Raw genomic sequence first — 71,748 nt, forward strand, 5'->3', positions numbered from 1 at the left:
TCTAGACTTCCCATTATACACTCCGCTGTATGCCCGAGCCAATGTTGCTTGGCTATCACACTGTATCGATATAGTGGATACATTCTCTTTGATGAGAGGAATCTTTATCAAGAGATCTCTTAACCATTCGCCCTCTTTAGCTATGGCAGCTAGAGTTATGAACTCTACTTACATAGTAGAGTGAGATATGCTTACATAGTAGAGTGAGATATACATGTTTGTTTCTTGGAACCCCAAGAAATTGAACCCCCCCACCAAGTGTAAATACCCAACCAGTGGTGGATAAATTGTTCCTAAGATTGGATATCAAACTTGTATCTGTATACCTTTTTAATATTGAAGGAAAATTGGAGTAGTGAAGGCTTAGTCCCTTGGCTTTCTTAAAATATCCTAGGACTCTCTCAATTTCCTTTTAATGATCCCCACTAGGATTACTTGTAAACCTACTAAGTTTACTTACTGCAAATGTTATATCAATTCTAATACACTGGGCAACATACACAAGACTCCCCTATAACACTTGCATACTCCAATTGAGTCATTGCTCTTCCTTCATTTTTCTATAGTTTTACACTATGATCGAATGCAGTATTGACTTCTTTAAAGATGGTTAAATTTGTTCAATACTTTCTCAATATAGTGGGCTTGTCCCAAAGCAAAACCCCCACTATTTTTTATTCACTTTAATACTAAGTATGGTATCAACTTCTCCAAGATCTTTCATCTTGAAGGTTGATGATAGAAACAACTTTGTTTCTACTATCTCATTCATGCTATCACTTAAGATAAGCATATCATCCACATATAGACAAACAATGATCACATATCCCTTACAAGTTTTTGAATACAAACACTTGCTTCCATTGTTATGTCTAAATCCATTAGATAGAATGACTTGATCAAATTTCTCATGCCATTGCTTTGGAGCTTGTTTCAATCCATATACGGATTTTACAAGTATACACACTTTATGTTCATACTTTGGTAGGACAAACCCTTCGGATTGTTCCATATAGACCTCCTCATTGAGGTCACCATTAAGGAATGTTGTCTTGACATCAATTTGATGAACATACAAGTTGTGTATAGAAGCCAAAGCGAACAAAATTCTTATAGAAGTTATTCTTGCAACATGCGCATAGGTATCGAAATAAGCAATACCCTCATTTTGCCTAAACCCTTTAGCTAATAATCTAGCTTTAAAGGTTTGGATAGTACCGTCAGTGCTGTATTTTCTCCTAAATATCCACTTACACCCAATTGGCTTAGACCCCGGTGAGAGGTCTACCTATTCCCAAGTGTTTATTAGAAAGAATGGAATCCATCTCATCATTGATGACTTCTTTCCAAAATGTACTATCTCTAGAATGTATGACTTCTCTATAAGTCTTAGGATCATCCTCAACAAGAAGTACAATTGGAATTTTCCTAATGACTTCTTCTTTATTTCCTTCTACCAAGTAGAATGAAATTCGTTGAGAATCTATCTCGTCCAATCCTAGACTTTTCTCTACTCTAACCCTTTGACTTCTTCTAAGTTCAATGGGTTGCTCTACATTCCTATGAGAATTATCCTCTTGAGAATCATTTTTGGAAGTAGATGCTTGAGAATTGTGCTCATATAACAAATTCTCCTTTAGAGATGCTGAAGCTTGAGAATTGTTGTCACATAACATGTTCTCAAAGAATTCAACTTCCCTAGATCTATCACAACATTAGACTCTAGGTCTAATAGACTGTAAGATTTACGATTGTTGGCATAACCAATAAAAGCACACTTTATGGCTCTCGAACCTAACTTTTTTCTATTAGGTTTGTTTTTCTTGCAATATGTAAGACACCCCCACACTTTGAAGTACCATATATTGAGTTTTCTTCCTGAACTCATATGAAGATATAAATACCATGTGAAAATTTCTCAAGCAAATAATCACTAATTATCACTTTTAGTTGTCTAAATAATTTTAAAATCACTTAAACAACTTTTGTGTATTTTTTAAGAGTCTCTTTGAGATTCTTTTGAAAACACCACTTTGACATCCATTGATTTTCTCATCAAAATCAATTTGAAGATGTCAGTTTTAAATACTTAGTTCAATGAAATAAACCCTCATTGATTTATTTAAACACTTTGATTTCTCATGCTTTAGTTTAAAATTATTTTCTCTTTGTGATTAATTTAAACATATCACCATCTTTAACCAAAATGAATACAATTCTCTTCAATTTATTCACCATTGGTGTAAAGATTCAAAATTGATTCTCTAATTTTGTAACGAATCCTCATTGAGACAATGCATATTTAAGAATTATTGTCACTAAATAATTCTCAAATATTTTCCTATTTGACCACACTTTAGACCCCAAGTCTATAGGTCTATATGTCATCTCATAATTTTGGATTCTCTTATTCCATTTTCTTGCAATAGCAAGACATACTTATCAAAAGATGCAACCCCCTTAGGTTCATCTTTTCTTATCTCATAATTGAGATGCTTCAACACTTTAAATGAGAAATTTTAATTTCTCAAATAATTCACTTTATTCACCAAAAATAAATGGTAACTTATCACATTCCAATAATATAGGATAAAATCTATCTATATTATTATCACCTTAATAATCATGATAATTATTATGTACATATCAATATACTTTTATATATTAACATAATTATGTCTTAAGGAAATTTCACATAATTTGTCAACATATATCAATTATATTAGCATGCATTTTGAATCTCATAATTATATTGTAAGTATATCAAAAGTAGCATACAATAATTCACATATCCACATATTGATATTCTATTAATTCACAAAATCAATATATAGGCATGTCAAAAACTACCTAATTATCATGTTTTATAAATTCTTAAAAAATAATTTTTATGTCAATATATGTACTACTATCTTACATATAGCATACATATAAGATTTACAAACTCTAGATTATGTAGATTTTGTCAAAAGTTCACTTCTAAGGACTACACATAAACTTTCACAAATAGAAGTGTCAACTATGTCACAATGTATCTCATATTGTATTAACATGTTAACATCTACACAATTCTTCATATATCAACATATGAAAACATGCTAATACATCAAATAAAATCTCATCACTATTATATAAAAAAAATTGTATGCATTTACACTTACCTTGTCTTACCACCTAGTAAAATTGGATCCATCTAATCTATCCAACCTCACTGGGTCTCGGTTCACGATTTTGATGGTCTCTCCTTCCATTGAAACAAACAAGGGATAAGCTTTTGAATGTTAGAGAGAATTATATTGCCTTAATGGAAAATGGTAAGATTCTTACAACTCTAAGAAAAAATAATACAAAGACAAGATGATTGATTAAATAAGGTTACAACTCAATAACAAAAATACAAGTAAATGTAGAAAACGTAGATAAAGAGAATAATAGAAAACACAACTCTAAACAAAAGATACAACTAAACTAGAAGTAGTAGAGAAAAGATGTAGATGAGATTACAATTCTAAAAGCAAAAGATACAAGCAAAAATGTAAATAGAAAAATAAGAGAAGAAGATGAAAAACAATAGTAGAAAAGAAGAACAATAATAAAAAACAATCACACTCACTCACACAACCAAATTGAAGAGCATTGGGGATCACCAACTTAAACAAGGTTTACAACCTTTGTCCAAAAGCTTATTTCTCATATCTCAAGCACTAAGGTAACTTTCACAAATTGAAACAGCTCTCTGAAATAATCAAGCCTCTATGATGAATTTTTAGCCAAGTGCTCTAGTGGATAGAAATTGGTGTGTTTTACAAGTGAGCAATAGACTCTTATTTATAGAGTTTTGAGACACACCCTTTGAATTTCAAATTTCACAAACCCTCATGGCTCTTACCAATGTTTAATTGGATGTTTATAGAATTAAAAAGGAGTTTTTGGAGTTACATGAGTTGTTAGAACAGTTCAAAGTGGAAAAATGAAATTGGGTTTGGCTATCAGCTTCTTTGGCCGCGGCCAGAGTTATTCCTAGCTACGGTAGTGAGTCTCTGTTCCCCAGGCCACGGACACAGCCCAATTTCAGCACATTATTTTTGTGCAATTTTCCAAACGGCTCTATACTCTTCCCACATGACTTTGTAACCTCCAAACATATTATGGGGTTTAAAATCATGTCTCCAACAGTCATATATCTTATGGCTTTGTCAAATTCAAATCAAAATGTGTAACGTCAAATCTACACATTATTGGGTAATATTTGGGCGTTACAAACTTGTAACTGAATTTGCAACTCCAAATATGTTACATATTTGAATATTCACATATATCCAAATATTGTAACTCTCTTTTATATGTTACAATATGTGACACTCATTGTCACATTATTTAATCTAAAATATCATATTATAAAATAATATAACAGCCTCCATCGTGACTCAAATATGGGATTCAGGGTACCTACAAAAAAGGAACATGGATGAGGCAAGAAGAAGAAATGAAGAGAGTGAAGAAGTATTAAGTTTCAAAATTTAGAAATATGTTTTAATTTAGTTTAGAAAGCTTTAGTTTTAATTTTAATTATTAAATTTATTTTTGAAATTAAAAAAATTATATTTCTCAATTTTAAAATCAATTTATATGATTTTTATTTAATATTTATTTTTAATTATTGAATTATTATATTAATTAATAAAATTCGAAGATATTTTGGTCATATTTAAAAAAAATTGATCAAAATTGGGCTTAGGGTATTATTTTGTTTCATTTTGTAAAACGCAATGTCCAAATTATCATTTAACTAAACAGAGGGTCTTATCGGTAACTTTTGCACAATACAGAATCTAAAATGATATTTACCCTATATAAATAGATTTAAAATGACTTATTGTATGATAATTCAAAATCAATGGCCATAATTTTTTTGTAAAATATATTTATAAAACTAAAAAATAATAGTAATATTTTGTATATAATATATAAATCAATTTAATGGGTTATTTAGAATCATCATTCCAAAATCTACTGTCTCGGCTTAATTTTTGTTTAGAATTTAAGATAATGAGATTCTAAGTTTCAAACCTCTACGACTATAACCTTATTACTTTCCCTAGTTAACATTTTGATATTCTATAAAAACAAAATCTAACACCAAATTTGTTTTATTTTATTAAATATCCTTGAGCAAATTAGATAGAGCAAAAAAGTATATTTTGCAAACTATCCTTCTTTTTCTTTTCTTTTTTTAATTGTTTTGCAAAAATTGTTAGGTTTGTTAATTGATGCTACACTCAAATTTTTAATACAAATTATTTTGTCAAAATGATATTTTAAAGAATTTTTGCCATACTATATTCCTAAATTTTAGTTAAATAGTAGAATATTATATTTCAAAATAGACCATGTAATTGTAAAAACGAAAAGTTCATAATATTTGTCTGGATCTGATCAAACAAATTGCCAAGATTTCAATGAAAACTTCTGAAATATTTTTATTTAAATTAATATATTGTTTAAATATTTAAAATTACATAAAACAAAAATCAAAATTAAAAAAAAAATCAAAATCAAAATCAAAGTACTACAATAATATTTCATGTAATATGTATTAGAAAGTAACATTCATTGTAACATAAAAACAAAATATGTAACTTAACCTTTTGAAAGACATACTTACTATCTCATTTGAACTCCATTATTTGCCGTTATTATTATTTTTTAATTTAAGCAAATTAACTTTGTCCCACCATTGATATGATGTGAGAAAATGATCATTGATAGGCAAAAGATTGTTTTTAAAGTTCCTTTCTATATCACTAGCGACAAATATGTTACTGTGCTAACACAATAAGTTACAATATGTGGGCTCAATAACTTTAATGCATGATATTATTAGTTTCTCATTCTCACCTTAAATACAATATTAATCAAAAGTAAGGTCATAACTGTTGATTAAGCCTTAAGCTTTAGAAAAAACAAAATTGGCTTGAAATTAGCTTTCAAAGACTGATTAAATATGTAAATTTTGTTGAGGCCAAGCAAAATATCCTTAAATTTTGAAGGCTTGAACAACAATGAACATTCATTTTTAGATACAGAACAAAATTAAGTGAAATAATTCAGTACACAACATTATAACCCTTTATAACAAATTGATTAGTAGTCAAATTGCAATGACCAAAGATTTGTATCAACAATATTAGCCTCATTCAGCAAAAGGGTAGTCAAAGAACAAAGTAAAAAATCAAGAATTTTCATGGACTAATTTGATTCAATTTTGTAGGTCAACTCACCAAAACAAGCCTGACCCATGTCATAAATCAGCAATTATAAGCTAAAAACATGTACAAATTAGTACTATACATATATTTATATGTATATATATATATATATACCTGAGAGTGAGTGAGGAAGGGTCTAATGAAAAGATATATAGGATCGATGAAGATTCAATTCAAAGTTGATCAAAGGGTACAGCCACAAAACAGAAAAAAGAAGCAAAGCATGGATAACAAAGCCAGGGACTCAACCACTGAGATGAAGGTCCACACCAAATCATCAACTATGGAGAAGTCAAGCCACCGAAAGCTGCTCTCTATACTCCACCCACTAGTCAAGTAAGAAAGATCAAATTCCAGCCACCGGAAAACTGAAGATCCCAAAGAGAAGTCGAACTCCGGCCACCGGAAAGCTGACGTGTACCACGACCTTGTTGTCCTTGTTGGGCACATATTAGTATATAATATCTTTGTATATATATATATATCTCTGTGTGTTTGTTTGTTGTGCCTCTCTCCTTGCCTAGCTTATCCTTACAATATGCTGAGTTTGGTCTTTATAGTCTCTTTCAAGACTTCTCTACTTCTATTATTATGATCATTTCTTTCCTTCTTTCTATCTATCAAAATCCATAAAGTTGGAATTTTGAGGATTTTTTTATTTATTTGGTGGGATTTCACTATATATATTATATATCCCATGTACACGTGTTTTTAGCATGGTCTTGCTACACCACCAACTATTCACTATTTAGACTTCTATTGGACCAACTCTTTTAAATGGCTCAACGACATAATATATGCCTTACAATAATACATATTTTATATATTTTATTTTAAATTAAAATATATAGGATTTAATATTAAATTACAGCAAAAACAATATATCATATAATCCAGTGCAACATTCTTATTTTTTGGTTTGTTGGATTTATTTGAGTAGAACTTACTACCAATAGATATGGGTTATTTATAATTGTGTAGTTACAATTAATTATGTATTAATTAGTATGATTTTTGGTTTAAATAAGATTTATGAACAGGCTAAAATGTATATATGAGAAGAGAACATATGCTATATAATTACACGTACCTTAAAAAAATATAAAGTAATGCTTATCTTATTCGTTTATTTGTGGTAGAGGTTTAGTGGTGTGACAAGAAAGTTACTTGCTTGACAATGATATAAATGAAGATGTAATATATATTTTTTGAGTCAATATTCAATTTCCATCACTACGTTGATTATGGTAGACAATAGTAAAAATTATAATAATGATTAGGGTAATATTGTAATTAAAAATCATTTATTATATTAATAAATCAACAAAAAGAAAACATACAAAATTTTGAGTGTAAATTAAACTCCCTCACGCATCTACTACTTGATATAGCTAAGACTAAAAAATTGCACTTTGCGAATTCTTGCCAGTTGAGTGATCTCTATAAAAATGGGTCAGTTTCGAAATCTGCAATCGAATGGGGATCAAAATATTGTTCATTTGTTAATAAATATTTGTGATCTTTACAACTAATATAGATTTTAATTTATACAAATGACTTTATTCTTTTTCATTTACAAAAATCACTACCCAATTTAAATTTTTTTTTTCCTGCATATCTTCAATTTTAAAATAATTCATCCCACAAAAAACTGAAGATTTTGCTATCTCAACAAGGAAAAGAGAGAGAGCAAGCTCCCTGCCCATTTTCTTCTTACCTTTTAAAAAATAACTTCATTTTTAACTTATATATTATGATAATTTAATATAAGATACATTTTACTAATTACTTTCTTTTTAAAACATAATTTTATTTTTAAGTTATATTATGGTATCATTTAGTTTAAGAAACATTTCGGTTACCTTTCAAATCTATTTTAGAAATTAATGAGTCCTCATATAATATAACAAGGTATTAGATAATTAATACGAGAATAATATAGTTTTTTTTTTTAAATTTAATCAAAATTGTTCTTAAGGGTAATATTGTTAACACAAGAAAATATATTATAACGATGTAATTTGGTATTATTAAAACTACATAAATATAGATGAATATTTTAAGCAAAATACTAGAGAGTATAAGTGGTATACACCATTTATTTATATATTAGGTGTAATGGGCAATGTACGTTAGTTTTATTTAAAAATTTATTAATTATTTTTATTAAGTTTTTATGATTGTTATATAAATTTTAAATAAATAAAAAATATTATATATAAAATAATAACATAAACATATTAAAAGAAAAATTAAATCAAAACATTGTTTTTTTAAAAAAAAAAATAATACGATAATCTTTTAGATCACAAACTACTCTATTTGGTACCGAACATTTATAATATTATTCAAATCACATATCAATGATTGAAGAAGAAATTTATTTATTATTGATAGAAGATAAATAATATTATAATTTATTATTTAGTCACACAATCATACTATTTGTACACAAATGATACTTATATATAATGTATTTATTATGTATTATATATAATTGTAATAATAATATTTTATAACATGTGAATTTATATTAATATAATTACTAAATATTTATTCTAACAAATTTTTATAAAAATTAAGATTAATTATTATATGTTATATATTATTATTATAATAATAATATTGTATAACATTTGAATTTATATGGATATAATTAATATATATCTAATATAGTATTAAATATTATTATAATAATGATATTTTATAACATTTAAATTTATAATATCTAATAATATTTTATAATATTTGAATTTAATAATGATATTTTATAACATTTGAATTTATATTACTATAATTGATAATTATATGATGATATTTTATAATATTTAAATTTATATTAATATAATTAATAAATATTTATTTTAATTGGTTTTAAAAGTATATATTCAGTAAAATATTTGAAATATTTTGTTAAAATTGACAAAAGAAATGATTAAAATAAAAAAATTCCGTTACAATGACAACTCATTACATAAATACTCTCATTTTGCAATTGCAAGTCAAGCTTTAAAAGTGAGTTTATAGAGATTTAGTTGGGGATATATTGCTAATTAGTGTAAGAAGTAAAGCAGATTAATACGGCAATATTTTAGATTAAAGTCATCATTTATGTATGTATATCTATATATTAGATCTATAACTATAACTACATACATGCATATATCTAACATACTTTAAAATTTGGATTTTAATGTATAAAAATTTGTCAGCAACACAGAGCTGACTTATAGGGTAACCTAACGTAATTACTTATAATTAATTAGCTCACAATTAAATTACATGTAAAAATATTGGAAGAATGAGTTGTTACCGTGTAGGATTATGTTGTTGTCATCATCTTAATCTCCAAGCATTACAACAAATACAAGCCAAGTTCCAAAAACCAAATTTTTACAATGTCATTTTCAATTTCAACATTCCACATAAGTATAATTACTTATCTTGAATTTTCACGTAATGAGTTGAAAAAAAAATTAACAATTTATTTGTTATGGAGGTCACATTCCAAACCAATTGAACATAAGTTGTAATATATAAGTAAAAAAATAAGCTAAATTAGTGATTCGATCACACTAGTGTATGTTATATTATTTGATATAATATAATGTTTACATCATATTTTAACATAATAATATTGAGAGTTACAAATTAGACAATGTATATATTCAATTGTGTAATATATTTTTTGAATTACAAAATCAGGTATAAATTTGTAACTTTCAAATATCACCCAATAATGTTTAGATTGAGAGTTACACATTTTTTATTGAATTTCATAAATTCATGATATGCCTATCGAAGATATATTTTTTCAACTCTTATTAGTTGTATGGATGTTACAAAATCATGTTAGAAATATATTATGACGTTTTGGAAAAATGTGCGAAATTGGGAGACTGTAACAGCCTTCAGGCCCGGCCACAATCATCCCAGGTTGCGCCCTGAGAGTCAGTAGCTAACGGTCGCAACTTGGGGTGTTGGCAGCCAAATCTCATTTTGTCTTTTTTCCAATTTGAATGGTTTTAACATTCCAGGTAACTCTCAAGTCTTCATTTTAATTTCATAAACATCCAATTAAACACTGGTAACAGCCAATGGAGTTGGTGGAATTTGAAATTCAAAAGGGAGCCTCAAAATTTTATAAATAGGATCCTAATGCTCACTTGCAAGACACACTATTTCTATCCACTAAAGCATTTGGCTAGAAATTCACCAAAGACTTGGTAACTCCAGAGAACTATTTCCATTTTGTGAGTTTCCTTAGTGCTTAGAGAATAGGAGAAATAAGTTTTTGGGCAAATATCTTGATGTAACGCCCCAATTTCTTGAAACGTTAACTGACTCTTACAATAATTAGCTTTGAAATAAAACAACCTTTAATAGAAATCCAACGTGAATTACCCAAACATTTAAAAGAAAGAAACTTCGGAGTACACTTACATTATATGCAGCGGAATGAATAAGTCATTCCTTAAGTTTCTCTAACCCTTGTATATTTTTTGTCGCAGGGTATCATCAAGATACTGAACCAATCTTTAAATTTATTCATAGCCTTCCACAGTATCCTTAGAATCACCTAGACTAGAGTGGGCAATTCTCAACACATGAGATAGATACAAAGAAAGAAGAAGATAAGAGAATATAGAGGCTTAGAAAATGACTTTTCTTGTAGAGAGAGTCTAAAACCCTAAAACATCAAAAATAGATCTTCAGATCATTTGTTTTCAACTCTCACTTAGTATTCTTTTTATATGCTCAATTAGGTTACTTATTTAGATTTGTGAAATAGTTCTAGCTTTTGAAATTGAGAGGTGAGGTATTTAGATTTGTTTATAGAGTTGAACTTAATGAAAATATGGATAAATGGTCGTATAGAGATATAAGCTATATTATTTTATAATATAATGTATTATATTATATTATATTATAATATAATGTTTTAGATTAAATAAATGTGACAAAGAGTGTCACATATTGTAACATATAATAGAGAGTTATAATATTTAGATATATGAGATATATCCAAATAATGTAATATATTTGGTGTTACAAATTTGTAACTTCCAAATATTACCCTTTATTGTGTAAATTTGGTATTACACAATATTGAGATAAATTTCATAAAGCCATATGTGAAATAGTTGTTAGAGATATGATTTTAACCCCAATAATGTGTTTTGGGGGTTACAAAATTATTTGGGAGGGTTTGGAACCATTTGGAAAAATAACACATTTTCAAGTGCTGAAACTGGGTTGTGGCCGCGGGCACTGGATGATGGTGGCTGCGGCCTGGGGGACAGAGAGCAGTGGCCGCAGCCACAGGTGCATTTCAAGCCATTTTTTCAGTTTTTTCCAAATGTGTTAAACGGTTCCAAAAACCCAAATAACTCTCAAATCTCATTTTTAATTCCATATTAATCCAATTAAACATTGGTAACAGCCATGGGGTTGGTGGAATTTGAAATTCAAAGAGTGTCTCTAAACTCTATAAATAGGAGCCTATAGCTCACTTGAAATACATAACATTTCGGCTAGAAACACATTGAGGTTTGATAATTCCAGAAAGCATTTCCAATATCTGAGAGAGATCTCTTAGTGCTTGAGTTAGGGGGAAATAAGCTTTTGGACAAATGTTTTAAACCTTGTTCAAGTTGGTGATCCCTAACCCTCTTCACTTAGGTTGTGTAAGTGAGAGTTTACTTGCGTTTCTGTTCTTCATTTTATTCTATTGTTTTCCTTCTTATTCTCTTGTTCTATTTACTTGTATATTTTCTTTAAGAGTTGTAATCTTTTCTTTTGGTCCAAACACTTTATTTTACTTGTAATCTTTTGCTTAGAGTTGTATTCTCACTATTCTCTTCTTCTTCATCATCTTCTTTCTTTTATTTGTTTATTTATAATTTTCTGTTATAGAGTTGTAGCCTTATTTAATCAATCTATATTTATTTGTAATATTATTGCTGAGAGTTGTAATATTCTTACCCATTTCCATTGAGGCAATATATTTTTTCCTAACATTTATCACTTATACATTCTTTATGAGGCACTCGAAAGAGGTCATAGAGATAAAATAACACTCTAGGTTATTGCGAATATTGGATTGAATTAAACACATTAATGAATGAGATTAAAATTATTAAAGAGTGAAGTTGAACCTTAACAATTGTTTTTATCTTTACTTTTTCCATTTAAGTATTTATTTTTTCAAATTCATATTTAATTTTTTTAAGTTTTCATAAATCTTTTGAAATTGATTGTTTAGATAAAATTAGGATTTAGTAATCGTTGTTCTTAATTTGTTTAATTAATTTTATTCTACGTGGGATGATATTGTTTTCTTGATTACTTTATTACTTGTTCGATTTGTGTACTTGTAAGTAGGGGTGAACATTTGACTTGAAAAACCCGCAAACCCGACCCGACCAACCCGAATTTTTGCAAAACCCATCAAATTCAGGTGAAATCCGATCCGAACCCAACATGGTTCGGGTCGGGTTCAGATTTTGAAATTAATGGCACACAGGTTCGTGTGTAACCCGAATCCAAAAATAATTACAAAACCTGAAACCCGAAATCACCCCAAAACTTGAAAATTTCGGACCAGATTCGGTACCACTTTCATCTACCCGAAACCCGCAAAACCCAACCCTGATGCACCTGAAAACCCGACCCGTGTGCACCCCTACTTGTTAAACTATATTGTTTATTTTACACAACACATATACTTTACATACACATTTCTATACGTAAATGATGATTTGTCAAACTTTAAGTGATAGGATAGAGACGACATGTAATTTCAAGACAGGAGATTTTTATTTCATATTTTTGGCTCTCCATGATTAATGTATTCTTATTACATAAAAATTATAGTGTGCATTCAATTTTAAAATTAATTTAATTAGCACCCTAAAGTGAGGATATTGTTGTTAATTTGAATTTAGTATAATTTTCTATTTCACAATAAATTAGTTGACTAATCTCTTAATTTGGCAATTGTATGATTAATGCACTTGCACTTCAAACTTAGTATTTTAAGGCTTTTTTTAATATAATGGGGATTTGAACTTATCTCTCCTCCTACACATACATTTATTGTACGAAAAATTATTGGACTCCGAGTTTGCTCTATTATTTTTCTTTTAACTTTTTAGGGGATTTAGTCCACATTTTATGGGGTGAGTTATTTTTAAAGTAAAGACATACAAAGAGTATTATTTTTGTAACTATTATAATTATTTTAAGTGGTTATTTTTATAAATAAAGTTTATTTTAGGTTTACTAATGAAAAAATATTTTAAAAAAGTGCAAAACTCTATGGCTCGATGCAAGAACTTGAGGAAATTTCATTTTATATGAATTTGTTTAATAAAGTTTATAAAAATATGATTTTTTTTCAAAAAAAAGTTATTTTATAATATTTTTTAAGAATTTTCACTTTTATAAATTTAATTTTTTATATTTTTGTTAGTTTTTTTTTTGAAAGAGTATATTTTTGTTAGTTAAAAATTATGTTTTTCTTACTTTATTTATTTTTTTATTGATAAATTTTTTCATATAAATTAAAAAAAATATAATCCCAAATTTGTACTAATATTTGGGCCAGATTTCACATAATAATGGACTCGGCCCAACAGAATATTCCGGAAAGAAGTACCCTAACCCTAGATAGATACCCAAACATCCCTAAGTAGCACGTGACAAGCACCTGACTTGAAAGGGGCAGAATAGAGCGCCGCAATGAATATGAAATCACAAAAATACAAATTCTCAAATCACGACCGTCCGATCTATTGACACATCATCAATCCGCGTGAACGCTTGTTTCTACGGCTGAGATTACAGAATACAGAGCTACTGGTAGAGCGAACGAAGAACCTTCTCTCTCTTGCTTCTCTATCTTCCGTGCTTTGATTTTCCCTGTGAATTCAAATTTTGGTTTGGAAAATTCTTGCAAGGGTTTGAAGATGAAGGTTATGGAGGAAGTTGTAGACGAAAACGAAGTAGTTGGTTTGGCTGAAGAAGATGAAGATGATGTCACGGCTGACAGCATATCATCAGATGACGAAGATATTAGTGTCGACGAGGAGGAGGACGATGACGACGATGGGGACGAGGACGAAGACGAGGACGACGACGACGATGATGGTGATGACGATGACGAGGACGACGATGACGATGTGCAGGAGGTTGTACAATCCTCCGGTGGTCCTCCGGTTCACTCAGTAGATGACGATGAAGACGATGACGATGATGATGAGGATGACGATGAAGATGATGATGGTGAAGGTGATGGTGATGGAGACGACGATGACGATGACGGAAGCGACGAAGACGATGAAGAAGAAGTCGACCCTGAAGAGGTAAAAGTTTTAATTTTTTATTTACAACAGATTTGCGATTTTTATTTTCTTGAGATTGCTTATGTTTATGCTGTTATCTCTAATATGATTTCAGATCTGTTTTTTAAAGAAATTATATGCGAATTTTCATGCTTGTTGAAAAAATAATTGAAGGAGCTTCGAGTTTTAACAGTGATTGTTCAGATTTGTTCATGAATATATTGCTTCGACATCATTCTGAAGTATATTATTCAATTTTCCGAAACAAGGATTGAATTGGTACTCGTTATCTTAGTGAACTTGGCTTCGAAAGAAGCCTTTATTAGGGTTTTTGAGGTTCATGTGTTTTTTTTAATTGCATAATTTTGATGGTAGGTTAGGTCAACCCAAAATATGAGCGTTCAGAGGAGTATTAATTATTGTGGTCCTGTCTCTATTTTCTTGAACAAGTTGATTACTGTATAACATCAGGCTCCATGATCTTAAAATCTGCGTTAGAAGCTTTGTTAAGTTTGGTATGTAAGTAAAGAAAAATTCAACCCATATAGTTTTACTTTATTTTCCTCTTTTTTTTTTCAGTTTTGTTGTTTAGTGGGGGGATTCTATAGACAAATCTTGACTATGATTGTTTATGACCATAGTGTAACGTTTTTGTTTTGTTTGGTGGTTTTTTTTTTTAAATAAAAGTGAATAAAGGATGAAAATGTTTATGATTATCCCTGAGTTCAAAAATCATGTTACTTTATCTGGTCTCTTGCTCTTCCTTATTATTGGGTCAGGAGATCCACTTAGTTTTTTTGGCTATTGAAGATCCTTGATTATTTTCATGGTTGCCTTCGTTGAAATGATTTCAGAGTTGTGCACCGTATATTACTTAGGCTAGTTTTTCATCATTTGTTGCACGATCTGAAGCTTGGGTAACTTTGTCGGTATCATATTTTACCCGACCTTTTCTTTTAAAATTTGTATTTCATGCATATTGAATATTCTCTAAAAGAAAAAGAAAAAACTATTTTTTTGATTGGTTTACTTCTGACTGGTCCCAGCTTATATTTTTTACTAAAAAGTTGTTACAATTTGTTGCTAATAGATTTTGTTGTAGGTAAGTCACTGTTTCCATATAGTTTTAGTGTTAAGATATCTCCCAAAGGGACTTTGTCGAACTTTTTGGTTTGTGTTTCGTTATCGAAATGCTAAAATTATAAACTTCAGCTGCTCATATACTTTTATTGCCATATAAGTATCATAAACTTTTTAATTATTGCTGTTCACTACTGCTGTTGTTGGATTTTAAAATGTTACTTTTTTCATTTGGTAGTACTTTTCTTATATTATATGTCTGTACTACTACTAAACTGTAGCTGACGTTTCATTTAAAATTTAGGATATGGGTACCGAGTACCTTGTGCGGCCAGTGGGGCGTGCAGAGGATGAGGAAGATGCAAGTGATTTTGAACCAGAAGAGAATGGAGAAGAGGAAGGTGAGGAGGAAGTTGAGGAAGAAGATGAAGACGATGATGTTGGTAGCGGGAAGGTGGAGGCACCACCAAAGAGAAAGAGATCGGACAAAGATGATTCCGACGATGATGATGACAACGATGACGATGACGGTGGAGAGGATGATGAGAGACCATCCAAGCGATAGGGGTTGGCCCCTTGTTGGTATGAGGGCTGACCATTGACAAATAGGTCATTCTCTCTTTCTCTATCTCTCTCTCTCCTTTATGTCTCTATCTTAAAGTCTCCTCTTTGTAGAAAGAAGGATAGGTAGGAAGGATGCTGCCTAAAAATCTGTTTATCTTTTTTTAAAACCTCAAATCAAATCATGTACTACCATGAAGCAATATAATTAGGATTATAAGTTTTTTTTCTTTTTCTTTTTAATCTTCTAATGAATCTAGTCATTGGGGTGGTGGCGGGGATTGAATATCCATTTGAAAGAGGGTTGTTTTAGGATTTTGTGCAAGTTTAAACAAGTTAGAAAAGTTTGTAGTCTGTTGGATATTGGATATTGTTTATCTAATAGGTGTATTTCAAGTATTTTAGGTAGATGATCCCTTTTATGCTTTTTTTTTTGGCTGGTTGGAACTATCAATGGTTAATTTGATGTCATGATTTTGTATAATAATGATGGTCATTTACAATTATCATCATAATCATTTATGCTTTAAATTTTAATTATTGTCATTCCTCCCCAATGATGTACTCCAATAGTACTGACTTACATAATACTGTTACTGGATATTGATAGGAAATATAGAAGAAGCTTGCAGAAGATAGATACTATGACCATCATGTGTTTGAAATTGATTGAATCGTCCGTGGCTTGTTGTAGTTGATACGTTCAAAATAATTTTTTTTTAGAAAACCCCCACCACAACTCATTTTATAGATTGGGGAAGCAGCTTAGGTGACACGAATTATCATTATTTATTCAGACAACTTAAAATAAACGACTCATTCTAAAGAAATATGGGTCTCACAATCCCTAATTGGCTACTGTTGGGCAGTTTCTACATCCATTTATCTGACTTTGACTAGGGTTTAACATTATGGGTCGCAGTGGGTCATTTTCACCAGCCTCCTTGCCTCTCATGCCATAAGCCATTTTTGTTTTCTTCAATATATGATCTATAAATATAAAACAACGGGGGCTAAGGGGGTTGTTGCTTGTAATCATTAATTTAATTTAAGATGGTTTGTTTGGGGTTTAATATTTAATTAGCAATTTTAAGCACAGCGCAATCGTGTTTTGGCTGGCTGACTCAGTATAATTAATTTTTGTCTGATCAGACTAAGATTGGGATTTGGCAGTACTACTCTACTACTACTGCAGCTGCTACTACTTGGGAGGGATCCGATTGACAGGTGCAGAACAATCCAGAACGGTGGTGGAATATGAATCCCATCATTCAAAGCAAACCCCTTCATAAGTAGAAGTACCCAACCCAGTAGTTATTGGTAAAGGTGTTTTGTCCCATGTAGAAGATAAGATAAGGGAGGATCGCATACTGTGGACCCCACGTCTCTTTCTCTCGATCAATGCCTTCAAATGCTTCCACCTCAGCACGGCCTGATTCTTATTCATCCAAGCCCAATTCTCCAATATGGGCTTCTTTCGGCCCATGACTTTGGCATCACAGTCAAATCCCAAGAATCCTTTTTATTTTATTTGATCTTTAATCATTGATTAATTAAGTTTAGACTAATTTTCCCTAAGAAAAAAATGTATTCATTTATGGTATGTCATCATGTCTTTTAATTACGTTTTAGCTCATAAATGGAAGAAGATGCTATTAAAGTAGAAAGAGATTGTGATGGGATCCAACCCTAAAAGGCTTAAATTATGTTGGTCCCTTCCAATTGGCATTGACAACAATAAGAGTTTGTGTGGTTTCTAATCTCCAAAACAATTAGTGATTTGTACACGTGGCACCTCCTTCTAACTTTGCCGACACAAGCTTTTATTCTTATTATAATAACCTTTTTTTTTTATTTGGCATGACATTTTAGTTACGTATATATTAAATAGCTTTAGATGAAAATAAAAAATAAAAAAGCATTTTAGTTTTCTTGTTCTAAGTTAATTAATTATGAGAAATTTAACTTTTAATGCATAAAAGGAGATTGTATTTAAAAAATACATTATCATTTATATGACTCTCACTTTGGTCTTACTATTTACCTTAGTACCCAAAATACCCCTGACAATTCTTTCGACTCTCTCTCTTCTCTCTCGGTCTCTTTATATTCCCTCTCACTCTCACTCTTGAACCACATTTGAATCCGTCGCAACCCAACGAATCGGAGAAGAGAAGCGTTGTCGGAGAAGGTCTTCGGAACCAAGACTTGAACATCAGACCGGAAGCACCCAGAGGCAACCAAACAACTCCGAAGTAGGCAAAACAACTCTCAAGTATGCGAAGGTGAGGATTTTCTTTTTAATTTGCAATGTCTGGTTTTTTGTTGATGTTTTGTTTATAGGATAGATCGGGGCTGGGTAACTGAGAAATCTGGGTTTTTTTCAAAAAATTTGACCCACCCGATAGCAGGGCCGACCCTGAAAAAAAGTGGGCCTAAGACGGTTTTAATAAATTTGAAAAAAATGGGTCCTTTTGTATATGTAATTTTAAATAAAATTAAACTAATATTTAGTAATTTTAAAAAATGGGCCCTGGGTAGGGGTGGGCCCTAGGCACGGGCCTAGCCCGCCTATGCCCAGAGTCGGCTCTGCCCGATAGGCCTTGATAGTATATGTTAGATCTGTTTTTGAATGTGCCTCGATTGACCTCGATAGGACTCGATGCTATGAGATATTCAATTTTAGGGTGCCTCGATAAAATGAGACATAAACCATGATTTAGCATCTGCCTCGATAGACCTCGATGATATTAGACATATGGCTGATTAGCCCCTGCCTTGATAGGTCTCGATAGGCCTCGATGATAATAGAAATATGGTTGATTCTAGCATCTGCCTCGATATGCCTCGATAGAATAAGACTTATGATTGTTTTAGCACCAACCTCGATAGGACTCGATAAAATTAGATATATTATGATTTTGCCTTGCCTCGATAGGCCTCGATGAAAAAAAAATGAAAATCTGCTTAACCATGGCTTGTTCTAGCTAAAGAGCCAAGGTTTAGATGGCTCCCCATTTTTTCAAGATTATTCTTGAAGAGAATATTGGGAACACCAAGTTAGTAAGAATACTACTTTGTGTTCAAGTTTATTTGTAAAGTAGTATACTTACTAACTTGGTGTTCCCAATATTCTCTTCAAGAATAATCTTAAAAAAATGGGGAGCCATAGGAGAAAACTTTGTCTAAACTTTGGCTCTTTGGCTAGCACAAGCCATGGTTGAACAATTTTTCATTTTTTTTCATCGAGGTCTATCGAAGCAAGGCAAAATCATAATATATCTAATTCTATTGAGGCCTATCGAGATTGGTGCTAAAACAACCATAAGTCTTATTCTATCGAGGCATATCGAGGCAGATGCTAGAATCAACCATATTTCTATTATCATCGAGGCCTATCGAGGCAAGGGCTAATCAACCATATGTCTAATATCATCGAGGTCTATCGAGGCCAATCGAGTCCTATCGAGGCAGATGTTAAATCATGGTTTATGTCTCATTCTATCGAGGCACCCTAAAATTGAATATCTCATAGCATCGAGTCCTATCGAGGTCAATCGAGGCACATTCAAAAACAGACCTAACATATACTATCAAGACCTATCTTATGAACAAACCAGACATTGCAGATTAAAAAGAAAACCCTCACCTTCACGTACTTGGGAGTTGTTTCGCCTACTTCAGAGTTGTTTGGTTGCCTCTAGGTGCTTCCGGTCTAATGTTTAAGTCCTGGTTCTCCAACAATGCTTCTCTTCTTCGATTTCGTTGGGTTGCAACGTATTCAAATGTGAGTTTTGAGAGTTTTTTTTTGTTCGGGACCAAGAGTGAGAAGGAATATAGAGAGACCGAGAGAGAAGAGAGAGAGAGTCGGAATAAATGGCAGAGGTATTTTGAGTACTAAGGTAAATAATATGACCAAAGTGAGAGTCATATAAGTGATAAGGCATATTTTACATGCATTAAAAGTCAAATTTCCCTTAATTATTTGGGTCTAATAAAAATGATTTTGAGTGGGATAAATTGTCATCGATGCTACTTTTGAAATTAAAACTATTTATCTTAATTGAAGTAAACACTAAACATTACACGAGGTTTATGTTAATTGAAGTTATAAGAACCCTGTAAAAGAGGGTTTGAACAACGAAGTCCAGTGCTAGTTTGAAATTGAGAGATTGCGTGTTTCACCCACAAAATTATTAATGATGGTTTGTTTACCTAATGGCGGTTTTTTTTTTTTTTTAAAGTTTGTCAAATAATTTCCAACTCAAACAATTAAAATTGGTCAATTCAATCAAATTATTATGCAAAGAATTATATAGTATTTTGACTTTTAAGTTACTAATTCACATAGTTAAACCCTTAATCTCATCACTATCTCACCCCAATTATCCCATCCCAATTTTTTCTAAAAAATTTAATCATTTTATCCTATGAAGTTTGTAAAAAAAGTGATAATGTGATGTGAGGAAGGGTTCAGTATGACAAATTTTCACCGACTCCCCAATATTATCAAAAATTCAAATAAATAAAAGCTATAACTCTCGGTGACCGTTGGATCAACATCCAACGCTGGAAAAATCGTGTAACAATACATTATATAGGTTTTAATTATTAAAATAATATAAATAAAATAAAAAACTTTTACGCATAGAGTTGTCAGTCATTAACACCTCTCTCTATCTCTCTTTCTCACTCGTTTTTCTTTTTCTCTCACATCACAGATAGTCATATACACCAAAAAAATATACACAATCCATACGCATTAATACATCTACACATATACACCGTCGTCTCAAAATCCAAATCTCGGCACCGGAGACAACCTTCAAGCTTCCGATTCCGATCTGTGAAATGCTCGTTTGATCTCCACGCTCATTTGCCAATAATGGTGATCTACGGCGCAGTAACTCCTGGCCAGGTTGTTTGCTTATTTATTTATTTTTTAAAATGTTTTTTTTCGCTTTATTCATAGATCTTGATACACTCGTCTCAATTTCTGAATTGCATTTATTGTTCTTGAAATGATAATGCTTACGTTGGAGTCATTGGAGTTGATGGAAGAGTGTTTTTTGTTTTTGTTTTTATTATACAGGTTTCGTTTTTGCTTGGGCTTGTACCTGTAATTGTGGCTTGGATTTATGCTGAGATTTTGGAGTACAAGAAGAGTTCAGTCTCTCCTAAAGCGTGAGTTCAACTGTTCAATTATGTAAACTTTGAGTTCTATATCTCTTACTGCTTCTACTTATACAGCTATGTGCAGTATATCTCTCATTTAAATTTGGATTTGAACTTTTAATGTGTAATTTTATTAGCTTGGCTTTGTTCTTCAGCAAACAAGGATGAAAAAACTTACATTTTCCCCCATATTTTTTGAGGTTTTTATTTCTAAGCTGATTACCATGAGTCGTTTATAAGCAAGTAATGGGAAAAATAAAGTTACAAACTTCCTTTTCTTTTGAGTTTTTTTTTACACTACTTTGATTGTGTTTTTAAGAAATAAGGAAGAAAAGAATCTTAAAATTTTGCTCTCATTGGGGCTGCTTTATTGATTTGATTACATTGAAGGCTTGAATATGTTTTCAAGCAAAAGAATGAGAAACAAAAAACTTAAACTTTTGTTCTCACTGAGGTTGCTTTTCCACACAGTAGACATTCTGACATCCCTTTGGAGGACGTGGTAAAAGAGCCAGTTAAGGATGATGATAGAGCTGTTCTGCTGGAGGAAGGAAAAGTCCAGGCAGCCTCTCCTAGAGCTCGAATACTGTCTTCATCATCTTCTATTGTGAGGTGTGTATAAATGATTGCGTTTGAAAATATTGGGCGTGTAAAGTGGTTATCACTTTGCTATTATCTTATGCTGTGTGTAAAATTTGTTTAGGTTCCTTTTGATGGAGGAAAGTTTCTTGCTAGAAAACCGATTGACACTTCGAGCAATGTAAGTAGAGTAAGAGTACATGATGGCTCAAATTGTTAATTATTTTTTATTCTGTGATTAGTTTGTTGATCGAATAACTCACTTCTTGTTCTGGCTTGCAGATCTGAATTTGGTGTCCTTTTAGCATATTATTATGTGTGTGATCGTACAGACTTCTTCAACTCATCAGAGAAGGTAGTCATCAGAACTCGTAGGATGACCCATTGAACGTTTTATTTGTTATTTTGTCCGTCTCAATAAAGTATGTGTTAGAGAAAAATATCCTACATAGAAAGTGTGTACATTCAATAATACATAAGAGCATGTGTTACTCTACTCATCACCAATTAGTTTTGAGATGGAACATCATGCTTCTTATCATGCACCACTTTTCACATTTTAACATAGTATCAAGAGCCAAAGAAAACTATAACGAGTATGTATCCAATCTAAATCCAAAACCGGTCCAAAAAGAGAGCCAAGAGAGCCACTTGTGATTCGAGGATAGTGAGCCAAAAAAAGAGTGAGAGCCACTTGTGATCGAGCCGTCCAAGATTGGTAAGCAAAAATAACCACTATCTTGAGGAGGGATGTTAGAGAAAAATATCCCACATGTAAAGTATGTGGGTACATTCAACAATACATAAGAGTATGGGTTACTTTACCCATCACTAATTATTTTTGAGATAGAACCTCATGCTTCTTACCATGCACTACTTTCCATATTCTAACATATTGTTTCTAAAATGATTTTCCAAAATAAAAAATGATGCTTCATGTATTTTAATTTTTATAATGAACTGAGGATATTGTTGACAACTTGACATTGAAGTTTAATGTATGTCTTCAATATATTGTGAAAATTTTCAATATAGTGAAGATGCCTTGTGCACTACTTGCATACTCAGTTTACTCAATATGGTACACAGACCAAATCTTTTTGAAGGGCTATAGTTGAATACTCTGTTATTCTTAGTATGACGTTTCTACAAAAGATGTACGAAATCTTTTTGACGGGCTATAGTTGAATATTCTGTTATTCCTAGTATGGAATTTCTACAAAAGATGTATAATAATTTGTAATTGTGAGCAGATATTGCTTAGCAAATTTGCAATGTATTGCTGAAAATTTTATGGTACACCACATAATTGTGATTATTTATTTTAAAACTTCTCTCCTTTTATATCTGATCATATTTTCTGGCGAGATTTATCTTGGTTTATCATCTAATTGTGCAGAGTTACAATCGGGATTTTTTCTTGTTTCTATACTTCCTTCTCATCATAGTTTCAGCAATGACTTCTTTCAAGATACATAATGAGAAGTCACCGCTTACAGGGAAATCGATACTTTATTTGAATAGGCATCAAACCGAAGAGTGGAAAGGCTGGATGCAGGTTTGTTTCTCTTTTTCAAGGATGTGTATCGTGTTTTGACAACAACCATCAATAATGCATGCTTATTTTAACATCCTTCATAAGTATTCTTTGTCTTCGTTAGTACTTTCTATTGATTCAAACATGTATTGCCCATACCAAATAATTAGCCTTGAGATCATAAGCGCGTTAAAGGAGATTGTCATTTATTTAGCGACACTTACCTTTTGGAGGTTGTTCTGTCATTCCAGAATCAAGTTACATATGTTATGTGTGAGAGTGCAAAGATTTCTATGTAATATGGTGTCTTGGCATTCTGTTATTATATATCCAATATTTGCGCTTGTATCTTACTGCTTTTCTCTTACAGGTCTTATTTTTGATGTACCATTACTTTGCTGCAAAAGAAATTTATAATGCAATCCGAGTATTTATCGCTGCATATGTGTGGATGACTGGATTTGGAAACTTTTCATACTACTATGTACGCAAGGATTTTAGCATGGCAAGATTTGCACAGGTATGCAGTCCCTTAGAAGTCTAAGATTACTTATTTTAGTTGATTATGTAGTCGACTTCAAACTAATGTTATACCATTCTTGTTGACAGATGATGTGGCGACTTAATTTCTTGGTTATCTTTTGCTGCATTCTCCTAAACAACAGTTACATGTTGTACTACATTTGCCCTATGCACACTCTATTCACCCTTATGGTTTATGGGGCTCTTGGTATTATGAACAAACATAATGAGAAGGGTTCAGTCATAGCGATAAAAATCATCTCTTGCTTCTTGGTGGTCATCATAGTATGGGAAATACCTGGAGTGTTTGAGTTGCTCTGGAGTCCATTAACTTTCCTTCTTGGTTAGTAACTTCTTCTTGTTACTTTTTATGTCAAAATATTGCAGGTTGCTGATCCCAAGTCTTCAAACTTGTAGGTTATAAAGACCCAGCTTCAAAATTGCAGTTCTCTCCCTTGCATGAGTGGTATTTTCGGTCAGGCCTTGACCGATACATATGGATAATTGGAATGATATATGCTTACTACCATCCAACTGTAAGCTTGAAACTAATACATCTTATTTTTCTAAATTGCACTACATATTATACTAGAGTGATGCTTTTGTTGGAATGAACACCTAGCTCATTGGCCTTATTCATTGTTGTAGGTTGAAAGGTGGATGGAGAAACTGGAGGAAGCTGAAGTGAAGAAAAGATTATCAATCAAAGGGGCTATTGCTTTTGTAGCCATAACGGTATTTTAGCTAATAATTTGACTGTTCTAATTCTTTGATGTGCTGTTCTAATGTGCTGGTCTTTGAAATTGTAGATGGGATATCTATGGTTTGAGTATATATACAAGCTGGACAAGCTTACCTACAATAAATATCATCCTTATACTTCATGGATTCCAATAACGTATGTGTATTTTCTAAATGATGTAGCAAATTTCAAAGCCTTAGCTGTTGTCTTATTATTTCATCTGTGTTGATCAGGGTGTACATATGTTTGCGAAATGTTACCCAACAGTTTCGCTGCTATTCTTTGACCCTGTTTGCGTAAGTGCCATTTCATCTCACACTTGGGTTGATTCATATTCTCATATATCTTATTCAAAGCTTTATCTGTAGACAGCATTAGGTGTACTTTTACTCAGATGATGGTAGTTTGTCGTTTTGAAGTTCAGTATTATTAACACTCATGTTATCAGATGGCTCGGGAAAATAACACTGGAGACGTACATTTCACAAATCCATATCTGGTTAAGGTATGCATAGCGGTGTTTCTTATTTCACAGAAACCAAATTTGATGCTTCACATTGCTAAATATAGTATACATGCAATTTCAATTTTGTATAAACATACATAGCGGACTTTTCTAACAGCAGTTAACATGTTCACTAAAAAAAGAGGAAAAAGTTGGGGGAAAAAGAAAGAGAAATTTCCTAAACATAACATACAGGAAAATCATCTGTCTGGAGTTTTTTTAGGATCTTTGTAAATGTATATCACCAAATTTTATTTTTGTGTAATATATTTAGAAAGGCATGCATCACATGTCTTTTCAACCAATAATATCATTATTTGATACTTACAGATCAGGTGTTCCCGATGGTCAGCCAAAATTATTGCTTTCCCTGATACCAAATTATCCAATGTTGAACTTCATGCTCACAACTTCCATATATGTTGCGGTAAGTCAAAATCTATATTAAGCAATAATGAACACAGCCAAAACTGTTGTTAACTCGCAATTCAAACTTTTATTTATTGCAGATCTCGTACAGACTTTTTGACCTAACAAATACATTGAAAATGGCATTCGTCCCTAGTAAAGACGACAAGCGTCTTATCCACAACATGATTACGGCTGCAGCAATATCTTGCGCCCTATACTCCTTATCTTTTGTATTCCTAAATGTGCCCACAATGCTGGTAAGACCACTAATCTTTGTCCGAAACTCGGGTTTCTAGTTTGAAGAACACTAGCATGATTTTGCTTTTTTGTCTCACAAAATTTACAGATTTGAGAACTGAAATTCGTCAAAGTTGGTAGAGTCATTTGGCTTTCAGTATCCACGAACACAAGGAATATGTTATTCCACCGTACGAGACCATGCTTCTTCGAAAACAAGACTAAGATATTGATTCGCAAGCAACTTGTACTGGAGTTAATAGTTCAGCATACCCTATTATGCTCTTAGTTTTTTTTGATAGGATCTGTATAGGAATGGGTTGATCATTTTGTGACCATCGGATTGGACGGAGTGTGGGTTTTTGTCTTTATCATTCTTAATATTACTTCAAGTATAATAGTAAAAGTCATCACAAGTGTAATACAATATTCATCTGTTCGTCAAACATGGCTTTATTTTTTATTATATGTAGCCATCTTGTGGCAGAAAGACCCATATAAAGTATATAATGCAAGTGCAACTCTAAATGAAGTAATGGCACCATATGAAAAAATAAAGAAAATGAAAATACAATAATAACATTCATATCTCTATCTCTTTCTATATAAAAATTTGTATAGAATATTACAAATATTAATATAAATTTAAATATTATAAAATATTATTATTACAATGGTACAATACTAAATATTTAATAATTATATTAATATATAATTTTTTTTTAAAGGAAGTCATTTATAAAGATTAAGCAATACATTGTTCAATTATATTATAGGATAAATAATCATAATCATCCTGTAAACTAAGTTTTGCTAATGAGTGTGCCACTTTATTTGCCTCATGAGGGTTGTAAGAACCAACTTGACAAAGATACATAAAATGTTGGATATCCCAACAATAAGTTATTCTATAGAATAGTCACCACCTCTTTGAATATCCCGGATAGCATTAAGGCAATCACTTTCGGAAATGAGGTTAGTTGGACTGCATTTGGTGGGTAAAAAATCGTACTGCCACTCTTCTATCATTTCGTATCACTGCCACAAAGCCAAGTAGCCCTCGACTAGTACATATTGCAGCATCGACGTTCATTTTAAATTGTAAATGGTCTGGTGGTTTCCAAACAGAAGACTGTCCTCCCTCCTCTTAGCTCGGTCCTGAAACAAGGTGGCTTACCAACTTCATTGGTACCATTAACCTCGTTGGTGGTATTGAGGCTTCCATCTTTGCTCCTGTTACTGGATGCACCACTTTACCAGAGGGATAATCAACTAAGATGCAATCTCTACTCTCTTGGAACTCATAAACAAAATACCCAATCGCCTCACACACTTTGTTAGGATCACAAACCTTCTCACCATGCTTAGCCTTGTTTCTTTCAAACCAAATTATTCATATAATACTTTGCACAGACCTCAATCTCTTCTTTAGGCAGCTGAAAAACACACTTTGAGATCATCTCTTCAAGTATGTACCTGTTCCAATCTGCCAACTTACCACCCCAAGAAGTGTTACCAACATGCCGTTGAGAAAGGGCATTCAAAGAAGGCGTATTTAAATGTTCCAGTAGCTTCCTACATCGAAAGCATCTTGGGTTGACATTGATTCCTCTTTTATGAAGCACCTGAGCAGTAGGAAGAAGCCCATGGTACACCCTCCACAATTTTTTTTAATCTTAGAGGGTAAATGGAGTCTCCATAGTCTCTTCCACCATGTTGTCATGCATGTGTTAGACAAAGAGGCTTCTTGACCACACTCGATGATAGCTTTATATCCCGATATTACTGTATAAGTACCTTTAGAGTTAAAGTGCCACAATCTCTGATCATTAATATATCTGCAACTCAATGATATATTAAGAATTTGTTCACAATCCACCTCCCAAAACACTTTCCTAACAAAGTTTTCATTCCTTTGTTTCCTATAAATAAAGTCAGCCACTTTCCAATTCGAGCCCAAGCTTCCTAATGGAGTGACATGACGAAAGGTGGTTAACCTTGACAGCCATGGATCGGTAAACTAGTGAATTGACTCTCCATTTCCCACCTGCCATCTAATCCCCAACTTTAGCGCCTCTTTTCCTTATAAGATACTTCGCCACATGTAAGGCATACCATTCTTTCCTTGAGTATTCATAAAATCACTATCTTTGAAGTATTTGACTTTGAGAACACGAGCCATGAGGCAATTGGGTTGAGTAATAATCCTCCAACCTTGCTTTGCTACCAATGCTTAATTGAAAGCCTCCAAATCCCGAAAGCCCAATCCACCTCCAACTTAGGAAGACATAGAGCTTCCCAACACTTTCAATGCATTTTATGTGATTCCTTAGTCGACCCCCACCAAAATCGAGCAACCATAGCTTCAAGGTCATAGCAAAGGGCCTTTGGGAGCCGAAAGACACACATAGAGTAAGAAGGTATCGTAAGCGCCACCGCCTTTATCAGAATCTCCTTACCCCCAACAGAGAGTAACTTGCCCTTCCACACCTGAAGACGCTTCCATACCCTATCCTTGATATATTGGAAGACTACTTTTTTCTTTCTCCCAACGAGGGATGGGAGTCCCAAGTACTTAGACATTTCTGGGCAATCTTGGAGGCCCAATAATTCTTGGATATTGTTATTGTCATTTTCAGATACATTCGGGCTAAAAATAATAGAAAATTTTCCAAGGTTCACACATTTCCCTGACACCCGTTCATAGATGGATAAGATCGCCAAAAGAGTCTGACATTCAGAGATTGAAGCCTTACAAAACATCACAATGTCATCTGCAAAGAAAAGGTGGATGATCTTTGGGCCATGATTGCAAGAGAATCCAGTTAACTGCCATTCATTCTCTGCTTCTACCAAGAGTTTAGACAACCCCTCTTGACAAATAAGGAAAAGGTAAGGCGAGAGCGGACATCCTTGTCTCAATCCTCTATCTGAAATGACTTGTCCCCTATTGACCCCATTAATAATAAATGGAAATTGGAGATTCTTAATACTCCTAAGAACCAATTCTTGCCATTGTCCACAGATTCACATAACCTCTATCATAGCATCCAGAAAGCTCTATTCCATATGCCTTGCTGATATCTAGCTTCACACTCGTCCATCTATTTTCCCCATTGTTTTGCTTCTTTAGGGAATGCAACACTTCAAAGGCCACTATAGTATTGTTAGAGATCAACCTTCCCAGTACAAAAGCACTTTGTGTATCTAAGCTTACCATAGAGAGCGCCATCTTAAAGCAGTTTGCAATGGTTTTGGTGATTACCTTATAGATAACATTGCATAAGCTTATTGAACGGTAATCAGTGACCTTTGTGGGGTTAGTAACCTTAGGAGTCAATACAACACTCGTCTTGTTAAGGACATTCTTACAAACCTCCACCACCTCTTTGCGCACAACCTCCCAATTCTTTTGGTAGAAAATTGCATGGAACTCGTTCGATCCCGGAGCCTTGAACCCCCCATACTGAATAATGCACTACGAATTTCCTCTTCCTCAAACGACTTTGTCAAGTCGCCATTAATCTCACATGAGACAACCTTGTTCATGGAAGAGGTAATCTTATTCACGGCAGTAGGCTCTCCACCTGTAGAGCAATAGTACCCATTGATAATCTTAGTAATTCTCTCTACATCTTCACGCCAAATCCCATTAGCATCCTCCAACCCTTTGACTTCATTCCTCTTCCTTCTTGAGTTGGCATTTCCATGAAAGAATTTTGTGTTCCTATCTCCATGGGCCAACCACTCGGTCCGGGCGTGTTGTTTCCAATACAACTCATCCATGGAAAGTAGCTTATGAAGCTCTTTGTTGAACATCTAAATCTTTTCCACATTCTTCACTGACTGCACCCCATTATGTAACTCCTCAATCTTTCCCCTTACCTCCTTAATGCACTCTAGAATATGTCCAAACTTAGATTTTTTCCATGCACGTAAGGCAGCCCCACATCATTGGAGCCCATTAAGAAAAGGCTCCACAGATCCATTAAATATTCCCTTCTTCCAAACATCTTTAGTAGTATCCATATTCCCTTCTTCCAAACATCTTTAGTAGTGTCCGTACACCCCTCATCTCTTAACCATCTGGGTTCAAAACGAAAAACCCTCCCTCTCTCAATACCCCTGTGCAACGGTGCTTGCGAGAATAAATCTATCAAGATAGCTCTATGGTCGGACCCCCAAAACTCAAAATGAGAAAGCTTATATTTTGAAAACAAGGAGCACCACACAAAACAAGCCAATCCTCTATCTAGTCTTTCCATAATGTTTGCAAAACCACTTCTAAATGGATTTCCAACAAAGCCAATCCTCTATCTAGTCTTTTCATAATATAAATTCAAATGCTATAAAATATCATTATAACCATTTCACCAGCTAAACAAATTAGTAGGAGGAAATCTTTATATTTCACTGGCTAATTATAATTGAGCTGTTGGCAGTTCGGAGATTGTTTTCAAGAAAATTAATCTTATTCACCCATCAAAGATTAGTAATAGTAAGTCGCAAAAACAATATAGATTAATAATTAAAGACCTAAACAAAACTTTTCCAAAGGGAAAAATGGTATAGATAATTAAAAGACATAATGCCTAAATGATCGATTTAAACTATTCTCAAATTCAAAGTTGATGTGAGTTGCATACAAACAGCAGCATCAACTACATAATTGCTTCAGGTATTGATACAGCAACTAATGCGCATAGGTTCCTTCCTTCCTTCATCAACTCCATAAGCAGATGGCGCCTCACTCCTCAGAATATATGCACAATGTCATAAGCAAATCTTTTCATTTATGTCAAGGAATGAACGTATAATATCAACAGTAATAAAACATATATATATTTACACTTAAAACCTGTAAAACAAACTTGGGTGATGTATCAAAACTTAGTATCATATAATCATGGCAAGAACAAATAATTCTTTTTTTGAAACTAGACTCCCTCCGCCTGACCCTTGGTATTTAGGTGCCCAGGACTAACTCGAACCTCAGATTTGTGGGAGCAAACTACATGCACGACATGACCATTTGAGTTATCCCTCTCGGAAAGAACAGGTGGATTTTTTTTTTCTGTCACTATAACTATATCCACTACAACTGAAATGGGGAGGTTACGGAGTACCTATGAGTAGCCCAGGCAACAACTGATTTAGTCCAAACATTACCGATCCTAGTTATGATTTTTGTAATTACTGTTAACAAGGTAAAAAAACAAAACAAAACCAAAAAACAAAAGAATCAATGATAAGGATACGTCCAGAACAGCACGAATGACTGCAAAAATTCGAAAACAGGTGAGCGTTAGCGAAGGAATTGAGTGTTGTAAATAATTAAATGAAGAGTAAGAAGTACTAAATGACAGAGCATTTACCAATAGCCCACCAAAGAAACCATCGAGCACAATCTGGTTCCAGGAATCAAAGTATGAATGGATGGAAAATCCGGCCTTGGCTATAAGTCCAACTGAAGTAATGGCCATGACAAGAAAATAAAGAACAAATCCTTTCCAGCTTGTTAATCCCAAAATTCCAGCAACGACTCCAGCAATGATAGCCATGAATGTTCGGCTAAAAAAGAGAAAATAGTCAACATTTTAACGTCAACAAAAATATATAATTAAAGAAATAAAAGAGAGACTTATCAAAAACATTTCAATCAATATCTTTGTCTGCAGTGAAATCTGAATTTTGTCCTCACAATGAGATTAAATATTTGCTTCTTCTAATAACGAAGATATAAAGTGTACTCTCTTTGATTGCTATTCTAGTTGTGAAGCAAAATTTGATGTTGGATAAATGTTCAAGTTTCACCAGTTTCAAGCAGCAAGATTTTGAATGATATAGTCCTTAAATTAGGACTTCCATTTACAAACCTGTAAAATATAGTCTTCATGTTACTTTGCAAATTCTCCGCGTTGAACGTTGGTAAGTCATTTATGGCATCACTTGATTTCTTTGAGTCATGTCCAGCCATTCTTTCAGCCTATGTTGGCTGCAAGGAACACATTTTCCATTAGTGGTTTGTGTCAATGCAAAACCATAATTACAGATAGGGGTGCACAACGAATGGGTTGAGTGGTTCTTTTATATGGCGGGTTTTATTAGGTGCAATCCATAAATAACTGCCAAATTAAGTGGCATTGTAGGTGGATTGGGTTAAATAAAATTAACAACTAAAAAAAATAGCGGTAAAACAATCATTTCTCAAAGCATACGCTTCAAACATTTGTTAATCACTAGAAAAAAAATAAGAATTCGCTTACAACACAAAAATAGTTGATGATACATTACAATCACAATGGAGGAATTCAAATATTTAATTTAATAAACAAATCACACAGAAAGCATTATCAGCTTTTTACATTCCATCAGATCGTCCTTTCATCATTTATGTAGATATCAGGTCCTTAACCAAAAATAATATTCATATACTAAACAATAAATTTCATTTCACCAAGACATCTTTCGTGAAGACCATCACCTCTTCAGTACTAAACAATAAACCTCATTTAACAAAGACATCATTAGTGAAAACCACCAACCAAAACTTCCGATACCAGAATACATCAGCACAAATTACTAAAAGGCAAAGTTTAATCTCATAGCTAAGAATTCATATAATCGTAAAATCTAAACTTGAAGCAGAATCAAATGGACAGCAATAAAATATCTACATTAGCATGATAAAGCCATGGGTCTGACTTCTTTATCAGGTTCCCTCGATACTCTAGTTTTGAGATCATGAAAGAGGAAGTCCAATAAAATTATAATCTATCTACTACAATGCATCAACAACAGAAAAGTGAAACTAACATTAAAAAACTTTTCCTTATCCACTACCTAGTTCATATTTCCACTTCTCTATGTTCTCCTTCCTAGTCAAACACACAATACTAATAACTGAAACAAAACATAGAATAAAGTAGAAAACAAAAGTCAACAATTTGAATACCTTGATCCTTCCCCTACTATGTCTATGTACTTCTACCATAACAAAGAAAAAACTAAAAATTATATACAATTCGCCAAAATAAATCATACCCAGTTTACTCAATCACTTATTCTCTTAAAAAATCACAAAATCGATCATAAACAGCCCAACTTTTCCATGTTATTTCGCCCAGCGCTCAAACAACAGAACAGAAGTGAAGCAATCGCCACACGAAATAAAAAAAAAAAATTAATAAACTAGGTTTTGAGAGATATATATATATATATTGTAGTGAAAAATATAAGATGAACAAACTTCAATCTTCCAGCGATTAAGCCAAATTCAGCAAAAGAATCAAATATTGAAGCAAACCGATTAATTAACTAAATAGAGAAGGATCTACAAAATTACAAAGGAGAGCGGCTGAGCTGAGGAGTGTGAGAGGAAATAACTGCTTTTATCTCAGAAACAATGGCGATTCAAAACAAAAAAAAAAAATCCCTTTTCGACGGAGTGGAGTGACCAATATTATATAACCCAAAAAGACTCGAACTTCAAGTTATAATACCAAAAAAAGAAAGAAGTTTTAGATTCAAGGTCACGGTGATGGTGATGCAGATTTATGATACGGAAATTGTATGATAATAAAATTGATGAAAGTAAAAGTAATTGTAAATAGAATGCAAGTTCTTACTGTAGAACCAAATCGAATACAGAAATCTCCAATCCAATCTATGAAGGTGATTCGGTGAAGAAGAAGAAGAACTATTGCTCTGTCGTCCTCAGTTGACTCTCCCTATTTCACCAATCTGTATTTGTTCGAACTCTACTTATTCGGAATTATTAATCTTTTTCAAATTTCACATTCCTCCACTAAAGTTTTCTATTTTTGCATTTGTCCTTTAATTATACAAAATTAGTAATAAGCACCATTAAAGTCCACATAGAGACAATTATGCCCCTAAACAGATACCCTTTTATTGCAATATACTGAACAGTTGTAAAATTAAAATTTTATTTTGAATGTTAGTATAACTTCACAAAAGAATCATACAATTAATCATTTTGATAAAAATTGCATGGCCAATTTGTTTAATTAAATATTTGTTAACTTAAACACAATATTAACTCTTAATTTGTCGAAATGGCTTTGCAAATACTAAAATGAGCAAAATGGCATTTTCTTTTTATTTAGCTATTAAATTTTTAAAAAAATTGATGATGTGGCATTATTAACTTGTAAACCCAAATTAAAGTGTACATGAACAAAAGCTCTAAAAAATCTTTGAGAAAAACACAAAGAGTTCCTTCACATGATCCTCTTCTTCTTCATTGAAGAGATAAAATCATCATATTTTCTACCATCACCTGAGAGTCACATTGAAGTATTTAAATGTCATTTATAAGAGACCCTAAATTGTACTAAGAGATCCTGCTAAAAAATAACTAAGAGCACCTGAGTGTCGCATTGACACATTTAGACCTCAATTATAAAAGACCCTCAAACTGTACTAAGAGACCGTGAAGGTCGCATTGAAGCATTTGAAGCATTTAACCTCATTTACAAGAGACCCCCAAATTGCACTAAGAGATCTTAAGGATCGTATTGAAGTATTTATGCCTCACTTATAAGAGACCTTGAAATTGCACTAGAGACCATGAGGGTCACATCGAAGCATTTAGACCTCACTTATAAAAGACCCTTAAATTGCACAACGAGACCCTAAAACTACACAAAGAAACTCTAAGGGTTGCATTGAAGCATTTAGAGCTCATTTATAAGAAGCCCTCAAATCGCACTAAGAGACCTTCAAATTTCACCAAAAACTCTCAAATTGCATATATAACACAATTTAGTGATCAAATTACTAAAAAAAGGGCTCGCATTACTTGTAATTGGAATTTGTATAAATAAGACTTATATAGTGTAATTCAATGATTAAATCACTTATGAGTCTAATTCATTAGTGAAATTAGATTTTTGTAATGTAATTCAATGGTGAAAACACTTATATAGTGCTACTAATTGATAAATTTATTAATAATACAATATAATTCAATAATTAAATCACTTATACAATGTTATTAAATAATCAAACTATTAATAAAAGGTATTTTATAAGGGAAATTTGACTTTTTATGCTTAATAGTGTGGTGTAATACAAAATAATGCTAGACATTTTTAACATTACAAAATAATGCCAAAAGTTTTGCTAGTACCCAAAATGCCCCTGTCACAATTCCCCCCAATCCCCCTTTTGATTCTCCTTCTCTCTCTCAAACTCTCGGTTCAAGCTCTCCCCCGACCATTCAACTAACCAGCTCTCCCCCGACCGTTCAAGCTTTCTCTCTCAAACTCTCGGTTCAAGTCCCCATCGTAGCCCCCTTCGAAACCTCGCGCTGCTGCCCGTCGTCTCCCCTCTCGCCTCTCGCATCTCGCGTCTCGCATCTCGCGTCTCACCTCTCACCGTCCGTCCGTCATCCAAAACCCACGGCCTCTCGCCGTCCGTCATCCAAAACCCACGGTTTGAGTTTCTCCATACCCAAAACAAAGGTAAGCTTATTACATTGAATTTGTGTTTGTAGTGTTATATTTTAGGATTGTTTGTGTGTATGGATTAATGTGGGATTGTTTGTGTGTTTGTAGACTTGTGTTTTAATTTGGTCTGTTTTGGGTATGGATTAGTGTGGGTATGTTGAGAGTGAAGTCTGGGATTTTTATGGGTCTGGTAAGGTTGCTCGATGGTGGTTCGACGGGGGTTCGACGGTGGTTCGATGCATGCTCGATAGGGGTTCGATAGGTTAAGCCGTTAAGGGTTCCAAGTTTAGGTTCGATGCTCGATAGGGGCTCGATGCATGCTCGATGGGGGTTCGATGCATGCTCGATGGGGGTTCGATGCATGCTCGATGGGGGTTCGATAGGTTAAGCCGTTAAGGGTTCCAAGTTTAGGTTCGATGCTCGATGGGGTTCGACAGGTTAAGCCGTTAAGGGTTCCAAGTTTAGGTTCGATGCTCGATGGGGGTTTGATGCATGCTCGATGGGGGTTCGATGCATGCTTGATGGGTTGGGTATTTGTTGGGTTCGATGGTTGTCGATGTTGGTTCGATAGGGTAGGCCTTAGGGGTTCGATGTTGGTTCGATGGGGTAGGCCCATTATGGGTTCCAGGTTTAAACCTAAGAAATTAGATGCAAGCTCGATGGATTGGGTCTTATGTTGGGTTCGATGGTGGTTCGATGCATGCTTTAGGGGTTCGATGGGTGTTCGATATGGGTTCGATGGTTGCATGTATGTTTATTTATGGATTTTTCAGGCGACTTTGTTTAACTGTATTATTTTTATCTTTATTTTTTGCAGATGTCGAAGTTTCTTTTACCCTTGACAGATCACTTTCCTGGACGAGTCACATATAGGGGCAATGGTTACTTTAAAACAATCAAGGACAAGTTTGAGGAGCTCGGGTTGATAGAAAGGGTGAAGGAATCCCCTTTCAAACAATTTTTCATGGCTGAGAAGTTAGACTTCTCTGCATCTCTCATACATCAATTATTGTTGCGCAAGATCCAATGCATCAACGAGGATGAGTTGCATTTACATTTGGGATCTAGACCCTGTAGATTTGGTAGAGGCGAGTTTGCTTTGGTTACGGGGTTGAACTTCAGTTCTGGGCCATCTGAGACTGATTTGAAGAAACACTTGACTAGTGACCGCTTAATCAAGGAGTACTTTAATGATGAAGAAATAGTGAAGATAATGCATTTGGAGGCTGCTTTAAAAAACTACACTGTAGTTGAAGATGCCTACAAGTTGGGCCTATGTTTCTTTGTTAAGGGGGTTTTACTTGCACGAGAGGGCAAGTTAAATGTCTGGATAGATTCGCTGAAGATGGTGGAGGACACTGAGTACTTCTTTACTTACCCATGGGGGAAGGTGTCTTTTAACAAGCTTATGGATTCATGTAAGAAAGACATGCATCATCAGAAGATGAACTATGAGAAGAAGAAGGAAGTTAAGGGGAAACAGAAAGAAGCAAAATACAATTTGTATGGTTATGTCCCTGCATTGCAGTATTGGGCATACGAAGCCATCCAGCAGTTTGCACGTGAGTATGGTATTAACCATGGAAACCAGTTTCCGAGGATGCTCAGTTGGTCGAGCAATAAGGAGCGTCCTATTTCGAAGGCCGACCTTGCACCGATGTTCAAGAAGACGAGTGTAAGTTCTGCTATATTATGTCAAAATAGAGTATTCTTTGGTGGTTTCAAACTAACTTAATGCTTTGTATTTGATGCAGTTGATTGTGTTGTCCATGTTGAAGCCCCGGCCTTCGGAGATAGATTATTATAGTGCTTAGACGGAGGGTGATGCTCCCTTGTATCCCGGGTTGGGCCAAGAAGAAGAGGTAGAAACTCCCACTGATTTTGAGAAGGTGGCGGAGATAGCTGCTGAGGTTGCGAAGGCAGCCAATATTTTTGTTGATGGCCCTGATGATGAGGATACCCCAGTCCCCATCGGCCCTACACCCTCGGCCCCAGCCCCATCGGTACACCCCAGTTCTGATCAACCTGATTTACGGGAGGTGTTGAAGAGGTTGGAGCGAGTCGAGAGTCATCAGGATACCATCCTAAAGAACCAGGCGGTCATCATGGATGTTGTCAATAAGATCTTGACATTCGTACAAGATCTTCCAAATGATTCTGATTCCGACTCACTTGACCTCCCAGATGATTTTGTCTCACATGACATAGGCACTCCTCCCCCGATAGTACTCACAGCAAATCCTGAGACCCCAAGTGTTGCTATTATAGAATCTGGGGATGTTGCTGGTGTAGAGTTTGAATTGGCCAAGAGGAAAAGACACAAACCTAAGAAATTTGAAGACTACATCGACCCAACCAGAAAGAAAGCTCATTTGGATGCGATTGATGGCGTGCCATTAGTCCTCGACCCTCTAAAGAAGCCACTTGCTACACAGTACAGGACGGTCATCAAGTGGTTGCCTGGAGATATTCCGAACAAGACGAAGAGGGATGTCCAAACTGGTGTGTATGGTCCGAGTTGGTTTCTGACGATGAAGACACCACAGTTTTGGATCGATGATGGAGTAAGTAATTTTATTAATATCTGTTCTCTGGTATAAATAGTGGGTTCGATAGGGGTTCGATAGGCAGGTGGTTTGGGTTCATGGGGTTCGATATGCAGGTGGTTTGGGTTCATGGGCTTTGATAGGGGTTTGATGGAGTTTTGATAGGGGTTCGATAACCAGGTGGTTTGGGTTCATGGGGTTCGATAGGGGTGATGCTAGGGGTTCGATAGGCAGGTGGTTTAGGTGTTCGATAGACTGGTGGTTTGGGGTTCGATAAGGGTTCGATAGGGGTTCGATAGGCAGGTGATTGGGGTTCGATAGAGGGTTCGATGGGCAGGTGGATAGTGGTTCGATAGGCAGGTGATTGGGGTTCGATAGGGGGTTCGATAGGTAGGTGGATAGTGGTTCAATGGGGGTTATATGGGCAGATGTTTTGGGTTCATGAGGTTCGATATGGTTTTGATAGGCTGAGTAATTGCTTTCCTATCATTTTTGCAGCATATTGATGCGGCCAAGCATATGCTACGTAGGCGTCGACAGTTCTATCCCGGGGCGTATCGGCAAGATATTGTTGTGATGAATATTATGTTCTCACAAGTGGTACCAGCTCGTTATGATGCATATCAAAATGCCAAGGAAGAGGATAAGAAAAGGTTTTTGTGGGATTCAGATGTGATATCAATGATTACGGGAATTGACAATCAATTTCTGGCATCGTGGAAGGGAGTAGACACTATATATTGGTGCCAGAACTACCTTCAAGCGCATTGGTTTGTAGTTGAAGCCTCCATTTCTACTTGGACTCTGAATGTTTATGATTCGGACGTGACCGTGATAAGTGATAAACAACTGCAATCGTTTATGAAGTCATGGTCTACTTTGTTCCCATCGTTGTTATTGCAGTCACAACTTTTCAAGGACGACCCTCAGTTGACGATTCCACCTGGAGCTAAAAGATGCAAAGAGTTCAATGTGCACCGCATGCCAGTTGATTCAGTACCCCAAACCAAAGTCAGGTAATCAAAAGTCTAGTTTTTATTCAAGTTTTTTAAATTAAATTCTATGTTGATTTTGTTACTAAGGCAATTTATGTTTTGGTTACAGTGGAGATTGTGGTGTGTACGCCATCAAGCACATCGAACACTTATTGGGTAAGCTACCACTTGACACGATTTGTGATGATAACATGGAGTTGTTCAGAAACAAATGGACAGTTGACTTATGGTATCAGAATGTTAGACATTGAACATTCTCTTGTTATATTTATTTGCTTAAAATCTAGATTATTAAGAATTTTTTTTTAGTCGAGCATCTTTTTATTAACGACAATTAACGACCAAAATTCATTAACGACAATAAAAAAAGAAAACGAAAAATAACCTTCAACTTCAAGTTTAAATAAAATACAACAAAAAATAAACTCAAAGCCGAGCTTTGCATGAGGACTTGTTGTGGCCACGACCACCACATCTACTGCACTTACGCATTGTAATTGGTTTTTCCCCGCCAGATGGCCAACGGTTTGTCCTTGGTCTTCCTAGCTTTGGCTTTTTTGGCCGACCAACTTGTTGTTTCTCTATGGGTACACCAACTACCATATTCTTAATGTCATCTGGAAGTATCCTCGTTCTCAGTTGGGTAAATGGTTTCTTTGTACGAATTCCTCCATGACTCAATGGTGTAAAACGGTGAACACAAAGAGTAAAGGTTCACTCCACGCTCTATAGCTGCTGCAGCTGCATGGGGACAAGGTGTGCCTATGAGCTGGAATACCCCACATGAGCATGATTTCGACATCAAATTCACCTCAGCATCGCTTTCTGCACCAGTTACATGAAACTCGAATTGACCAAGGGCATAGACATTCATGAACCTTCCTTTGTCAGCATTGTTCGATACATCTTCCTCCATCAGGGTGGATAATTTGGTGGTAGTCTTCTCTGTCACACTACGTCATTCAGAAAACCAAGACTGTTGTAACACCCCAAGTTGCTAATAAGGTTTAAGACCTTGTTTAGTGTGCCTGGAGGGCAATAAGTGAATTAACATGGTAATATATGAATTTGAATGAATATGTGATTAGAATGCATGTTTAGGTGGTATAATTATGCATTTGGGCCCCGTTTGTATGTTAAGGGAAAATTGGTAATTTTAGCCCGTTGAGGGCATAAATGTGATAGTTGTATTATGTGATTTGTACCACGTGAGTGTGGTGTTATTATTGTGATGCACGCGTCGAGACGGTCCTAGAGAGCTGGTTAGTCTAAAAGTCACAGCGGGATTTTATACCCGGCTCGGAAGGAGCCTAGGGGTACTTTGGGAATCTTATAAGTTGAGTTGAGAATTAGTGGTTTTGGTTATTGGTGTTTGAGTAACCTGAGTAACCATTAGTTACTGCTGAGGGTAACAAGTTTAGATGGAAATCGGTAAAATTGTAATATAGGTAAAAGGACAAGAGTGCCCTTGAGGTTTAGTTAGGAAAGGATTACTATGAAGGGGTAGAATGGTCATTTGGCATGAGTTTAGATAACTTTCAGCTGGGAAAAAGGGGTACACGGTTTTGGCACTTAGTCATATTATGGTTTTTTTGCTAGAAATTGAGAGAGGAACAACTAGAAGGAAATCTAGGGCAAGAAGAAGAAGAAGAAGAGTAGAAGGAGCTGAAGTGGGAAAGTAGAAGGAGAATCAAAGAAGCTTAAGGTTGAATTCTTCACTTGAGGTAAGGATCCTATGCAATTTTAAGGTTTGATTCTGTTTTGGTTTAAGAGATTTGAAGCATGGTTTAAGTTTTTTGATCTATGAGTTTAGATTTTCTGAAGTTTGAAATCAAAGGTGTGGATTTTGGGTATGATTGTGTGTATGATCTTGATACTAGTGTTTATAGGTTGTTAGATAGTTCATTTGAGGTTTCAAATTGGTGTTGGGGTCTAGGTGTGTGTTTGGGTTGGTTTAGAGGTGTTTTGGAGCAGGAAATTGCAGGAGAAAAACCCAGAATTCTGGTTTCGCATAGGGGCGCCGCGGCCCTGTTCTTCGGGGCCGCGGCGCGAGGCTGAGTCAGGGGGGGGGGGACTTTCTGACTTTTCTGGGCGCCGTGGCCCTCACGGGTAGCGCCGCGGCGCTAGGCTATTTTCAGGATGGGAAAATTTGCATTTTTGGGCATTTGTTCCGGGGGCTCGGGGGATGTTTCCGATGCATTGTTTTAGGAATTTGGAGGTCCCGAGAGTGCGGGATTGGTCCCGGAAAGTGGTTTTGGGATTGGTTAGTATTAAAGAGTGTTTTATTTGTGTTGTGACTAGGGTTTCGGCGAGGCTCAAGTTAGAGGACCGTGCTCGCGTCTTTGGTGCACTGTGAGGCTCGGGATATAGGTAAGAAACTGTAGCACCCGTAGGACAGGGCATGGGCCCATAGTGTTATTGCAAGGCACGACCCTAGATTGCATTACATGCTAAGGTGTAAACTTAATTGAATTATTATATGTTTGAATGTTATTTCAAGTTGTACTATATGTGATTATAGTAGAAGGAACGACAAGGGATCCGAGAACGGCAAAGGGCCGAGGACGGCGAAGGCCGAGAATGGCAGTGGGGCCGGAAGTAACATTTAGCACATGGAGTGCTTATAGTCAGGGTGGGACCCAAATGGATACATGGGATATCCTTACGGTGAGGACCGAGACCCCAGGCTTTGGTAATGCTCCTGGGACGGCATGGCCGTGTTTGTTTAGTTTGATGGACTACTTGTTTATCTGGACTACTTGTTTATCTGTGAATTATCTGATATGTTGATTATATTATAAGCATATGTTATATACTGTATGAGTTTTCTTGCTGGGCTTCGGCTCACGGGTGCTCTGTGTCGCAGGTAAAGGCAAAGACAAGGTCAATCAGCCATGAGTATGGAGAGCGTGGGGGCGGCGCGTACATGTTCGGCCTGCCCGACTGCTTTGGTTGGGGGCATTTTGAAAAATGGCTGTATTAATCTGTGATTTTGATAGATAGTCAACTGTAAATCTATTTTGAGTTGTAAATGTTTTGTAAACCTTAATTTGGGATCCTAGATGTTTGATACTTGAAGTTTTCAATGAAACAAAGTATTTTTAAAATATTACAGCCTTAACTTTTGTTTAGTCACACTTTTGGTCTTAAAAACCTATTCTAGTGAGTTAGTTGCACATTTTTTTGTTTTAAACTCACTTAGTAACGACTCTAAGGTAGTAGGACGTTACAGCTGTAGTGTGAACTGAATGAATTCTAAAAAAATTGTAACTGGAAAGGTTCTTGCATCCTTGGTCTTGTTATTGAAGCTTTCAGCGTAGTTGCTTGTCATTATATTGTATCATTTTCCTGGAAAGAAAGGACGAGACCACTTATCGAAACCAATTCCCTCCAAATAGGCAGCTATAGGAGGATCCATTCGCTTAATATTTTCAAAATGCTTTAGAAATTCGGTCTTCTTCCATGCATAGGCTGCTGCCCACATCTCACTGTGACAATGATCAGTCTTGAACTTGGCTTTCACATTCATACTGATGTGATGGTAGCATGCGCCGTGGTAGGCATCAGGAAAGACAGCCTCTAGAGCATGAATAATACTCGCATGCCTATCTGACACGAAAGCCAAGTCATCAACGTCCCCAATGGCTTCCTTAAACTTCGTCATGAAATATTTCCATGAGTTGTGGTTCTCACTATCCACCAACCCGAACGCAATTGGATATAAATGACTATTCACATCCAAAGCAACGACACATAGCATGTGGCCACCGTACTTATTCTTCAAGAACGTTGTAATGCCCCAAATTTCCTAATAAGGTTTAGGACCTTGATTAGGAGTCCGGGAGGGCCATAATTGATCTATTATGATATTTAATGATTCTATGCATGTTCATGTGAATTATATTATTATATGATGGTGAATGCATGCATATGGGCTCATATTTTAATTGCAAGGGCATTTTGGTAATTTGGCCACTAGGGGCGTGATTGTGTAATTTTATGCATATGGGTGAATTATAATTTTGCCACATTATATGTGGATTGGTTCGAGCCATTCGACGTGAGACGATCGTGGGAAAGCAAGTTTTCGGTCTAGTCATTACGGGATTAAGTTCGGGGCTCGGGGTGAGTCTCGGGGTCATTTTTATGATTAGAACATTACCGGGAATTAAAGGGTAATGGGGTATGATTTATTGGCATTTGAGAATGTTGGAATTAGCGGGAATTGGAGAGCGTTAATTATAATTAATGGTATAGGTTCGAAATGACGGATTTACCCTTGGGAGTGTTTAGAAGCTTTTAAATTGGCCTAGGGGAATTATGGTCTTTTGACCTTAAGGATTTATATCAGCTTTGGGGTTTGGAAGGCTGTAGAAACAGAGCCAAAACAGAGACATCAACCTCCTCTCTCTCCTCACCTGTACACCATTTCTCTTCTTTCTCCTTTTGGAATTTTGAAGCCAATTTGAAGGAACAAGCTAGGAAAATCAAGGTTTGGGCTTAGGGACTTGATTCAGCCATTGAAGGGGTTTGAAAACCGAGCTTGAGGTAAGGAATTAAGTCTGAGTTTTGAGCTATACCCTATTTATTTCTATTAAGTTTCAGCTTGTGATTTTGATGTGTTAGTTAGGAATTAATGGGAGTTTAATTGATGTTTAACTTGGGTTGTGATGTGGGTGAGTTATGGGTGATGTTTGGAGGTTTAAATGAGTGTTTGGAAGAGGTTTTGAGTTGATTTGAAGGGCTGGTTTGAGAGGGAAAACGCAGGGGAGTTTGCTGGTTTTTGGGCTGATCAGGGTAATGAGCCGCGGCCTGGCTTTTGTGTGCCGCGGCCTAAAGTGGTTTCTGAGGCAATTATGTCTCTGTCAGGGGGATGAGCCGTGGCATGGCTATGGTGAGCCGCAGCCCATCAAGGCAGATTTGGGAAAAATAGGTTTTTGGCTTGGGGATGTTAGCTTAAGGCCTCGGGGTTGATCCTAGTACCCGGTTAAGTGTGGATTGATGTCCCGGAGGCTAGATATTGGTTTGGGAACCTATGTTGGTCATTTTTATTAATGGTATCCTATATGTTTGGTTATGACTAGGTGACCGCTAAAGGACTAAAAGCTGATCGTTCTCAAAGGTCATTTCTTTTATTAATTCTCGGTCGAACCCAAGGTAAGAAAACTGCACCCATATGTGACATGCATGGCTATGATTGATGCATGTTGGATGTTTAAATGTAAACATTGATAGCATAATGAATGCCTGGCAATCTTGCCCATTTGCATATGATTATTATTGAGGCATGCTGGATGATTAAGTGTGATGCATGTGATGCACGAGAAACATATGATTAGGGCATGCCATGAATGATGAATATGAGATTGGCCAGAGCTTGAGTCTCTGAGTTTGTGCATGATCATGATTATGCTAGAAACTGTTTAGTAAGCATGTTGAATGCCCTATTGTTGACGCCGTTTTTCGTCAACAGTGAAAGGAGAGCACGTAAACAATAACTGATAATGACCAATTAAAATATGACAATACAAACACACGATTTTTACGTGGTTCAGCAGTTAAATCTGCCTAGTCCACGAGTCTTTCTTATTAAGACTTAAGATTATCTCTGAAAATCCTTCAAGGATGAATTCTCCAGAGTTTTCTCCCAAGGTTCAGAATTTCGGTCCCTTATAATGGTGCATGACCTCTCTATTTATAGAGAAAGCTGCAGAATACTATCCCACATATTTTGGGTAGTTACTCTTTTTGCGTAAATAAAATAAATGGCTTTAAATGCCTATAATCAAATATAAAAGGAAACGTCCCCTGAAGACCAGGGGACGTATAACTGACCAAATAATATCCCACGATTCTAGGGGATTTATAGTAATAAATGAGGATTACATCTCGTATGGTCAACACTTATAGATATTCAAGGTTTTTATCATATATCTCCAAGGCCTTAGCTTCCCAGGTTTCTCGTCAGCTTTCGAGCTAGAGACATCTCCCGAGGTCACATGGCTTTCGAGATTGTATGTGCGTCGAGCTCGGGACCCATGATCCGAGGTCATCCCTGAGGATGGATGCGTCTTCGGAGCTACCTTTCGAGTTCATGAACACTTCGAGGTCACCATATTTGAGGTCGTCTATGTCTTGCAGGCTCGATATTTAGTCCTGGAGCACTCTAAATCTTACGAGTCCAATTGCTGCGAATCCAACTTTCGAGGTCATATTTAGCATAGCTCGAAATCTGGGTATAACATCTTGCCCCCTCAAAAGTATTTGTTCGAATCCTAAGAGAAGGAAACTTTTGAACTACTTTCTTTGAGAACTGTACCGTCATACACTTTTGAAAATGGACACGCGTCAGCTGGGTATTGCTCATTTTTGGTACTTGAGTACCTTGGAAACATGCCCACGATCATCCGTCTGCCACCTTTTCGGCGCCATCTTGTCATTGACCCCTGACCGTTGGATTTTACAAGGATTTTGTTCAACGTCCCGGATTAATTCCCTTTTTTCATCTATATATTTGAGACCCCATTCATCATCTTCTTTTTTATTTCCGTTCACCAGGAGCAAGAAAAAAGGAAAAACAGAACCAGAGACCTTCCTATAAAGCTTCTATCCCGTGCATGTTTTCTCGGCCAAAGAAACAAAGAAACCCTGGTTTGTTTGAGTCCGTGAGTTCTTATTTGCAACCTCTCCTTCAGTCAACGATCTCTCTGCAATCGCCATTATTGTGTAAGTATGCAATCTTTGTTTTCCATTTTTTTAGTTTTTATTCATGCTGTTCTTGCTCTGTATGTGCATGTACTAGTTTACATCCTTAGCATAATATGATAGGAGGTTTCTATCCGATTGGCTCTTGGCTTTTTTTTTTTTTTTAGACTCCCAACACAGAATTTACATCACTGGTTCATATCCAGTTTTGATGTTTGAACAAGATTCCTGTTTCCTGGGTTTTAAAAATTTTAAGAGACGTTTCTTGTACACCAAGATTTCGGGTAAAAAACATTGGCCTTGACAAATGCATGAAACCCAAGGCTGCCTTTTCTGGTTAACCGCCACTCTTTTTTCCCTTGATTTTCGGGATTTTCAAAAAATTATCCACTCTCCTTCCTTTCTCGTGGAACGCACGTCCTGACTCTTTAATAAGGGCCTTAATATATAGCTTGTTTTGTTCCTAAACCCCGAGCTCGTAACTTCGAGCTCGCAACTCTTGCATGCATGTCCCTCACCATTTTTTCTTTCTCGCTAGATGTCACAGAATCTGGAAAGATGGTGGGGGTCGTTGCTGGCAATCCCTTACGAGCCAAAAACCCCGAGCCCAGAATCGCTGTTCACCCGGAATCAACGTCGGATAAGGGAGTACGAGCTTGCGCGCGAGCAAGAGGATATTCGAGCTCATTACCACCGCCAGATAGACGAGGTCATAGAGGGGAAGAGGAGAGTTCTTCGGGAGGCCCTCTATCTGGAATCCAATTCAGGACCTAGACCGATTCCCCTCGATCCTGCACTAAAGGTCACTGTCGCATACCATCCAGGAGAGCTCCAATTTTCACTAATGGGGGAACCTTCTTCCTCGCAGCCGAGGAGAGAAATGTTTGAGGCCGAGCACTATTGGATCTCGGTTACCACAACTAGTTAGATAACTGAAATCTTGGCTTTCCACGGCCTCAGCCTGTCAGGCTCCTTGAAGTGTCGAGCTCCGGCCGACCATGAACGAAGCTGTTTCGCCCCTGGGGGCCATGACGCTAGGTTGAAGTATGTGGCGTGGAGCCAGGAACACATGAGGGCGGGAGCACTGTTGCCCTTGAAGTCTTTTTTCAAGGACTTCACGGATTTCGTTGGGTTGGCCCCGTTCCAACTCAACACCAATTCTTACAGGGTGCTGTCTGCCTTGAGGTCCTTATACCACGAGATGGGGTGGAAAGGACCTTCGCCTCAAGAGATCTTGTATCTCTTTTGTCTGAAAAGTAACCCCTCCCGAGCTCGGGGAGGGGATGGCTTTTATTATCTCTCGAGCTATCCCAAGGAGAAGAAGGTCTTTGAAGATCTTCCCAATCATCCGCCTGATTTCAAAAGAGCCTTCTTCTGGACAGACGGTCTGTCCCCGTCTCGACACTACTCGTTCAGGCGGATTCATAAGTATTCTCGTTATCTTTATTTCTGTGCTCGAGATTTTAGCTCTTAGATCCGTACTTAGTAGAAATATGTCTTGTCTTTCAGCCAATTTTCAGCGTCCCACTCCTGACGAGACAATGAAGGAGCATAGAGAGACCCTGCTCCAACTCCCCCATGGCAAGAGGTCTCTCTTATACCTTTTACACGAGGATAGGCTCCGAAAGTGCAGACTTTTGGGGGAGGGCCAGTCCACCTTTGACTGGTCCAATAAAAAATATGAACACTGGGAGTAGGTGCCCCTGCCCATAGGCGCCCTTCCTCCGAGGAGAGAAACGAGGCCTCCACTTCCAGTTCGCATAAGGAGTCCGCTGTCGGGGAATGAGGCTAATGACGAAGCCTCGAGCTCAGATTCGGATGAAGGTAAAGTCCTCCCTACCTCGAGAATGTGGTCCCCCACCTTACTAAAACATAAGCCCAATAGGCTAGTCTCATGCCCACAGGATAGATACCACTTCTACATATGGAGTTGGGTAGATGACTGTGTCCATAGGTTTGATAGTGGGCTCGGGAAATACGACACCATGTATACCACGGACGAGGTGTGGAACGGGATAGCTGTTCAGTACGGGACCAACGATTATAGGGACCTTTGGAGGTTATCACCCACATATAGGGAAGGCACTCCCCCCGCCTCCTCTGAAGACGGGGGAATTTCATGGTCCCCAAGCTCGAGCTCGGGGGAGAGTTCCAGTTAGGTTTCTTCTATCATCACTTTATATGTCTGTGATACTGAAACAACTTGTATGCTTCTCTTTTACTAACTCACTCTGTGTCGTGACTTGTGCAGGCAAGATGGACTCCGACCTCGACAACATCATTGAAAGTGGTGGCGCCAAAAGGAGCAAGCGTCCCAGAGCGAGGTTTCTGAAGACCGATCGGTCGGGCAAGGGCCCCAAGAGATCCAAGAAAACCCCTCCTCCTGCTCCACCAGTTTCGAGCTCTATCGCTGCGGCAACTTCCCAGGCCGGCGCTTCCACAACGGCGCCGTCCTCGCAGGTCATCGCCTCTGCAGTGGCGCCGACTTCGCTGGTCGGTCCCTCCGTTATGGTTGAGTCCCAACCTCCTGTGGTGGTTCAGTCATCCTTATTTCCGCCTTCTAGAAGGCCTTCTGCTTCTCGAGCTCAGAAGCTATCACTTTCCACCCACATGGATGCATATGTGGTCGACAATGCCGCTGGGTCCCATGGATCTACGCTGGTCTCGGATGTTATGTCCCGGATCGGCCAGAGCTTTGGCAGTCTCGAAGCTCCCCAATGGCAATGCTTGAACGATACCCAAGACTGCACTGTCCTCTATGAGAAGAGTATCGAGCTCGCTGCCGCGGTAAGTATCCTTCTGCTCGCGGGGAACCTGTTCGATTGTATAGAATTCGAAACACTCTAACGCGGATTTTGCCTTCTCCAAATAAGCTGCCATTCTCGTGCTGCGAGCCTGGTATTCACCCAAGATTTGATTAACCACTAGCTGGGAGTCACTGTAGCAATGTATAGCTTTAGCTTTGAGTTCCTTAGCTATACGAAGTCCCGCGAGTAAAGCCTCGTATTCGGCCTCATTATTCGACGCTTTGAAGCCAAATCTTAGGGCAGAATGAAATCTGCTTCCTGCGGGGGTAACTAAAATGACCCCTGCCCCCGCTCCATTTTCATTTGACGAGCCGTCGACGTAAAGTTTCCACAGCTCGTGGGCTGTGGTTATTACCTCATCGTTGGCTATACTAGTACATTCCACTATAAAGTACGCCAATGCATGTGCCTTAATGGTCGTTCTCAGGTGGTAGGTGATCTCGAACTAACCGAGCTCAACAGCCCATTTAAGAAGTCGACCTGAAGTTTCTGGTTTAGACAGGACTTGCCTAAGTGGTTGATCAGTCAGCACATGGATGGGATGTGCCTGAAAGTAGGGGCGGAGCTTACGGGATGAATGAATTAGACTGAGCGCGAGTTTCTCCATCAATGGATATCTTGACTCTGCCCCTAGTAATATTTTACTGATGTAATAAACGGGTCTTTGCACCCTTTCTTCTTCTTGGACGAGCATTGCACTTATCGCGTGTTCGGTAGTTGAAAGGTATAGGTACAGTATTTCCCCCGTTTCAGGTTTTGACATGATGGATGGTTCCACAAGGTGCTTTTTTAGCTCCTGAAAGGCCAGCTCGCATTCCTCTGTCCATTCAAACTTCTTACCTCCTCTCAGTAAGTTGAAAAATGGAAGACCACGATCAGTAGACTTCGAGATGAATCTGCTTAGGGCCGCCATCCTGCCAGTCAGACTTTGGACATCCTTGTGCCTTCGAGGTGAGGGCATGTCAATCAGGGCCTTGATCTTGTCGGGTTTAGCCTTGATTCCACGAGAGTTCACAATAAAGCCCATAAATTTTCCTGAAGATACCCCAAAAGTGCACTTCTGAGGATTTAGCTTCATGTTATACTTTCGGAGCATGCCGAAGCACTCTTCGAGGTCATCAACATGGTTCTTGTTGAGTTGAGACTTTACAAGCATGTCATCAACATAAACCTCCATATTGTTCCCTATTTGTTCCGAAAACATCATGTTTACGAGCCGCTGGTATGTGGCTCCAGCATTCTTGAGCCCGAATGGCATGACATTATAGCAATATAGCCCTTTATCCGTGATGAAGCTCATATGTTCTTGGTCAAGGGCATGCATGGGAATCTGGTTATATCCAGAATAGGCATCCATGAACGACATCAGGCCGTGCCCCGCTGTGGCATCTACGAGCTGGTCAATCCTTGGTAACGGAAAACAGTCTTTTGGGCAAGCTTTGTTGAGATCTGAGTAGTCAATACAGGTTCTCCACGTCCCATTGGGCTTTGGGACCAACACCGGATTGGCTACCCAGTCAGGGCAAAAGGCATCTCTAATGAATCAGTTCGCCTTCAACCTGTCAACCTCCTCCTTTAGCGCCTTCTTTCTGTCTTCGTCCAGCTGACTTTGCTTTTGTTGCTTTGAGGGAAAGCTTTTGTCTATGTTTAGAGCGTGGCTTGCTACATTCGGGCTTATCCCTACCATGTCCGAGTGTGACCACACGAAGACATCCTGGTTTTTCTTCAAAAAACAAATTAATTGCTATTTTTCCTCGTCTTGAAGGTGTTTTCCGACCTTCACCTTCTTCGAGGGATCAGTTTCCTCGAGCTGAATTTCTTCGAGCTCCTCTAAAGGTTCGAGGTCAACTTTCTCCTCAATCCTCGGATCAATCTCCTCGTCAATTTCTAAAACCGTTCCGTCTTTGTTTTGTATGATAACGAGTGCTTGAGCGTTCGTTTGTTTCTTTCCTCTCAAGGAGACACTACAACAATATTGAGTATATATTACATTAAAGAATAGCATATATTTAGAAGTGCTATTATTAAGTGGGGGGATTAAAAAACATGGAACTGAATAGTGGGGATTAAAAACACACAGTCTGTTTTTGGCGCCATATGACTAAAAACTCAGGCGGCAAAATGAATTTCTGCCAAATTCCCTTTCTCTCAGCCTTTCTCTAAGTTACCCTTTCTCTCAGCCTCCATCTCTCACTCACGAAGCCCTCTCCGCCCTCTCCACCCTCACGAAGACTCACCACCCTCAACTCATCTCTGCCTCACCACCCTCACGAAGTCTCTTCGCCCTCAACTCAGCTCTGCCTCACGAAGACTCGCTCCAGAGTCGAGCTCTTTCTCCGCCTCACGAAGTCACGCTCCAGAGTGGAGCTTCTCTGCCTCACGAGTTCTCTGCCTCACGCCCACGTAACTTTACAGCAAGAGAAGGTACTGATTTCCCATGGATCCTTAGTATCGATAATGATTTGTTCTTCTTCTTGTGTGAAGGAGCCTTTCTTAATCTTTGTAACGACCCAAATTCACTAATAAGGCTTAAGGGCCTTGATTAGCGTGCCGGGAGGGCATAATGGGAATTATGTGTGATTTTTATGACTAAGATGCATGATTATGATTTTAAGCATGTTATATGACTATGTGTATTATGTTATATGATAATTATGATATGTGATTTGTACCACGTGGATGCGGTGATTTCAATGTGATGCACGTGCCGAGACGGTCTTAGAAAACTAGATAATGGTAACTGGTGATTTGGTAACTTGTGTGACTGTTAGTAACCATAGAGAGTAACAAGTTTTGTTGGAGAGGTGGTAGAATTGTAAGCTAGTGAAAGGACAAGTAAGCCCTTGAGGTCTAGTTAGAAAGGGATATTATTAGAGGGATAAAATGGTCTTTTGGTAGTAAATAGATGAGTATGAGCTGAAGGAAATACAATACGTACAACACTTTGAGAGATGGGTTTTATGCTGAATATTGGAGACCTAGAAGAAGAACAAAAGAAAGAGGGAAAAGGGAAGCTGAACTTTAGCTCTTGGAAGGAGAATCAAGGGGTGTTTGAAGTTATCAACCAAGCTTAGGCTAAGAAAACTCAGAGGTAAGGATTTAGCTATAATATGTTTAAATTTCAAGTCTGAATTTTTAGAGATGAATATGAATTGAAGCAAGTTGGTGGCTGGTTTTGCATGAATTTAGAGTTGGAGTCATCAAAAGAGAAGGTGAATTGCAGCTGGAGTTGAGGGGAATTCAAGCTGGGATCTTGATTGAGGTAAGAGTGCATCATGTTTAGATTTTCGTAGCTGTTCTGGTTTAGGAGTCCTAAGGGGCTGGCTTACATATGTCTCAAGCTTTGGTTCAAAGGTTTAAATCTGAATTTGAGTGTGAATTCTGTGGGTGATTGTGTAGTTGAGCTGGATTATAGTGTTTATAGGTTGTTGGTTGGTTTATGTGGGGTTTTAAATTAGTTTTGGGGCTTGGGTATGAAGTTGGGATGATTTGGAGTGATTTGGGTTCGGGAAAAACGCAGGGAAAACCCAGATTTTCTGGGCTCGCGAAGGAGCGCCGCGGCGCTGTTCTTGTGCGCCGCAGCGCGAGGTTGATTTCTGGGCAGGGCGAGGCCCCTGACTTGCTGGGCGCCGCGGCCCTACAGGGCTGCGCCGCGGCTCAAGGCCAACTTCAGGACATGAATTTTTGCAATTCTGGGCCTTTGCTCCGGGGGTTCGGGGGATGTCTTCGGTGTATTGTTTTAGGGTTTTGGGGGTTCCGAGAGTGTGGGATTGGTTCCGGGGAGGTAGCTATGGATTGATTAGTGACAAAGGATGTTTCATTTGTGTTGTGATTAGAACTTTGGAGAGGCTCGGGGTAGAGGACCGTGCTCGCGGCTTCGTGACATCGGAAACCAGTGAATTGAAAGGTAAGAAAACTGCACCCGATTGTATGAGTGAGATGGGACTAAGTGCTCCCGAGGATTGTATCGTGTCAACGTTGGTATCATGCCATGGGACATGTAGAAGCGGCCTAAGAGTACCGTACATGAAATTAGCGCGCGGAGCGCAGATTGGCCACTGGTAGCCAAAGATAACAGGATAACAGAGGGAGCAGCCTGTGAGCGCTAGCCCTAGTTATCGTTGGTGAATTGTGTATTATGAACTGAAATGCCTAGTATGTGAAATACTTGTTTATACCGACTGATGATATATCTGAGTTTATGAGATGCAATATGAGTTATTGATTTGTTTGTTAACTGTTCATGCTCTGTTGTTGTTGTGTTTTCTTGCTGGGCCTTGGCTCACGGGTGCTACGTGGTGCAGGTAAAGGCAAGGGCAAGCTGGACCAAGCCTGAGGTGGAGAGCTCCGAGATGAAATGTACATAGCCAGCTGTTCGATCACCATGGTCGAGGAGTGAGTCAGGACAGGGATTACCTAACTGCTCGTTTTGCCTTAGTATGGCTGGTTAATGTATTTGTACCTTGTAACTTTTGTAGATGGCCTTTAAACTGATATTTTTGGGATCCCGTGTAAATAAACAATGTTTCCTAATGAAAATGTGACTTTTGAGACCAAAACGCTTTTAACCCTAGTTCCTTTACAGTTTTAGTAACACGATTTTATACTAATGACTTGGTTAGCAAGTCTGGCACTTTATAAACACACAGTGTAACGGTCTTGGCTATCCAGGGCGTTACAATCTTAATAAACCCTTCTCTGGTTCTCATCACTGGTGATTTCATAGGTTTCTCTCTCAACGACGCCGGTGGAGCACACGACGTCGGTGGAGCACTCTCTCTCTCACGACTCACGCGAGCTTCTGAAGCACATAATGGCGGTATCTCCCCTGTTTGAGTCGATGGAGCAAGCTGGTACATCACGCTGGTATCTCACTTTCCCTCACGTAAGTCACGACGGTTTTCCCCTGCTGGAAGCAAGAACATCTCTGTGAGGTGAATTTTTTTTTATATACAGATTACATATAATCAATATATAAATATATATTTATGTGTATATGTACTTATAAAGTATTTGATTGTTTTTTGTTGTCCCTCCCTGCATTTACTCTCTTCTACTCTCATTCACTCTTCGTTTTCTTTCTGTCTTTCTCATTCTGTCTTGCAAGTGATAGGCTTGGCGTCGACAGTAGTGTTCTGAGCTTGCAAAAGTTGGGTATTTAAATTTTTTTTTTTCAGTTTTAAGATTCATTTTAATTTGATTAGTATACCGAAATAGCTACTGGTTTGTGATGAGGGTTTCTTTGTATTTGATTCATTTGTGAAGGAGGTCTTCATCCGGGTCACTCTTTCTTTGGGCATATATAATACAATTATTATTTGTTAGTTGGGTTCTATGTTAGACTTGGTGCTGCTTGAGTTTATACTTTTTCTTTTAACAACAATCTTAGGCATAATAGCCAATATTTGCATTTCATTAAGGGTATGTAACACTATTTTTGCTCCATGTGTGAGGTTTAAGATTGATGAAGTGGAAATAATTTATCCCATAATAAAAATTGTTGAAAATTGTTGATGTCTTGGTACGCATTTATAGGAGAATGTTTATTGGCTTAGAAAAGAAAATCTGCCAGAAAAAAAAGGCATGCCTCTTATCTTTAAATTAGTTATTTTCTTGAGACATAGTTTTAGAGTTTCAAATATTGTTGAAGAGTTTTCCCTAAAAGCCTTTCATTATTTAATAACAAAGTACTTGTTTAGTTTTAGAGTTTCAAGTTAAAGGCTATGGGTTTTACAAAGGAGATTCACTTGGAGAAAGATCGCTGGCAAGGGTACATAAAAGATTATGATGGAGGAATCCTTATGGAATGCAAAATTGATCCAAAGCTTCCATATATTGACTTGTCAACTATGATTCACCGCCAGAGACAGGCAATTGATGAAAAGATAAGAGAGCTCTCGAACTGTCACATTGTTTATCCGGGGATTGACTTTCAAAAGAAAGAAGCTGGTATTCCTAAGAAAGCTGTCAAAGTTGAGGACATTCCTGGTTTGTGTAAGTTTTTCATCATCCTTCATATTTTTGTTGATTCACTCAACTCTGCCCATTTTGTTTTTTCATGTTAGGAAACAAAAGTTGTTAACAGGGTTTGGTCAAGGGTTGAATTTCTTTATGTGAAGTGTATTTTACTGATTACAATGTTTTCTTGCATCATTGGAACCTTTTGTATGTTATTTGCCAATAACACTGTTTCTGACTGAGAAGATTTATCATCCTATTTTTTTTCCTCTATTGTGAAATGCTGGTCTCCACCCCACCATTTCTCTTCTCCATGTGTTTTGAAATGGCAATATATTAAGGCATTTAGTTGAGACAATTACCTATCATTGGCATTAATCTTAAAATATGTGTTGACTTCTGTTGGCAGATTTTCCATTTCCTCTATACTTACTCTCTTGTCATTGATGTCTGCCCATTCACCCTTGATGAGTTTGCTCAAGCATTTCATGACAAGGTTTTATTTCATCTTTAATCTGACTTTACTTACCTTCTGTGTAACATTTTGTTTTCTCTTTTTGATCTTACCTCTTTTGATTTAAGTTCTTTCAGTGCTATAATATGTTCTCTAACATGCCTTTCAGGATTCCTTGTTGCTTGGGAAAATTCATGTGGCCCTTTTGAAACATCTTCTATCTGATATTGAAGTGGAGCTCAACAATGAATCTTTGCCTCATCAAAGTAAATCTTGCAATTATCTTGCATTGTTCACATGGTAAGTTAAAAAATACACACTCACACTCACATTAGAGGGTTGTAAACTTTAGAATTGAACTTTTTGCAGTGAGATTGGAAGTTTAGTGCTATTTGATTTGAGTGCTTGTTGACATTGCCAGCATTGGAATCTAAAAGTATTTACTTTGAAATCCATATGTGTGTATATATATATATATTTATATATATGTGCTCCAATTCTGTCCAACGGCAGCAGAACTTTACACTCTAAAAGATGTGGTGCATTGCCAAGACTACACAAAACTTTTCATATGTATTGGATCAGTAAAATGTTTCTTCTTCTCTTGTTTTTGACAAATATAAAATGTTTCTTTTTGGTAGTTTATAGTTTGAGCAAAGTAGTTCTTGCATATATTTGCTTTGATTTTTTTTTTAATGTTATCTGTACTTTCAAGTTATCATATAGTTAAATATAAGATTTGTAACTTTATGCTATTTTTTTTCATTAAGGAAAAAGAATTAGAATTTGGGATTTTTTAAAAAAGTATTATTCTTTTGTGATCACTGGTCTTCTAATTAAGGAATTGGTGTGATCCTTAGCCACTTCTAAGTTATTAGTTTGAAAGAAAAACTGTTAGCATTGGTTTATGTTCTATTCACTTATCCCATACCTTAAGCTATAGTGTGTATAATACTGGTTATGGAGTTGGGGTTTTTTGTTTTTTCTTTCAAGTGAATCTCTACTGATCATGAGAGTGACTAAATTCTTGGGGTAAGCACTGGTACAATATACAAATATATGATATTGTAAAAATATAATTTTTCTTACCTTTATTATACTACTTGAAGAACATGGAACAACTTAAATTCTACCTGTCACATTTGTTTAGGTGAGTATCAATGTGTTTCACACATTAAAAGTTAGAACATTATATACTCCTTACTTTTACTGGTTATAAATGCCAAACTTATCTAATGTATTGTTCGTGTTTCATCTTTTAACATTCTGTTTGATATATTGGACCAACAACTTCCTTCCACATTTTCAGGGATCTGGTATATTGTGGAACAAGTATGATTTTCCTGTATTCTTGCTCTCGGAGAGTAGTACGAAGACCATCCAAGAGGTAGTAAGTGTCATTTCATTTGGTTTTCATTTTGTACCGTCCACTGAAGAAGTGAAACCACTTTTAAAAGAAAAAGTCTAGTTATTTCAATTTTCATATTAATGGACTGTATTTAATTGTTGTTGATGTTTGCCCCCCCAACCACAAGACAATTTTTTGGCAGCTTTAGTTTATTGTTAATAAACTTTTTGATGTCACTCATATGCAGGTTTTTGAAGAAATTTTGAAGAGACAGAGATCTTATACCACTGTTGTGGTTGAGTTTGATCTTGTGATGCAGGTAGCTTGTTTGTTTTTAACTTTCTAGTGCATTTTGTTGACTTTATCTTGCAGACATTTTTTGGTTGTTGGCTTAATGATGTTTTCAAGTAATCTGTGATACATTTGTTTTGATTAGACAGTGAAAGCTGGAACTCGTGATTCAGAATCTTGTTTGAAAGAGGAGACCTGCCTTCCATTAGGGGGATACAGGTAACTCATTTTGCATTTGTTGGTATCCATAATGAAGTCTAACAGCTCTAAATGTGGTTCACGATTTGTATTTGTGTCTCATCTCTCTTTTGAGTTCGAAATCTGACTTGTATTTTAGAATGTAGTCCTTATTCTCATTGGCTTGGTTTTCATTTTCTTTCTTATTAGATTTTATATTATTATATGTAAATATATGTGTGTGTGTGTGTGTGTGTGTGTATTTATTGTTTTGAGTGGGGAAGATTTCATGGGATTCTTTTTCTCAGTTTTATTTGTACAGGGGAGGTCAAAAGAATATGTATGTTGGTCTATAGTTGAGCTTTGTAGGATTCAAATCTTTGATGCTGAAACTTACTTCCATCAACTTTCAGTGTTTGAAACACATATTTAGAAGATCAACACATTTCTTCTTATCTTTATTCTTTTGACCTTCCTAAATTACTTTGAATTTAACTATTGCTCATAATTATGAAGGGCAGTGTTTGGTCATCACTTCCTCTGCTTAATATCTCCTCCTCAGATCAGGGTAAGCCTATTATATTGACTGTGGCGTCAATGGATTCGGCTTCATTTTTCCGTGACAAAAGCCTTGGTGCAGACTCCCCAATAACAGTAAGTTTTAAGTCTTATCATGTTGCTTTCCATGTTGAAATGTGATATCACATCTCTGAAGTTTAGGAAACCCTTAATTAACATTTTTGTGGAATGATTTCAGGGCATGATTGCACTCTTGGCAGGGGTCGATGCACTATCACATTTGGAGGCTTTCCATGACCTTAATAAATAGGTGAGTGAGATGTATATAAGAGTTCCTTTAAAAAAAAGTGCTTATAAGAGTTCCTTGAAATAGTGCCTTCTTAATGTTTTTTTTTCCATATATGGGAAGACATTGTTCTGGTGGCTTTGTCGTCTCTTAACTTGGCAAAAAAGTATTTTCTTTTTCAGTGATCACATTTTCATCAATCCGATTTATGAAGACTGTACTATATTCAAGTGATTGTGTGTTATCTTATTCATTGTCTTTATATTGCTTGTCTTGATTTTAATAGTATATGGATTTTCAATACGTCTTTAGACATGTAAGTGGGGCCTCTCCTTATTACACTTGTCCCTCTTAGGCAATGTAAAAGCTCTATAATAAAAGGCTAACATCCTCGCATCTATACTGCATGCTGAGGTTGTCTTTGATGTTATCTGCCCAATCCATTATTTAGTTATGCTTGTTGGTTTAAAGAGAGAAAACTGTTCACTTCATTAAAAAACTGTACTAGAAAAAATATAAATAATAAGGCAACAAAGGATGTGCCTGCACTTCTGTTTTGTCATTTGTTTTATTAAAATGTAGGAATCTTCTTTTCAATCTCTGTTCTGCAATTTTTTTCCCTTGTATTGAAGCATTCATCTATCTCATTTCAACATTTCATATTTAAGGTGTAAAATTTGAGCCTCTCTCTGTCATTTTAGATTTTCTCTAGAAATCCAAGTCTCATCTTTTTTTTTTCTGCAATTTTGGGTAAAATCTGAATCTGAATCTCATATTATAATTGTAGCTCTCTCTATAAAATTGTCTACTATATTCATATCTATGTTAATGAAGCAACTAGTAAATTGTTGAAACAATAAATTGCTGCTAGCGTAAATTGTTGAAACATTCTCTATGCCTCAATCTCTTTTTGCTATGTAATCTCCTTTGCTTAGGATACTTTTTGTACTCACCTTTGATGACACTTGATCATTATAATATTCCCTAGAAAGATTCAAAAGATCATTAAAATGTGGTACCTGTTAGGCCAATTTTTACAGCTACTAACTGTTTTGGTTAGTTAGTTGTTCATTGTAACTAATTATTGTTATTTTGTAGATTAGTTACTTTATTAGTTTTGGTCTTTTCTGTATATATACTCTTTTGTATCATTACTTCATTAATGAGAATTGATTCTATTCATTCAGTCACTAAGTTTCCTTATAGTACCTACCACCAATGAGGAAAAAAAACATTAAAAATGTGGTAATTAGAAATATAAGGTGCCATATAATTATATTTTAAGAGAGATTTTTAAGATTCAATTTTCAATGAGAATTGAATCACGCTTTTGTTTACTTTTCCCTGCTGTCTCACTAGGTTATTACTATAAAATATGAAAATATCATAAACATTTCATCTTATGCACGCAGGTGGAACATTCCAGAGACTATTCATGATCTCCTATCTTGATGATGAGATACTTGTACGTATACTTTTACCAAAAACTCTTTCCACCAAAGCATAACTTCAGTTACATTTACTAAATTGTTATTTTGGTAATTTTAAACACAATATCTTATGGTGCTCAAGTCCCTGCAATCCTAATAGTGCCCACCCTAAAGTGAGAAGCTTTTTCACTAACCTCTATTAAATAATTGACCTGCCTTTGCTCATTGCCTTTTTTTGTAATGTTATAACTCTTTTTTTTCTTTCTTTCTTTCTCTCTTTTTTTTTTGGCTAAGTTTACTTTTCTGCTGTATTAATACCAAAAAATTAAAATTTGAGTTGGCACCTATAATCAATTGCTATCTTCACTGTAGGGATCTGATTTCTTCTTCTTTCATGTAGTTAGAAAATATTTCTAGCTTTTTTTTTTTAACTTTCTTTGGTTTTTATGAGTCTTTGATTTGAGTGGTGTGTACATATTAAAGATCATAATAAGGATGCTGAAATGTAAAACATTTTAAACCATATCATCAAACTAAAGGCTTATGCCTGCATTAGATTTTGAAATATCTGAAAGGGTATGTACCAACTATGTCCTGAACCTTTATATTGGTGTTTGCAGATAACAAGGGATACTAGTGGATTTCCTAAGGTTCTTACAAGGTTAGATGCACCCTCATCACCCTTGGCTGACACCATGACATAATATGAGAGCTAGAGATCCTTTTGTCTGTGAAATGGGAATTTAAATTTTTCATGTTTCTTAAATTTGTTATTCTATTTTATTACTTCTCTTACTTTTATTTTTGTTATAATATTATGCTAACTTCAGACACAATTTAACTGTTAGAATACTGAATTTATTGTATGTGAAACTCAAGCAGAAATTTCTTCTATACCTCTTCTACTGCCTTATCTTTACAGGGTTGTATGAACTCATTATTAACTTGTTAAAACAGTAAAATACAAATATACTGAAACATATTGATATACATTCACTGTATTCTCTAATGGCAGCAAGTTGTTTGACAAGTTTGATTTTATTTGCATTGTATTCTCTTTTCTTATTTATAGCTTTGGTAAGTTATAGTTTATATGATAGTTATGGGATTGGCTTTGCATTCACTTGTTATATTATTTATTTATTTTAGTTTTCATCTTGCAGTTGTTCCCAAGCTTTGTTTGAATCTTCATTTTGTTTTCTATTATGCTTATTTATATTTGGATTTCTGAATTCTGTTTTGTTCATGTTGATTATAGTCAGTAATGATTTAAATGGGGCTAATTGTATGTTAGGTTTGTGGCATCAGCTCTCCAAACCTGACTGCTTATCTTTCTCTATTTATTTTTCAGAGAGTTTGAACAAGTTCCCTGGAAGGACTAGTACGCCATCTGGGGTTCATAGTCAAGCACAACAATCTGAAGAACAGCTACAACAACAACAACAATAACATTAGCAGCAGCAACAACATCATCCAAACTATAGTTTGAAGTAAAAAATGTTCAAGATTATAAAACTTTATTATGTTATGCTTTCAAACTTAAGTTAGAACTAATATCTTATGAAGTAGACACATTCATGGTTTGAATTAGTTATTTTTTAATGTAATACTTATGGTTTATCAATCTATTGAGAATTACATTTTATGATTAATTTTGTTTTTTTTTTTTATCAAAATACAATAATGAAGATCTTTTAATTAAAAAAAAAACCATATAAGTATACTTATTAAAATAAAATTTAAAATATATTATCCACACTAAAGTAACTAAATTTTATTACTATATGTTACGATTTAAAAACATATTATAAGCGAAACAAATCGTTATGATTTATATAATATAACAAACTAAAAATACTATTAAAATAATCAAATGTAACAGTTGAAAAGTGTTATGAAAAAAGTACAAGATTAAACTTCAAATTTATAACCAAAAATTCTATCTAAATGTTATTATTTGAATATTATAGCACCTAAAAATGTGTTATTGAATAGTTTAAGATAACACCGAACATAACATTCAAAAACTGTTATAGAAAAGATTGGACTTTTAATAACAGGGGCTATGTTAGCATTTTCAGAAGTGCTATTAATAGTCCCAGTTAGCAGTTTTTAAGTGTTATGAATACTGTTTTTTCTTGTAGTGAGATGCTATAGCATTCCATTCCTGCTAATTGGTCTCCTTTTAATGTCCCGACTCCGCTAGGGGTCGGGAACTTAAGGGCCAGATGCCTTACTGATGAAACTGCCCCCAGCTCGACCAGGGGGGGTCTCCCGAGCAACACATTGTAGGCAGATGGTAAATCTACTACCACGAACTCCATTATCTTGGTCACCGAGACTGGATAGTCTCCCAAGGTCACGGAGAGCTCAATGGATCCCATACAGGCAGTTCCTTCTCCTGAAAAGCCGTACAAAGTAGTTGCACATGCTTTCAGGTCGCGAAGGGAGAGTCCCATCTTCTCGAGGGTTGCTTTATAAAGGATGTTGACTGAGCTCCCATTATCTATGAGAACTCGGTGGACCCTTTTATTGGCCAGTTGAAGAGTAATGACCAGCGGATCATGATGAGGGAACTGGACATGGGAGGCGTCTTCCTCGGTGAAGGTTATTGGTTGTGTTTCAATCCTCTGCCTTTTTGGTGCCCTAGGCTCGGGTTCATAAGGAGACCTGTCCCCTGTCTATAACTCGTTAACATATCTCTTTTGGGCATTCCTGCCTCCTCCTGCGAGATGAGTCCCTCCCGAGATAGTTATTACATCCTCTCCATCAATCGGCGGGGGCCTGTCTTCTTCCCGAGCTCGGGAGTTGTTGTTTTGTGTCGTCGGAGGCGCGGCTACTCTCTGGCCCGCGGCCGTCTGTCCAGTACTCTGGTTTTTGACATACTTTCGGAAGTAACCTCTCGAGATCAACCCTTCGATTTCATCCTTCAATTGTCGACATTCATCAGTTGTATGCCCGGTGTCTCTGTGGAACCGACAATATTTACTGGAATCCCTCTTAGATTTTTGATTTCTCATCGGGTCTGGGCGCCTAAAGGGGACCTGGTTTTCATTAGCCAGGTATATGTTCTCCCGAGACTCATTGAGCTCAGTGTATACCCTATACATGGAGAAATACCTCTCCCCTTTCTTTTTCTTTCCTCCCTCAGCTTCGGGGTTACTTCCTTCGTTCTTTTTTCTCTTGGAGGGATTCTCCGTGGCAGGCTTTGGAGCTGCTGGGTCCGTCGAGGTTGAGGCAGAGTTGATGTTTATCGTTGTAGTTTCGGACTGGGGGGTCGCTTTGAGCGTCGACCTCGCTTCCTCTACATTGACAAACCTCTGCGCTCGTCTGTTAAACTCGGTTATTGACCTTACCGGTTTCCCTTGCATGTCATCCCAAAGGGAAATTCCCGGTAATACACCAGCTCGGATAGCCATTAGGTGTCCACTGTCATCTACGTCCCGAGCTCGGGCGACTTCCAGATTGAATCTTGTTAGGTAACTTTTTAGTGTTTCGCCTGGCTGTTGTCGGACGTTAGTTAAGGTGGATGCCTCTGGTCTGACCCCCACCATTGCTCTGAACTGCTTCTTAAAGTCTTTGGACAACTGCTCCTAAGAAGTTATTGAGTGTCTCTTATATTTTTCGAACCAACTTTTGGCAGGCCCTGCCAATGATGTTGGAAACAACATGCACCGGAGCTCGTAACCCACGTTACTGGCTCTCATGATAGTGTTGAACGTGCTCAGGTGACTACACGGGTCGATTTTTCCCTCAAACGTTGGGATGTGAGGGATTCGAAACCCTTGAGGAAATTAAGTGTTGGAAATATGGGGAGCAAACGGCTCGAGCTCCTCGTCAGAGTCCTCATGTCAACCATTTCCTCGTTCATTCTTTAAAAGCCTAAAGGCTCTTTCGAGCTGATCGATTCTTTCTTGGACTGGGTCAGTAGGAGGTACTATCTGGAATTGATTGTCATTGATCGTGATTCCAGGCTCGCGTCTCCGCGAGGGGTCTCTACGCCTATTCAAGCGATTCCTCAAGTCAGGATTCGTATGGTCACCATTACCCCGACTCTGATTCAGGTGGTCTCGCAGGTCGCGACGATTTTTGCGGCTTCTGGTATTCTTATGACCTCGGTCATGCTTACTGACTGGCCTGGTCTCTCCGGAATCTTCACTGGTAAAACTCATTGCTTGGTTATTTCGTGATGGATTCTTCCCACGTCGCCTCGTCTCCGCTGTGCGAGACTGAGACGTCTGACTTTTCTCAGACGGGGTGCCTCTCCGCTCCTGGAAAGTCTCCCTGTTTCCTTGTCTTTCCCCCGCACGCCCTTCATTCTGATCTCGAACGGGTTGAGCGTTCCTGCGGGGGGGGGGGGGGGGGGGCGGCGAAGGATATCTTATGGGTGACGGAGGAAACCGTATAGGCGACGGTGGCTGCCACCCTTGTCGCGGCCTAGAGGGTCCGGAATTCGCCCGAGATGGGTCGGTCGCATTTGGTGCGCTCCCAGGTACCTGAGTCCGAGCCTCTGCAGGGGTTCGGTTATTCTCAGTTCCTGCTGGCACTTCCATAGGCGGGTTAGCCGGGGCCCGAGCCCGAGTACTCCTCTGGGGCCTAGGTGGAGCGGATGGCTCTGCTGGTGCCGAAGGTTGAGTCGGCCTCCTTGTGGCAGCATCCTTTCATGGACGCCTGCGGGGCCTTCGGGGAGGAACATGCACGTCCCTTGGAGGAGGGACTTGGTTTTCGCGCGGAGGCGGGGGTTGAGCCACCTGCGCCTCTGCGGCTATCCTTGTCAATTCCTCATTCCGTTTGTTGGCTTCTGCCAACAGCTTCTTCAGTTGCCGGTTTTCAAGTTCCACAATAGGAACGTACCGCTCCGGATTGTAGTACATATCCTCATCCCTTGGTGGAGGGGGTGGTCCCTGGGAATCAGAAGACCCACTTCTCTCCTCAACATCTGGGTTCTCCATTGGTTGTTTTCCAGGACGTCTTGGGTAATTTTCTTCAGGTGTGTTCTGATTGTTTGTGGCCATGATTTTCTCAGGGATGAATGCTTAAGGCTCTCAATGAAAGCACCAAACTGTTGACACCGTTTTTCGTCAATAGTGAAAGGAGAGCACGTAAACAATAACTGATAATGACCAATTAAAATATGACAATACAAACACACAATTTTTACGTGGTTCAGCAGTTAAATCTGCCTAGTCCACGAGTCTTTCTTATTAAGACTTAAGATTATCTCTGAAAATCCTTCAAGGATGAATTCTCCAGAGTTTTCTCCCAAGGTTCAGAATTTCGGTCCCTTACAATGGTGCATGACCTCTCTATTTATAGAGAAGGCTGCAGAATACTATCCCACATATTTTGGGTAGTTACTCTTTTTGCGTAAATAAAATAAATGGCTTTAAATGCCTATAATCAAATATAAAAGGAAACGTCCCCTGAAGACCAGGGGACGTATAACTGACCAAATAATATCCCACGATTCTAGGGGATTTACAGTAATAAATGAGGATTACATCTCGTATGGTCAACACTTATAGATATTCAAGGTTTTTATCATATATCTCCAAGGCCTTAGCTTCCCAGGTTTCTCGTCAGCTTTCGAGCTAGAGACATCTCCCGAGGTCACATGGCTTTCGAGATTGTATGTGCGTCGAGCTCGGGACCCATGATCCGAGGTCATCCCTGAGGATGGATGCGTCTCCAGAGCTACCTTTTGAGTTCATGAACACTTCGAGGTCACCATATTTGAGGTCGTCTATGTCTTGCAGGCTCGATATTTAGTCCTGGAGCACTCTAAACCTTACGAGTCCAATTGCTGCGAATCCAACTTTCGAGGTCATATTTAACACAGCTCGAAATCTGGGTATAACACCTATTCTTGGATAACTGGCATATGATACATATTGATAGCATTGCTTACTTGTGCATGGTACTGACTAATTAGTCAGATTTGGAAAAGGTGCTAGTATCAACTGTGAAGCTGTGACTCATTAGTCAGGTTCGGCAGTGGTACTGGGCACTGGTCACGTTGCACTGACTCGTCAGTCAGAATTGGCAAAGGTGTTAGTATCAGCTGTGAAGCTGTGACTTATTAGTCAAGTTCGGCAGTGATACTGGACACTGGTCTCATAGCGCTAACTTATTAGTCAGAACGGTCTTAGCGTGGTTCACGCAAGCCAACAGAGATTAGATCTAATCGACCATCAGCATTGAATGACTCAAAGAGCATTAATGCCAGACCGACCTCGAGGGTCGATGAATGAAATAAGTACTTGGAGGCTAGTGGCTTACCTAGCAGCCACTCTCCCTCTTGAATCATGTGATGTTCACTCATTGGTTTGAAAGTTTTACGCTCAGTGTGATTATAATGATAATCATTTGATAATGTTTATGTAAAGTGTTATGTTTTCTTGCTGGGCTTCGGCTCACGGGTGCTATGTGGTGCAGGTAAAGGCAAGAGGAAGCTAGACCATCCTTGAGTTGGAGAGCTTATGTGATGACGTGTACATATGCAGCTGCTCGTCCGCCACGGCCGAGGTTTAAAGTGGAACTAGGGTTGAACCCTGTTTTGCCGTTTAGAACGACCCATTGTAAATATTTTCTGTAATAAACTCTGAAATTTATATTTTTGGGATCCCAACGTATATATTAAACGTTCTAGTGAAACGTTACATCCTAACCAAAGTTTTTAATCCTTAAACCGCTAATCATACTTAGTTCACGATTTTGGCCAAATGACTCAATTAGCGAGTTTAGCACTGTTTATAAGGCACACCGTAACGGTCCCAGGAGTTGGGGCGTTACAAACGTGCCATCCACACATATCATAGGACGACAAAATCTGAATCCTCTCCTACAAACTCCAAGGGCAAAGAAGCAATATGGGAAACGACCATCTTCAGTGACAAAATCAGTAATTGTACCTGGATTCTTTTGTTGCAACATGTGCAAGTAGGATGGCAGCTTGCAATATGAATCCTCATATGTCCCCCTAACATACGTAAGTGCCTTCTCTCTACATCTCCATGCCTTTTCATAACTCATATCAATACCAAATTTTTTCTTCATATCCTCCTTTATGTTATTTGCCATGTAATTGGTCCCATCAACTGCGTATTTGTTGTTTATGAGGTGTTCAACGACCCACGGTGCAGCTTGACGATGACCTTTTTGTCGCACTTCTAGTGAGCATGTGTGTACGCTCTTGTATACCATGATCTCAAACATGGGGGACATTGGTTGTTTTTTCCCTCTCAGTCTCCAACAACAGTCAGGATCTTTGCATGTGATATACCACACGTCAGTACCAGACTTTTTCACCATATACTCAAAGTTATTCTTCATTGCAAATAGAGTAGCTTTGGATTTTAAATCAATCTTGTCCTCAAAAGTCTTCCCAACATATATTTCTCCCATTGGTCCACCAGATGATGAGGAATGGGTTTTAGCAGATGCCTCAATATCTTCTTTTGTAAATATTGGGGCACTCCATCTGGTGTGATCTTCTCTTAATACAATTGTCTCCCTCCACCCAGTGTTATCTTCTGTCCTAGCAGGTTGATTCCTGCTTCGAGTAGGTGCTTAGCGTCCTTGAGTTGGGAGGTGTGCATGTGCAAGAGGCAGTCCGGACTCTTCTTCTACTTGTTGGGCTTGGGAAATGTCTAACTCCTCATTTGAAACATCTGCACTATAATACGAGTCATCCTCGGAACCATCATCAGTATCTTCAAAGCAATTACCAACTGGATCATCATTCACATAGGGATCGTACTTATATGCCTCAAGCACACCTGTGGGACCTCCTTGTGGTATATTAAGCTGAATAGTAGCCATCGGATCAGTAATTGGAACAAAAGTGCCCACCTCGCTAAGATGCTTGTAACTGCTACCTGCAGGAGATGGATCGACACTGGTCGTGTCTTTTTTGTTCACACTAGGAGAAGGATCTGATATGACATTCTTCTTAACTGGAGTTACACATAAGACTACCCGTTCTTTCAAGCTTATTCCTAAGAATACACGAACTTGACGATCATTCTTCAATTGAACCGGTGCAAATGGTTGCTCGCCGCATACGTATGGCACCTCGAGTTTCAATTCATACACCTCTCTATCCACCTGAAATGTCTCGTGCAGTATGTCAAGTATTTGCAAGTAAGTGACATCATTCTCTACTGGTACCACTTCACCTTCAGCATCCTTAAAATACCATTTCCTACCATGCATTTCCCAAACACCGTTGTAAGAAACAAATACGTAAACAGTAGAACCTGAAATAAAAAAACACAAATACAGTTAGCTGAAAAACAGATGGTAGGAAATGGTCTTTTAACGATGCTGAAAAACATGACCATCGAGCTTGCATCGAGCCTCCATCGAGCATGCACGAAATAGTGAGAATGCACATTACCATCGAGCTTGCATCGAGTAGGTATCGAGCACAACATGCAACGTAAAAAATGATGTGCCATCGAGCTTGCATCGAGCAGGCATCGAACATCCATCGAGCATGAATGAAATAGTGATAATGCACATTGCCATCGAGTACCCATCGAGTAGGTATTGAGTAACCATCGAGTACAACATGCAACGTAAAAAATGATGTGCCATCGAGCTTGCATCGATCATCTATCGAGCATGCATGAAATACTGAGAATGCACATTACGATCGAGTACCCATCGAGCAGAACATGCAACCCTAAAATTGATGTGCCATCGAGCCTACATCGAGCAGGCATCGAGCATCCATCGAGCATGCATGAAATAGTGAGAATGCACATTACCATCGAGTACCCATCGAGTAGAACATGCAACCCAAAAATCGATGTGCCATCGAGCAGGCATCGAGCACAACACAAACCCAGAAAATTCCCAGAAAACGCAGATCGACAAAAAACCAGAAAAAACCCAAAAAAATGTACAAATATTGCTCAGATCTATTCGAAATGCTCAAAAAGTTTAAATGAAACATCACTAATCCAATTATTTAAGAAGAAATTGCTTACCCATTAAATTTTTCTCCAAGATTTCTCAACCCTTACTTTGGTCTTGATCCCCTTCTACAAATGGCTTTCTTAGTGGCGGTCCCTTGCTCGATGGGGTTCTACCGTGGTGCTCTTAGTGGTGGTGTGAGGTGAGGTGAGGTGAGGTGAGGTGAGGTGAGGTGAGGTGAGGTGAGTGAGAGTGAGGAAGAAACAAGAAGAAGGAAGAGAGGAGAAAGGAAGAGAGGAGGAGGGAAGAGAGGAGATAGTTGTTTTTAGGGGTATTTTGGGTATCCAAAAATGAATTGGCATTATTTTGTAATATTAAAAATGCCTAGCATTATTTTGTATTACACCATACTATTAAGCATGAAAAGTCAAATTTCCCTTTTATAATGTAATTAAATAATATAATGTATGGTATATATTAGGGCGGCCCTCAAATTGAAGTAAGAGACCCTCAAGGTTGCATCGCCTAGACCACAACTTTTTTAGGCACATGTATTATAGCAACCGAATAAAATTTATAACTATAGCAGCCAAGATAAGTGGTATCTTAAAAGTTCAACAAAAATAAGGAAATGTGAATATCATTAAAGAATAGAAGCGAAATGGAGATGAAGAGAAGTTGAGGAGAAGGGAGGCATACTTAGGTTCGAGAAAGCATGAGTATTTCTCTCTCATAGGGTTTCTTTTTATTTTCAATCCAATTCAGAAAAAAAAATTAATTAAGTGAGTTTTAATTAAGTTTTATTGTTAATTTAAAAAAATGCCATTTTGCTAATAAAAGATTTGTAAAGCTATTTCCCTAATTAAGTTTTCATAAAGGCCATTTTTACAAAATACTCAACTCTAAATATGCATTTTACTATATAAAAATATACAGTTTTGTTTCATAGAATGTAGAGACATTATTATTATATATAAATTTAAAGTTAGTGTGATTATTATTGTCAAGGTTTATATCTTGTGTTTTGTTTAATTATCTTTTTAGAATCTGTATTTTGATAAATTATATTTTGGACTATATGTTTTGTAAAATAATTCAAATAGACCCATAAATCCAATTTTGATGAAGAAAAAATTGAATATAACAACATAGTTTTTAGGAACAATGATTGTGCTTTTGTTCTAAATTGTTAATTTTGTGAATTATTTGTTATTTTAATTAAAATTTTTCACTAAAATTGAGTTTATGAGTCTATCTTAATCATTTTACAAAATATAGGGTCCAAAATATAATTTGTTAAAATAAAGAGCCCAAATAGATAATAAGACAAAACACAAAACTTATTTTTATAAAACAAAGACAAAAATAGTTACATAAAATGCATAAAACTATATAAAAAAGGAGAGAATCAAAACACAAGACAATAAAAAAAATCATTCATTGATTTTGTTGTTGTCTGTCATACAAGCTATACCAATACAAATATAGAAGCTAAGAAACATAAAAATATAGAATATTGAAAGTTAAAACTTTAGGGTTCAACAAGTATAAAATACCACTAAATAATTTGTAAACAACAACAAAATAAAAAAATACTACTAAAAATAATTATTATCATCCTAGAAACTTATATTTCCTATTACATATATGTATTTAGAAAAATATTATTTTAGATTTTGTGTTTAGCTAAAATAAACATTTAGATTTTATATTTTAATAAATTATATTTTAGACTTTGTATTTTATAAAATAGATTAAAATAGTAATATAAATTATAATTTAATTAGTAAAATATATTTTAAATATAAAATTTTATTTTTTACTTTTTGGACACTGCTTCTCTAAACTTTTCTTAAGGTTGAGTACCCAACCATTAATCTTATATTTAAAATAATTTTAAGCAAAATCGGGATATATTTTTTTTTGACAATGTTTGGTATTAGATATTATTGTTCTAATATTTGAAGGAATATTGAAACTCATATCAATTTCTTTGTGTTACACCAAAATATACTTCTGTTATTGCATAGACCAGAGAGCTTAACGGAACAAGCACATCTTCGTCAGAGTCTCCCCAACTCCTCTCCTAATCGACCAAAGATGCTCTCTTTTTTACCTTAGTTTTTAGCTTTGTAGATTGGGCTCTCATGAATTGGGTTTAGAAGAGTTTTGAGTTGTTTGCGAGGTAAAGCTGGAGAAAGCTCTAAAATGTATCTGAAAGAAGGACGTTCCTTACTACTCAAACTCCACAAACCATCAATACCCTTTGTCCTAACCACCAACACCAACACCAACCCAATTCCAAATTCCATTGATAAACCCCAATTCCAATCCATGGAGGCTCTTCTCAACGAGTTCAATGTGTTGAAAAAGTTGAAACAAGAGCGAGATATCTCCTTGGCAATGGAGTACTTCATGTCCGTAGCCAATTCTCGAGCTTTCAAGCACACCCCTCTAACGTACGCCGCCATGGTTGAAAAGCTCGGGTGGGAAACTCAAATGGATGGAGTTCAGTACCTTTTGCAGCAGATGAAGTTGGAAGGAATTGGGTGCTCTGAAGATTTGTTTGTTCAAGTAATAAACTCTTATAAGCGAGCTGGTTCGGCAGAGCAGGCTTTGAAGATGTTTTATAGGATAAGCGAGTTCGGGTGTAAACCAACGGTGAGGATTTACAATCATATTTTGGATGCTTTGCTTGGTGAGAACAGGTTTCATATGATTAATCCTATATATACTAATATGAAGAAAGATGGGTTTGAGCCAAATTTGTTTACTTATAATATTCTTCTGAAGGCTTTGTGCAAAAATGATAGGGTGGATAATGCATGTAAGTTGCTTGAAGAAATGTCTAAGAAGGGTTGCTCCCCAGATTCTGTTAGCTATACGACTATAGTATCTTCTTTGTGTAAGCTTGGTAAAGTTGAGGAAGCGAGAGCTCTTTCTGTTAGATTTGAACCCATTTTACCTGTTTATAATGCTTTGATTAATGGGGTGTGCAAGGAGTACAAAATTGAGGAGGGGTTTGAATTGTTGGCTGAAATGGTGGATAAAGGAATCGACCCTAATGCTATAACTTACTCGACTATTATTAGTTCTCTTTCTGATATTGGGCATGTCAACTTGTCTTTTGCAGTTTTAGCTAAAATGTTTGTGAAAGGATGTAGTCCTAATATTCATACTTTTACTTCATTGATAAAAGGGTTGTTTGTGGAAGGTAGATTGCATGAAGCTCTTGCCTTGTGGAACAAGATGATTATTGAGGGATTAGAGCCTAACGTTGTTGCTTATAATACTCTTATACATGGTCTCTGCTCTAGTGGGAATGTGGATAAGGCTGTATCTGTTGCTCATCAAATGGAGAGAAGTGGCTGCTCACCAAATGTTAACATATACAGCACTCTTATTGATGGCTTTGCAAAAGTTGGCGATCTTTTTGGTGCATCTGAGACTTGGAACAGGATGATGAATTGTGGTTGCCGTCCTAATGTCGTAGCATATACATGCATGGTAGATGTACTTTGTAGGAATTCTATGTTCAACCGGGCTTATATTCTAATAGAGAAAATGACTGCCCAGAGCTGTCCTCCAAATACAATCACCTTCAACACCCTTATTAAGGGATTATGTGGGAGTGGAAGAGCAGAGTGGGCACTACAGGTGCTTAATGAGATGTGGAGCAGGTATGGGTGTTTGCCTAACATCACAACATATAACGAATTGTTGGATGGTCTCTTCAAAGTGAACAGATTCGAAGAAGCTTTTGAGCTCATTAGGGAGATGGAAGAAAAAAGAATAGAACGAAATTTAGTCACTTGTAATACTACACTCCATGGGTTTTGTCATGCTGGTTTGCCTGAGAAGGCTTTGCAGTTAGTTG

The 71,748-nt window shown here is 36.6% G+C and overlaps 6 protein-coding genes and 1 long non-coding RNA gene across 9 annotated transcripts in view; 5 read left to right on the forward strand and 2 right to left on the reverse strand.

The window, feature by feature from the left end:
- Positions 1-6,394: 6,394 nt before the first annotated feature.
- On the reverse strand, positions 6,395-6,890 carry LOC133819571 (uncharacterized). Its single transcript, XM_062252852.1, has one exon. The coding sequence runs from the start codon at positions 6,717-6,719 to the stop codon at positions 6,453-6,455; it is 267 nt and encodes an 88-aa protein (XP_062108836.1). The 5' UTR covers positions 6,720-6,890; the 3' UTR covers positions 6,395-6,452.
- Positions 6,891-13,981: 7,091 nt separating this feature from the next.
- On the forward strand, positions 13,982-18,042 carry LOC133819572 (uncharacterized). Of its 2 annotated transcripts, XM_062252854.1 has the most exons (3): positions 13,982-14,635; positions 15,999-16,303; positions 17,408-18,042. In XM_062252854.1, exons 1-2 carry the CDS (start codon positions 14,240-14,242, stop codon positions 16,257-16,259), a joined length of 657 nt encoding a protein of 218 aa, XP_062108838.1. In that variant the 5' UTR covers positions 13,982-14,239; the 3' UTR covers positions 16,260-16,303; positions 17,408-18,042. The 2 variants fall into 2 exon arrangements, with proteins under 2 accessions (XP_062108838.1, XP_062108837.1); XM_062252853.1 differs by lacking the exon at positions 17,408-18,042 and having other exon boundaries at positions 15,999-16,801.
- A 2,874-nt stretch (positions 18,043-20,916) lies between these two features.
- On the forward strand, positions 20,917-26,429 carry LOC133819573 (protein REDUCED WALL ACETYLATION 2). Of its 2 annotated transcripts, none has more exons than XM_062252855.1 (16): positions 20,917-21,173; positions 21,348-21,439; positions 21,902-22,042; positions 22,134-22,190; positions 22,292-22,364; positions 23,409-23,567; positions 23,917-24,066; positions 24,156-24,411; positions 24,486-24,604; positions 24,717-24,803; positions 24,878-24,966; positions 25,044-25,106; positions 25,259-25,315; positions 25,646-25,742; positions 25,825-25,983; positions 26,073-26,429. In XM_062252855.1, the coding sequence occupies exons 1-16, from the start codon at positions 21,141-21,143 to the stop codon at positions 26,076-26,078; spliced, it is 1,638 nt and encodes a 545-aa protein (XP_062108839.1). In that variant the 5' UTR covers positions 20,917-21,140; the 3' UTR covers positions 26,079-26,429. The 2 variants fall into 2 exon arrangements, with proteins under 2 accessions (XP_062108839.1, XP_062108840.1); XM_062252856.1 differs by having other exon boundaries at positions 21,905-22,042.
- A 3,984-nt stretch (positions 26,430-30,413) lies between these two features.
- On the reverse strand, positions 30,414-33,745 carry LOC133819574 (uncharacterized). Its single transcript, XM_062252857.1, has 5 exons — positions 33,592-33,745; positions 31,840-31,958; positions 31,339-31,534; positions 31,222-31,241; positions 30,414-30,748 (listed from the first exon to the last, which is right to left on the reverse strand). Exons 2-5 carry the CDS (start codon positions 31,938-31,940, stop codon positions 30,718-30,720), a joined length of 348 nt encoding a protein of 115 aa, XP_062108841.1. The 5' UTR covers positions 31,941-31,958; positions 33,592-33,745; the 3' UTR covers positions 30,414-30,717.
- A 2,991-nt stretch (positions 33,746-36,736) lies between these two features.
- On the forward strand, positions 36,737-37,250 carry LOC133815596 (uncharacterized). The gene is made up of 2 exons (XM_062248414.1): positions 36,737-37,111; positions 37,191-37,250. Exons 1-2 carry the CDS (start codon positions 36,782-36,784, stop codon positions 37,248-37,250), a joined length of 390 nt encoding a protein of 129 aa, XP_062104398.1. The 5' UTR covers positions 36,737-36,781.
- Positions 37,251-56,502: 19,252 nt separating this feature from the next.
- LOC133816754 (uncharacterized) lies at positions 56,503-57,359 on the forward strand. The gene is made up of 3 exons (XR_009885449.1): positions 56,503-56,568; positions 56,686-56,759; positions 57,239-57,359. It is a non-coding gene; the product is annotated as an uncharacterized LOC133816754 (long non-coding RNA).
- Positions 57,360-69,830: 12,471 nt separating this feature from the next.
- The window catches only part of LOC133819575 (pentatricopeptide repeat-containing protein At3g48810), a 2,698-nt gene continuing 780 nt past the window's right edge, over positions 69,831-71,748 (forward strand). The window contains exon 1 of the mRNA XM_062252858.1: positions 69,831-71,748. This exon is cut by the window's right edge and continues 780 nt beyond it. Coding sequence (XP_062108842.1) covers positions 70,080-71,748 — 1,669 coding nt within the window. The 5' untranslated portion in view covers positions 69,831-70,079.

Source organism: Humulus lupulus, chromosome 2 (assembly GCF_963169125.1).
Source record: "Humulus lupulus chromosome 2, drHumLupu1.1, whole genome shotgun sequence".
Taxonomy (NCBI): domain Eukaryota; kingdom Viridiplantae; phylum Streptophyta; class Magnoliopsida; order Rosales; family Cannabaceae; genus Humulus; species Humulus lupulus.

Coding starts and splice junctions, on each gene's coding strand:
- LOC133819571 (XM_062252852.1), bottom strand. CDS start 6,719: ATGTGCCCAACAAGGACAACAAGGTCGTGGTACACGTCAGCTTTCCGG.
- LOC133819572 (XM_062252854.1), top strand. CDS start 14,240: ATGAAGGTTATGGAGGAAGTTGTAGACGAAAACGAAGTAGTTGGTTTG. Junction 14,636..15,998: donor AAGAAGTCGACCCTGAAGAG/GTAAAAGTTTTA, acceptor TTTAAAATTTAG/GATATGGGTACCGAGTACCT.
- LOC133819573 (XM_062252855.1), top strand. CDS start 21,141: ATGGTGATCTACGGCGCAGTAACTCCTGGCCAG. Junction 24,412..24,485: donor TCCATTAACTTTCCTTCTTG/GTTAGTAACTTC, acceptor TCAAACTTGTAG/GTTATAAAGACCCAGCTTCA. Junction 24,605..24,716: donor ATGCTTACTACCATCCAACT/GTAAGCTTGAAA, acceptor TCATTGTTGTAG/GTTGAAAGGTGGATGGAGAA.
- LOC133819574 (XM_062252857.1), bottom strand. CDS start 31,940: ATGGCTGGACATGACTCAAAGAAATCAAGTGATGCCATAAATGACTTA. Junction 31,242..31,338: donor GTTTCTTTGGTGGGCTATTG/GTAAATGCTCTG, acceptor GAATTTTTGCAG/TCATTCGTGCTGTTCTGGAC. Junction 30,749..31,221: donor TCATTCGTGCTGTTCTGGAC/GTATCCTTATCA, acceptor ATAAATGAAAAG/ATTTGCTTATGACATTGTGC.
- LOC133815596 (XM_062248414.1), top strand. CDS start 36,782: ATGGTGGAGGACACTGAGTACTTCTTTACTTACCCATGGGGGAAGGTG. Junction 37,112..37,190: donor CGATGTTCAAGAAGACGAGT/GTAAGTTCTGCT, acceptor TATTTGATGCAG/TTGATTGTGTTGTCCATGTT.